Source organism: Triplophysa rosa, unplaced genomic scaffold, assembly GCF_024868665.1.
Source record: "Triplophysa rosa unplaced genomic scaffold, Trosa_1v2 scaffold7_ERROPOS2016172, whole genome shotgun sequence".
Lineage (NCBI taxonomy): Eukaryota > Metazoa > Chordata > Actinopteri > Cypriniformes > Nemacheilidae > Triplophysa > Triplophysa rosa.
In genome coordinates this window covers 456443-513705 of record NW_026634815.1, presented here as the reverse complement: position 1 = coordinate 513705, position 57263 = coordinate 456443, and the positions used below count along the sequence as shown (strand labels likewise).

At 40.2% G+C, this 57263-nt stretch overlaps 2 protein-coding genes and 1 long non-coding RNA gene across 6 annotated transcripts; all 3 read left to right on the top strand.

The window, feature by feature from the left end:
* The first annotated feature begins 15960 nt into the window (after positions 1-15960).
* LOC130551235 (aminoacylase-1-like) lies at positions 15961-37521 on the top strand. Of its 2 annotated transcripts, none has more exons than XM_057328788.1 (9): positions 15961-16690; positions 17016-17087; positions 17655-17798; positions 26715-26779; positions 27038-27142; positions 27227-27321; positions 34001-34077; positions 36201-36290; positions 37358-37521. In XM_057328788.1, the coding sequence occupies exons 3-9, from the start codon at positions 17669-17671 to the stop codon at positions 37366-37368; spliced, it is 573 nt and encodes a 190-aa protein (XP_057184771.1). In that variant the 5' UTR covers positions 15961-16690; positions 17016-17087; positions 17655-17668; the 3' UTR covers positions 37369-37521. The 2 variants fall into 2 exon arrangements, with proteins under 2 accessions (XP_057184771.1, XP_057184770.1); XM_057328787.1 differs by having other exon boundaries at positions 15961-16802.
* A 3932-nt stretch (positions 37522-41453) lies between these two features.
* Positions 41454-46064, top strand: LOC130551241 (uncharacterized). Its single transcript, XR_008962561.1, has 3 exons — positions 41454-42011; positions 42488-42551; positions 43179-46064. It is a non-coding gene; the product is annotated as an uncharacterized LOC130551241 (long non-coding RNA).
* Positions 46065-48082: 2018 nt separating this feature from the next.
* Positions 48083-51943, top strand: LOC130551237 (pumilio homolog 3-like). 3 transcript variants are annotated; one of them, XM_057328791.1, is made up of 6 exons: positions 48083-48205; positions 48545-48620; positions 49128-49304; positions 49404-49542; positions 49625-49700; positions 51818-51943. In XM_057328791.1, the coding sequence occupies exons 2-6, from the start codon at positions 48551-48553 to the stop codon at positions 51926-51928; spliced, it is 573 nt and encodes a 190-aa protein (XP_057184774.1). In that variant the 5' UTR covers positions 48083-48205; positions 48545-48550; the 3' UTR covers positions 51929-51943. The 3 variants fall into 3 exon arrangements, with proteins under 3 accessions (XP_057184774.1, XP_057184772.1, XP_057184773.1); XM_057328789.1 differs by lacking the exon at positions 48083-48205 and adding an exon at positions 48212-48413; XM_057328790.1 differs by lacking the exon at positions 48083-48205 and adding an exon at positions 48212-48449.
* The last annotated feature ends 5320 nt before the right edge of the window (positions 51944-57263 follow it).

Genomic DNA, 57263 nt, shown 5'->3' with positions numbered 1-57263 from the left:
CCAGGAGACGGGGAGGTCACCTCGAGTACCTAATCAACTGGGAGGGCTACGGACCTGAAGAACAATCCTGGGTACCACGGATTGACATTCTAGACCAAGCACTCCTACGAGAGTTCCACCAAACCCATCCTGAACGTCCGGGTCCTCGACTTCGAGGTCGACCCCGTCACCCTGGTAGGTCCGCTGGAGCGGACCATGGAGGGGGGGTACTCTAATGGTTTCAGCACCACCGGCCACGCCCCCCATGTCGTCACCGCCAGCTCGCTTCACCCGTTCCCTCTTCCCGGTGTTCTGAACTCAGTTTCCCAGCATGCACCGCACATCCACCATTTTTGATTAGTCCACACCTGCATCACATCATCAGGATTCTATTTTAGTTTGCACCTTTTTGTTCTTCCCTGTTCAGTCTTGTTGTCTTCACTGCAATGCTTTACCTCGATAAGTATACTTACCTGTTTTTGGATACTTACCTGTTTTTGGATATTCCTGTTTTTGCATACTTACCTGTTTTTGGATACTTACCTGTTTTTGCATACTTACCTGTCACGGTCCCACCGTCTTGTTTATGAAATTCTAGTCGTGTGGTGGGATCGGGGCAGAGTCTTTAGGTTGTATGTGAGAAGACCATGAGTTGTTTGTTTATTCCTCATGTGTTTTCTCGTGTCTCGTCATTGGCCCCGCTCCTCTCGTTTCCTTGTGATCTTTCCCTGAGTGTTTGATTAACCACACCTGCCCCATGTCGTTATCCCTCGTTTGTGTTTCCTATAAATACCCTCTTGTTTCTTTGTCTTGTGTTCGTGGATTGTACATTGTACCGTGTGTGTACCTGTACCTTTGTGCTCACCGTGTTTTGTATTATCTTGCCTTGAGTTTTTGACGTTGTGTCGTGTTTAGTTTTTTGTTATTCTTAGTCCTGCTGTTTTTGCCCCCACGTGGGAAGTTTTGGTTTACCTTTTGATATATTTAGTTGCATTGTTTGTTCCCCATTGTGGGTGTTTTTGTTTATTATTAAAGTATTTTTGTGTTAACCCCTTCATTGCCTGCCTGCATCTGGGTTCTTCCGCCATTCTTGACACTTACCTGTTTTTGCATACTTACCTGTTTTTGGATACTTACCTGTTTTTGGATATACCTGTTTTTGAATACTTACCTGTTTTTGGATATACCTGTTTTTGAAATAAACTCCTTTTTCTTATCTACCTCAGTGGTGTGCTCTCCGTCCACCAGAACCCTGACACGGACCACCGGTGGAAATATGGCATCTGCTATTGTGCATAATTCCGATCACACTTTGCAGTTTTGGGCTCTGTTGTACACCCCAGTTATAAGAAGTATTCATAGGAATGATATTACCATAGATGTGTTAATAATCAGAAATATATGAAGATGATTTAATGATATAATCAGCATACTTAAGCAATGATTGAGTGTTGTTTGAACATATAAGTACATTTTTAATCATTTTAACCAAGTATAGAACAGATTTCAGCAATACAAAATCCAGTGATGTCTTTGAGGCCTGTTTGAGGCCTGACCTAGATAAAGTTCAGAAGGTCGAACATGTTGTTCACTTTGAGGCCTGAAAACGGGTACCAACAGGAAAACTTAAGTAAAAGTCAACATTCCACCATTAGATACAAATCTTGTTGCCTAGAAAATAATAGTGGCAGACGAGAACGATTGGATAATAAAAATAAAAGATGAAAGGAATTTACCTGATTGGTTTAGGAAAGGACCTCCTTTCCTAAGTTTCACTATAACTGTAGGCTGGAAAACACCAAGTTTTCAGATGACTGGGGACATCTCACTTTGTTTGGCCTGATCAAATAAAGTTAACTCCTAGACACCTGAACCTTCTTTGTCTGAGATTTTTTGAACTTCAAGATCGACTTTTACCACATCACTGCCACTGAAAAACGATGAGCAAAAAGCCGGTGGCCCGCAGGTGGACCGCCAACAGTCCGCCAGCCTTATGTTAGCTGGGTTGACGGAGACGGCCGCCTCCAATTTCTGGAAAAAATGGTTTTGCAGGAAAAACCCTGGTTACTGTAGTTAATCCATGACTTTGCCAATCAATACACCAAAAACATACTACACTACAATGGCGTTATTGGCCACACTAATCATGTCCGATATTGTGACTGTCCTAACCGACGAATTACAATAAAACAATATTTTACATTTTAAGCTTGAATATTTGTTTGTGCAGATAAAAACAAATGTTTAATGACTCACCACACGGGAGTTTGGCTTCTTTTGAGTAAGAAATCTCTTCAGATCACCAGATCACCGCTCGGAGATACAGATCACCGCTCAGAGATACAGATCCGCGATCTAAACTGTATAAAGATCTGAAAGGATCCGAAACTGTAAACGGATGGTAAACAGTAACAGGTCTTAAATCGAACTGCTCTTATCCGAAAAGATTCGCGCTAACAGTGAATCGTATTGAAGTGAAGCAGTAAACACTGTTAACTCGTCGCGTGAGATCCGGATACTGATAAAGATGTTGTTTTGGTTCCCAGTTGTAGTTCCATTAGCTAATGCTTTTATGAGGTCATAGGAAAAAAAAGAAGCGCTACCTTGAGCTATTTCAAGTTAAGGCGTCTCTCTGTGGCGGATTCAATTTCTGTGTAAAGACGCAATGCCGCATGAAAGCCAATCTAAAATATGCCGGCTCTGAACCTCCTCAGACCCTGTCAAATGCGACTCTGATGTGGCTCAGGTTAAGTGTAAATGAAGGCGCATTAAAGCCGCTCTAAACCACGTCATTCATTGCCATTTCAGCAGAAAGCCAAAAACACACAGCACCATTTGTTTTAGGATAATAATAACAACGCAGATTTTTTAAATAATTCAAACATACATTTTTCGTTTAATTTCTTCATAAAATGACTTATTGAGGAAAAATGTTTTATAGTATTAGTAGTATTATAGTATTTTTGTTTGTGCTGCGGCTGTTTACTCAGGCAGGCTGTGGCACATTTTAAATGCATGATTCCTTTAGCTCAGTGAGTATGGCGCTAAGTCAGAATCATGGGTTTGATCCCAGGGATTGCACATACTCAGAATCAAAATGTATAGTATGATGCAATTTAAGTCGCTTTGGATAAAAGCATCTGCCAAATGCATAAATGTAAATGTAAATGAAAGCATGATGTAAATTTTGAGATTGTTTTCAGCCATTAAAATAGTTTAGATTATTTTTTAATGGCAAATTCAATTTATTTCGTTTTGTTTTTTTAAGTTAATTTAGAAAAATGTTTGGAGTATGATTGTTTGTGACTCAGGCGCTGATTGCAGATTTTTTTTATTTGGACATGAATTGTTTAAATTCCTCCTTTTAGCTCCTCTCCTTCGTAAGGAAAAAACCTTCCAATATGCGTGACACGATTACATGCAGACCTGTGTTACCGCGTCTCAAACGGCTTCAAATATTAGGTTTGTCGGACATTATGCAGTGCTGCGCAATACTGCAGGAGTTATTTGAATAGCCTCTCGTGTTAGCGGATGGGTCTGTGCAACACGCGCATGAAGTCGAACACATAATAAATCACAAACTTAACATCACTCTATTGTGATGAGAGAGTGTGTGCTTCTCTTACCTCAAAACAGTCGGATCATAATTATGTAAGTGTGCTTCGGTCCAGATCGTAAAGTGAGGACAATAGGAGTGGGGACAGTAGCGCTCGTGCACAGATGCCTGGCCCTAGGAGCAGGGCCGGACTGGCCATCTGGCGTACCGCTAACGTATGGATTTGGGGGATTTTGTCATTATATTTCCAAACGCATCTCATTGAGGACAATATTTCATACACAACAATGTTCTGGTTACATTTGCAGTAACACCGGAACTGTTCATTTATGGTCGACAGTGACTTTCAGGCTCTTTAAAACAACTTTTGGCGTCTTTCAATAACAACAAATTTCTATGGAGTGTTTGTTAGCTAGGAAATTCATTTAAAATGTTGCATTTATAGCCTAATATTGCTTTTATCCAAAGTATGCATTATTAATATTAGTATCAGTATTTTTTGGGAGTCTTTATCGTTTAATTTAAGACATTATTTTATTTGCATATTGTTAGAACTGCACTCTAAAAAGGGTTATTTTTTCTACCCAAATGCTGGGTTGAGCCATTTGGGTCATTTTGGGGGGTTATTTTGTCCTGGGTAGTTTTTGGTAGTTCTGTGTAACCCAAACGCTGAGTTATACTCTGGGTCATTTTCACTGAGAGTTTAATTAATGCACCCCCTTCCCTGAATTCGGAGTGGAAGTGAAAGGTGATAGGCAGAAAAGCTGCATATTATTTATTTTATTTAGTCACTAAATGTATTTTTAAGAGTTATTTAGGCGAGGATGTATTTTAGCGTTATTCGAACAAAATGACCAGGCGTTCCTCCGTTCAACTTCTTTATTTAAGATTTTTACAATATAACCAGGTTCACTGCACTGGCCGTAACACACGCCGAACATTCACACCCACAACAACACTTAACCAACTTTACGAACCCCAAAAGCCAACCCTCCTCCCTAGCCCACCCTCTCTCATCTTAAGGGCACAGGGAGTAATTAAATTACACTATAACCTAATAACATTAAATCACAACTATAATGACATTACACTGCCCCGTCCTTTATAAGAAGGACCCTTGTCCCAAGGGTCAAATAAAGTCTCTGAGGTAAACAGGTCGCCGTCTCTGTCTCTTTGGTCGCGAAGGACACCCATCAGGGCCTGTCAGTGACTGGGGTACAAGGACAGGAGATTGGGATACCAGACTGAAAGGAGAAACAAAGTGTGTGTTAGTTCGGTGTGGTGAACTCTGAACAATTGAAGTTTGTGGTAAGGGCCTGGGATCAGAATGCATGGTGTTGGGTGATGTGATAGACTGGTTTGTAAGAAAAGGTGTGAGGTTACCTCTGTATGGAGCCAACCTGTCTCTGTGTAAGACTACCTTTTTCCCTTTAGGTGGCATCTGTACTCTGTACACCACCTCCCCCACTCTTTCCAGGACAAGACACGGGCCCACCCAATGGCAGTCTAATTTTGGACAGCGGCCTCTTTTTCTCTTCGGACTGTACATCCAAACATTCTCACCAGCCTGGAAATCTCTTCCTTTACTCTTGATGTCATAGTTTCTCTTCTGTCTCATGCCGGCTTTTTCCAATTGATCCCTAGCGAAAGTGTGTGCTGTTTCCATCTGTTCCTGTAGCTTCATGGCATACTCCGGTCCAGCTGGCACAGCCGGTGCATCTGGGGGTTTCCCAAACATCAACTCTTGGGGGGTACGAAGCTCTCGCCCAAGCATAACTAAGGAGGGTGTGCACAGCGTGGAGTCTTGCACTGCAGATTTATATGCCATGAAGATAAAGGGAAGGTGTGTATTTCCCAATCACGCTGGTGGTCAGATGTAAGGATGGCTAGCTGTCGGCCCAAAGTCCTGTTAAGGCACTCAACTAAGCCGTCACTTTGGGGGTGTAAGGGTGTTGTCCTTGTTTTTTGTATTCCAAGGCGCTTGCAGAGGGTTGCAAACAGCTTGGATTCAAAATTTCTCCCTTGATCACTATGAATGGTCTCGGGTGTCCCGAATCTGCTGAACATCCCCTCCACCAATGCATCTGCAACAGTTTCTGCCTCCTGATCTGGAAGCGCAAAGGCCTCTGGCCATTTTGTAAAGTAGTCCATAGCTACGAGTACAAAACGATTGCCTCTTTCTGTGCTGGGGAAGGGCCCCATGATGTCAACAGCTACCCTTACCATAGGTGCTCCAAGTGTTGCATGTGATTAGTCGAGGGGACCTTTGTAGGCTGCACAGGTATCGCATTTTTGGCAAAAATCCTCCACATCCCTTCTGCACTGACTCCGGTAAAAACCCTGACGAAGGTGATGGAGTGTCTTTGAGACCCCGAAGTGTCCTGTCCCCGGACTTCCATGGCAAGCTTCCAATACTGTATGTCTTAAAGGAGTCATATTGGACGTCTTAAAGGAGTCAAATATTATTGTTTGTTTTAGATGTAACGCATGTGTATACACCATTTAAAGTTTAAAAAACGTTGTATTGGTTTGCATGTTTTTATCTCCTCTTTGCCCCGCCTCTCTGAAACGTGTTGATTTTTTACAAAGCTCATCGCTCTGAAAAGCGAGGTGTGCTATGATTGGCCAGTTCACCAGTGCGTAGTGATTGGTCAAATACTGCAAGCATTTCACGGAAATGTAATGCCTCTTACCATATTCGGAACATCAGGTTCCAAAGCAATTGTACTGACAGACGATACAATGAGATTTACAATTACGCCCACCTTAACTACGTGTAGATTTGGGCGGTCTTAGTCAAATCATGTTACAAAGTTACGTAGATTCGCTGGGGTGTGGTTACACGAGGCGTTTCAGGCAAGTCTGGTTGAGCATTCGCTTTTAGATAGAATGCATCTTTTGTTCCCACACTTTCATTTGTGCAATTTTACGTGTCTAATACATGCATGGGAAACTTATAACACACCAAAAACACAGAAAAACAAGTACTTCCGCCATATGACCCCTTTAAGATTTTGGGAACTACCACCTGCCATCTCTCCTCTCCAGTTGCAGGTTCTTTCCATGCTCGCTGGAGTACTCCTCCATCCAGTCGCAAAGTTCCAAATTTGGACCAAAATCACTTTGTAACTAATGAGGCTCCCGCTACATCTCCCCAGCTGGGTCTCTGCTGAGCCTCCAGCCACTGCAACACAGGTATCAGTTCTTTGTCCTTTCCCTGCTGTAGCTTCTATTCTGGTGTATCCACCAGCCTCAACATTGTGCAGTTAAGTAGCCCCATCTCATCCTCTTGGAGCCTCTCCCTCTCTCACATCTCCTGCTTTTCACAATGACGACAGCCCTCTGGAGCACATGGTCGACGAGATAACGCGTCAGCGTTGGCATGACAAGACCCAGCTCTATGAACCACTGTGAAGTTGTACGACTGGAGTTCTTAAATCCATCTAGCTATCTGACCTTCAGGCTCTTTGACGGACATCAGCCACTGCAGTGCAGCATGAGCAGTCCGTAATGTAAACGGTGTACCACACAGGTAGTATTTGAAGTGTCTTACAGCCATAACTACTGCAAGGAGCTCACGTCTAGTCACACAGCAGCGTCTCTCGCACTTGTTAAACACCTGGCTGAAGTATGCAACAACCTTTTCTCCGTCAGGTCCCGGCTGTGACAGGACTGCTCCAGCGCTAACGTTGCTCACGTCTGTGTCCATAACAAAAGGCAAAGCAGGGTTAGGGGGCACGAGAATGGGTGCTTTCATCATTGCCTGCCGAAGGGTGTCGAATGCCCTCTGGCACTGCTCTGACCACTCAAAGGTACAGTTTTTCCATTGAAGACGAAATAGTGGTTCCCCTATACATGAGAAACCCTTCACAAATCTCCGATAGTAGAAAGCTAATCCCAGAAAGATCTTTAGTTGCTTCAGATCTGTGTGTTTTGGCCAGTCCTTAATAACTTGAATTCTGTCTTCCAGGGTGCCTATGCCTTCACCTCCCAGCTTGTGGCCCAGGAACTCAACCTCACCTCTCAAGCATTTCTCCGGATGTAGTTTAAGTCCAGCTGCTGCAACTCTCTCCAGTACCCATCTTAGTGAATTGATGGCTGTATCAAAGGTCTCCCCATGGACTAGGAGATCATCCAAGGTCACCAGGCACTTGCAGCGGGGAATACCTAGCAATACTCTGTCCATAAGCCGTTCGAAAGAGGCCGGGGCATTGCAAAGGCCAAAGGGAAGGACTTTAAACTGCCAAAGACCCCTGTTTGTGCAGAACGCAGTCTTTGATGCAGAGTCAGCAGCCAATGGCACCTGCCAATAGCTGCTGCGCAGGTCCAGAGTTGAGAACCAGCACGACCCCGACACTAAATCTAGAGTCTCATCCACTCTAAGTAGGGGATAAGAGTCCTTTTTTGTGACTTTATTCAGTTGTCTATAGTCAACACAGAAACGCCACCTGGAACTTTTTTTCCGAGAAACCATAACAACTGCGGAAAACCAAGGGCTCTCCGATGGTTCAATAATGCCTGCTTCCAACATTTCCTCCAATTCTCTGTCTGCAGCTTCCTGTTGTGATGGGGGAGACAACGTGGCCGGACTCTGATTGGGCGAGCATCCGATGTGTCAATAACATGCTGTACTAGATGTGTCAGGCCCACCTCGTTTTCCTTGAGAGCAAAAATGTCTTTAAATTCCGACATGACTTTCCACAAGTCCTCTTGTTGCTGTTCACTTAACCCATCACAGTTCTTGGCCCAGACATTCCTTAAAGCCGAAAGCTGACTTATGTGTTCATCACTGGAATGCTTCATATTTGTAGTGGGCAGCGGACAGGACTGGGGTAAAACACAATGTTGTGTGGTCTGCTGAGTCAGGGTCACATCATGTGGCGGTTTGGGAGAGGGAACACTGGCCAGCTTTGAGGTATGCAGAGTATCTTGTACAGTATTGGCAGGGGGCGCAGGCATGTCGTTAGCTGGCAATCTATTTACTGGGGCTGTTGCAGTTTGGGCATGGCTCGAGAGGTCAGCCGTGCTAACAGATAAGGGCAATGTGGGGAGGTTTGAGGTAGGAGGGGTTAATTTCACAGAACGGCCATCGGGAAGAGTAAGTGAATCTTTACCTAAATCCAGGACACATCCAACAGCCTTCAGAAAATCCAGCCCGAGTATGCACGGGTCTTGTACTTCAGCCACCCACGCAGCAAACAACACAGACAGTCCTCCAACATGGAACTCAAAGATCCCTTTCCCCTTAAGTGGGGCGAAATCCCCAGTCACAGTTTTTAGTTGCGCCGATGTCGGTGCAACTGCTGTCCCCTCCGGAACAAGGTCAGGTCGGACCAGTATTGCATTTGAACCTGTGTCAACAAGGGCCGTGCATTTAACGCCTGCCACTATAACAGGTATGTTACAGAGATTTCCCACATAAGTCCAACCCACAACTATTGTGGTGTCTGCATATCCATCCTATTGCTGGTTGTTGTCTTTGGCTAGGGGGAGGGTATGAGAAATGCTGTTGCAGGCCCGTGTCGTCCCCTCTACACGGGCCCCTGAGCATTTCTCTGCGGTCCAATGAATCTTGGGCATTGTCTGATTAGATGGTCTGGCTGGCCACACCCTCAGCACACCAAGGGTCGCCGCCGTGAGCGGGGATCTGAGGTGGGACGACCTGGGCGGAATGACAGGGCATTCGCGTTGGTGCCTGGTTGCACATGTGCCTCGGGAAGGGTTTCAGTCATTTTTGCAGCTCTCACTGTTGGTGGCATCATACTTTCATCCATTCCATTACCAACAATTTCTCTTTCTATGGCCAGTTCTAGCGCCTCACTCAGTGTAGACGAGTGAGCTAGTTGAGTTTGCATGCAAACCTCCCTTGGGTGCCTGGATGAATCGATCACTTGCAAGCTCATTCTGTACTGGCGGTGACATATTAGCATAAGCCTGTTAACATAAATATTCAATGTCATTAGCTATAATGCGAAGAGGCTCACCATTTTGCCTGCGTCTGGTATTAAACTCTGTCCTTACAAGGACAGGCTGATTACATTGGCCGAATCGTCTGTTTAGAGCCCCGACCAAAGCTGCATAATTGCTTCTCTCCAGGACTTAACAACAATAAGCAGGCATCAGCATCATCGCAGAGGCAAAATGCTAACTGTAGGGCTTTGTGCTTTTCAGACCAACCAGCTGCATCCGCTAACAGTTCAAATTGTGCTTTGAATGCATCCAGTCTGTTTTACCAGAAAACTTTGCCGTTTTAATAGCGGACATCTGTTCTGAATCTCCATCACTGCTTTTCATGGCATGGGCGCTGCCATGTTTGTTTACATCACGTAACTCTACGTCGATGCGTGAGGGCATAACACCGGCATGCGCCATCATTTCGCCGCCATTTTGTTGATGTGAGTTCCAACCGCATGGCGTGAACATCGCAGCAAAACCCGCTTCAGCAGTGCTTAACATGTCAGCATCTCTCTGCCTAGCTATATCACTCCAGCACGAAGCAGCATTTGTCTCATGTGTCTCAATGCACTCACTTTTTCTCCGGCGCCTCTTTCTTCACTTTGGCCCGAGCTCCTAGGTTCATAGCGGTCGCTAATCCTTACTTTTGCAATGAAATTCGTCACTTCTGACACCACTCTAGCGTTATTCGAACAAAATGACAAGGCGTTCCTCTGTTCAACTTCTTTATTTAAGAGTTTAACAATATAACCAGGTTCACTGCACTGGCCATAACATACACCGAACATTCGCACCCACACCAACACTTAACCAACTTTCCGAACCCCAAAAGCCAACCCTCCTCCCTACCCCCCTCTCGTCTTTAGGGCACAGGGAGTAATTACCTCACGCTATAACCTAATAACATTAAATCACAACTATAATGACGTTACAGTATGTGTTTAAAGTTCAAATCTGTGGTTGGTTAATAAAGATTGCGTCTGTTTAAAAATTTGCTTGGATGTTTTTGGAGACGTGTGCTTCAGGGAACCACCGAGTGCTCGGCGCTCATGTATCCCGCCTAACGCAGTTGGACATTAAAGGCAGTCCTGCATGCTCAAAAATTTGCACAGAGACGTTCTCCGAAATTAAACAGAAGTTTTATTATCAGATGTAAAAAGGTAACAAAGCTTTGGGTTGTCAGACGATCTCCTCACTCCACCACAAGCCAACAACACAAAATATTCAAAAACACCCATATTTATTAAGTATGTGACGTCGCTCGTATCTTCTGACTCCTCCTCTGCCTTTTGCTCCGTTTCCACCAATCACCGTGAAGTCCTTTTTCTTAGTTCCTGTAAAATAACATTTCAAAACGTATATCCTGTGGTCAATCGCCAGTCCTGAGGAATGTTCTCCAGGGACAGTTTCTTTTGGGGAGTGGTCTCCTAGAAACAGTTCCCTGTGGCCGGACAACATACCAACATTCTTAACATTCTTTTAGTAAAAAGAAAACACTTAATCATCTAATACTTTTAATTATGTAGCGTTGTTTCTTAATCCTATGATTCATTAAAACACATCACAACTCATGATTATACTTAAAACATATGCAGTGGATTGATTCATAACATTTTATGTGAAAAACACTCTTTGTGTGTGTGTGTGTGTGTGTGTGTTGATCTAGATAATTTATGGCTCCAACCCCCATTTGCCACAGTAACTATTTTACTGAGTAAGATAGCAAGCACATGACAAAATCACACAGCTTAATGATTTAATGAAAGAAAACACTTATTGATTATATTGATATTTAAATCATACTTTTATCTGAAAAATATTCCCACAAGGGCAAAGTAAAGTTTCATAACTTTATATTTTAGATTTAACTTTGTACCGCTGCCTTTCGACAATTTTTTTATGTTTCATACAACAAATATCTTAATGCTTTATAAAAAGGATAGTTAGCAGCCCATCCCCCATCGTACTTCAGTACTGAGTCAAACCAACCCAATTGTTGGGTTATCTGTCACGGCGGGCATTTCTGGATCGTCAGCAGGAGGAACTGTAGACGGCGCTTCAAGCAGACTGACTACATCGTTATTTCTTGTGAAATAAAGGTTTGTATCGCTCTTCTTATCATTTAATCATGACCGTTTGGCAAAATGTGCCGTTTTGAATGTAAAATATCACTTGTGATGTATTTAACGTTAGATTTTTAATGTCAAAATCAAGTGCAGGTGGTAGATCCTTTTCCTATCTAGCGCCTAAACTTTGGAATAGTCTTCCCTGCACTGTCCGGGAGGCAGACACACTCTGTCAGTTTAAATCTAGACTAAAGATGCATCTTTTTAATCTTGCAATACACTACACTTCCATAATATAAATCCTCTGAGGGTTTAGGCTGCAGTAGTTAGATCAACCGGAACCAAAAACACAACTGATCTACTTGTTGAATCAAAGAGTGCAGAACAGTACTCTACTCTCAGCCAGTCTTGTCTCATTGTTCCAAGGTTACCACAGTGAGCAGGATGCAGTTCATGGCCAGACCTGATGGTAGAGCGAAGAATGGGAAGCGGCTACCTGACAAGAGCTGAGATGATAGAGCTGGATAAAGAAGGACGAGGTGACTTGACACGTCTTCGCCACAAAATTTCAAATGCTATTAGATTATTAATGATAATCTTAAAACTATAATTTACCTTATTAGTAAGTTTATTTCTTTTTATTTAGCCTTGTTGTGCAAGCACTGTCGAGCAAGCACTGGTTTTTTTTCTCGATTAGAGTTTTGGGTTCCTCGCCACCGTTTGCATACTGTTCTTTTGCACTATTTGCCTGACTAGGGGGTTGCTTTAGAATTAGAATTTTAAAGTTTTACTTAATTAATATTGCATATAGGAATTTATAGTCTGTTATATTTGACCTGTGCTTCTCTCTCCTTTATCCTAAATGTGTGTGTGTGTCAGTGACGTGTGCGTGTGCGTGCTGGTACGTCCTGCGGTGTGTGTTGTGTGTGTGTGGTGTGATTCCACACCAACACATGGGGACTCGTGTCACCGTGGGGACCAAAATTGAGGTCCTCATGGGCAAAAAAGCTAATAAATTGTACAGAACAATATTTTTTACAAATCTAAAAATGCAAAAACTGTTCTATGATCTTTAGGTTTAGGGATAGGGTTAGGGGATAGAATATACAGTTTGTACAGTATAAAAAACATTACTCCTATGGACTGTCCCCACAGGGATAGTCAACCAAAGCCTGTGCGTGTGTGTGCGTGCGTGCGTGTGTGTGTGCGCGCGTGTGTGTGCGTGTGTGCGCGTGTGTGCGTACTTGTTTGTGTATGTGTGTGTGCGTGCGTGTGCGTCCATGTGTTTGTGTCTATGTCTATGTGTGTTAGTATGTGTGCATATTGTGTGTGTGGAGTGTTTTGTAGGTATGTCTGTCTTCTGTGTTTTCACCTTTTTCTTGTTTTTCAGGTACAACTTTAATTGTTTTGCTTATAGTCAATATGTCTTATGTACAGCTGCATTGTAACAATGACAATTGTAAAAAGCGCTATATAAATAAAGTTGAGTTGAGTTGAGATGAGATCATAATCACCTAAAGCGTAACTTAGTGCATTGCCAAACCGCACACAAGGTGTAACGTTAACCTTTTTTTCTGTGGCATGTGAGTTTTTTCACAATAAGAATATATTGTAATCACATATTTAGTATTGTTAAATCCAAGTTAATAACAATCTTTGACTAAAATATATATTTGTTCCCTCAGACCTGCTCTCGACTGTCCGTGTCCGTGTTGACACACCCACAGCAACTGTTCTCTTGAGGTGAAATTTTTATCTTATCTAATTTGACTTATTGCCATACATAGATAATAAAATTGCCATTAAACCATTAAAAACCAGCTATTACCATTATTTACAAGATCCGGTAAGTTACCATGGCATCAATATACATCACAGGATATTGCCATGATTCCAGTTCAAAGGGAGCGTAACGTATATGTTACTTTCAAAGGGTATTAAAGTGCACTAAACTATTGTCATGAACTACTAGGGGAAGAGAACCCATATGCAGGCAGCGGGGATGAAGGGGTTAACAAAATCAAACAAAACAAGAACCCACGTGGGGGAACAAACACTATCAACCAAAGAATCTTTACAAAAGGGGAAAACAAAAACTTCCCTCAAGGGGGACAAAAACGAGAACTAAAATCATAAACAAACAAACTCACTCATAAGGGACACGCAGGGCAAGACAAGGCAGGGCAGGGCAGGGCAGGAAAACGAGGAACCAGGAACACAGTGGATAAAGTACTGACACCATAAAGCAAAGGCACATAAGCACATCACACGCGAACACATAGAATGACCGACACAGGACAATGAAACATGAGGGTATTATATAGGGAGGACAAACGAGGGATGATCAACAAGGGCAGGTGTGGGTAATCAAACACTCCGAAAGGTCAACAATCTCTCTCTCCACATAAAACCTAAGGCTTTGTCATGACTCTGCTACAAGACCAAGAAAAGACATGACATGATGAGTCATGACAACTATATTCAAATCTCATGATTACGGCTAAATAACCCTTCACATTTCTGTTTTAAGTTTTGTCTGTGTGTGAAGACGCTGCAGGCAATCGTGTAGAGCCATGTTCTTAAGTGAAGTGAAGTGAAGTTTCACGTACACACGACAACGTTATCAAAATTTTTGTCTTTTCTTTTTCATAGACCAAGCTCGGAGACAAAAAAGAACCTAGCATCAGCCTTGGTACATGCATTCGCCTGTCTGCATTATAAAACTGAATGTGGTTATGTGAGTAGTAAGATTTGTTGCTATGTAAACAGTGCATGTTACGCATTATAATGGCAAAACCTGTGGAAATATGTAGTATTATTCACAATGAACTTCAGGCCCTGGGTTCAGGTGTATTGTATGTTCATACATTTTCAATGTCTTTCCAGGAAACATGATATACTCAATGCCGAAATAATAGACCAGCCACTGGGTTCATTGAAGAGAGACTGAGGAACATACGAAAGTGACTGAGGCGCTTGAGACCACCACAAGGAAAGATGATGCCCCATGTGGGACAGTCATGCCAGGTAATGGGTAGACTGAATTCTTAAAGCAACAGTTTACCCAGTAATGAAAATTCTGTCATAATTTACTCCCCCTCTTCTCATTTCAAACCTGTATGACTTTCTTTCTTCCGCAGAGCACAAAAAATGATATTTTGAAGAATGTTGGTAACCGAACAATGGGTGGTACCCATTCACTTCTATTGTATGGACACAAAACAAATGCAAGTGAATGGGTACCGCTGTTGTTCAGTTATCAACATTCTTTAAAATATCTTCTGCTGTGTTCTACAGAGGAAAGAAATCATACAGGTTTGAAATGTCAAGAGGGTGAGAAAATAACGACAGAATTGTCATTTCTGGGTGAACTCTTACTTTAAAGGTGTAGTTCATCCCCCCCAAAATCCCTGAAATCTCAAACTCCAATGACTTTAAGATATCAAGAAAAGCTCTGGCTGTACAAGAATTTGTACAAGAAGTACAGCCCATTTGCTGGGTTAAAATTAATAACCCAACTTCTTGGGTTAGTTTAACCCCAAAAGTGTTCTGTCCTATATTTACCCAGCAGCTGGGTTAAAAACAACCCAAGTTGGGTTGTTTTTAACCCAGTGTTTTTTAGAGTGTGTGCTTTTGTGGTTCAGCATTATTTTGCATAATTTTAATTCCTGTGTAAATGCATTTATGATGCTTTTGAGCTGCATTAACGGTTAGTGTAAATACACATTTTCGTGGTTTTATGCCGCTTCAGATTCGGTTTCTGTGTCGTTTTTGCTGTGTAAAGAGGCCATTAAGCCAGACATTGATGTCCTAAAGGGGCTTATTAAAGTTCTGACTAAATTTGTAAAATAAATAAATTATTTAATAAAAAACGATTTATCTTATTTCTTCTAACCTTTATCCGAGCACCTCTTTAATTGACCTATTTTGTTATGCTTTCAAAGGATAGATATACGTGTTGTTACATTACATAAACTTATTGCACATTAAAGTAAAAAAGAACTAAAATAGGTAAACATTGTGTGCAAAAATGTAAGTGTGTAGCCTACATTTTGATCAGCTGAAACTATGCAGCATATGTGCTTTTTTAATGTAGGGGCTATGAGCATAACAGAATTTAAGAAAGCTGAATCAATATCTAAATGTTACTTATACACATTTTAATCAAAGACATGTAAAATGTACATAATTAATGAATTAATTATTATTATTTATTAATGATAACTTGTCTTTACTGTTAATAGGGAGAATTTAGATTCCCCCTGTAGGTGCACTTTCAAGCTGGTTGCCAACGAGATACGATTGGTCACGTGGCAAGCATGCCGTTGAAGCGCCATGTTTGTAGTCCAAATGCTCTTCAACGGGCAACGCAACATGCACTAGTGGTGGGCGATACTGCAAAATTTGGTATCGATCCGATACCAAATACATATAGGGTCAGTATTGCCGATACCAATACCAATACGATACTTTTTACTAAAAAAAAATACTTTTGTGTAGGGGAGAGCAGTATGTCATTGTTTCTCAGGTGAATGAATGATCAATTCTTTAGACAATATTTTTTATTAATGTATTGAAGTCACAACGCTTCTCTTCCTCTCGGCCATCCTGATCTCTCATTCAATGTGCTATCAGCTTCGCTCACTCAGTTCGCTGCTCCTCGGCGCGTTGTGTCAGTGAGTCACGTGACGACACAACAACGAATCGCAGCAGGAGGGGGAGGAGTAGCAAAGTGGGCCAGGATGTAAAAGCAGCGTTTGCTCAGGATTGTAGAGGTAGAAGACACGAGCAAAGTATAATGAACGTAGAAGTGAGATATTTAAATTAAAATATCGATTCAATTACAATTGTATCGATCTGATACCAATACCAGTGTTGGCATCGATACTATCGATATTTAGATCGATCCGCCCACCCCTAACATGCACTTCAAACAGAGTTGCTAGCCCATAACCAAAACCACGATCACACGAAGTGTCACTCTGTGTACGAATTATTGCATCTCGCTCTTTTTAAACATTGTGGACAGCAAAAAGCATCAAGTACGTCACGAAAATGCATGATCTGACGTCATGACGCAATCGTGTGGAGGATTTGTTATTATCGAGCTTGATAACGGGTCTCTGGAGCAAAGGTGGGTATTCAGTGACATTTACGTTACATGAGCATTTCCAGAGAGAGAAACTTTTAGTGAAGCTTTACTTCATCTGTCTGCTCGAGCTGAACAATTCTTGGCGTGCTTGCGGGTGAGTGAGTGAAGATCGGCTGTTATTCTTCGTGACATTATTTCACTTTACTTGTAAAGTGAACTTGTACTCTTTACGACCAGACTGCTTTTTGTTTGAGTCATTGCCACTGTTTTGTGTTGTTTACATGAATCACTTTGAAATCTGATCTGTGTTTACTCGTGTCTCTGTCGTGTTGCGAGTGCTACATCGATGTGTGTTTTCATGTTTCAGATTAAAGGTGCTTAAAGAAGTGCTGTGTGTGAAGGGTGATAATAGATTGTGTGCTTCTTCAAGAGCCTGCTTGTAAGTGACCTGTCAGCATCTTTTAAATTAGCATACGTATGTCGTATTATATAAAATGTTTAAGACAACACTCCAGACATTATTTTCAGTTTTTCTAGCATGATTATGTCTAGCTATGTGTTTAAGTAAACTGATGATTTCTGTTCCATTCTGTGAACTATAGTGACAAAATTTCTTCCAAACTCCAATTGAAAATATTGTTAATATTTGCAGAGAATTGAAATGGGACAAAATAACAATAACAGACACCTTTTATGTGTCTTTACATTTTCGCAGTTTTTCACATTGCTGTTGGGTGATTTTATGTCATTCCTGAATTTTGTTTCTGTTGAAATTCAACAAACATTGGGCTGAAATTGACACAATACATGCGGAAATGTAGATTAAAGGCAAAACTGAAGAGGTCTTTTCATTTTTTTCCATGGCTGTAATATGAATTCATCCAAAACATCACTTAAATTTCTCCCCACAAATGAAAAGAAATGTTGGATTTAAGAGAATAAATCCTAATTATTTATGAGCATTAAAATTTGTTTGTATGGTTTTGTGTCATGTGTATTTATACAGGAGAGTGGGTGGGGATGCTGCCTGATAAAGATGGACCGGGTGAAGGAGGAGGAGTTCAGGACAGAACACGGTCTGAAGATACTTCAGTAACTCTCTTCAGAGAATATTTGAAAGTGAAGACCGTCCACCCTCAACCCGACTACGGTATGTGAGAAAAAAAAAATTAATGGAGTTTCACCTCAGAGGTTTATGATGTGGATTAACCTTCGCCCAGGAATTCACATTTGGCCCGTCTGATGTCCTAAAATGCTGTCTGCAGAAGTTTTGAGACACAGCCACGTGATCACGTCTTGAAGCACGTCTTAGAGACGAGTTAACTTTAGTTTTTAAACATCCACCCAAAGTCCATCTGCTAGTGTGTGTGTGTGCTCTGTTTATCCAGCGCTGTAAAACAGATGGACGTTACACATTACAGAGCTCAGTTGTGTTAATAAATCAGTTAGGATGACTCAAAATGCATAAATAATTGTCTAGACCAGTAGTTCTCAAACTTTTCAAATCAAGTACCACCTTTATTATTACATGGCTCGTTGGAATGGAATGCTTGATGCTGATTGACCAGTCGCGAAATTTGCATGTTGGTCATTCCCAGATAACAACCTCTCAAAACTAATAACACACGGTAACCTGGATGCAGCAAACCATTTTGACAAGTTGAATGTATATATATCTTTTAATAACATGACATTATGTTTACAAATGATTCAACCAAATTGCCTGTTCGTAACATCTGAACGTCGTTTTTTTACCTTAAAACCGAAAGTAAACGGCTTTCCTCACGGAAGGTCTGCTTTCTGTAAAAATTAGCTAATAAAATATTTGCGGCTGCCTGTACATTATCCCTTACATAAAATTAGTACCACCCAATGAACGCCATAAAAAATCACATGAATAAACACTCAAATTAATAGTAGAGCTGAGAATCTCTACTTGTCTTATGATTAGATTCACATCGTACTCCAATTCTAATATATTATTAATACACTTTTTTTAAGTTAGTCAGCAGTAATAGTGGACACACAACACTTTTCTGTTGTGCACTGTAAACAGGGCTCTTTAAATGACTCTTATCGGGGATTTATTAGCTTTGTGGGGACATGCAGAAAGACTACAAACCTATATTAAAGACAAACAATGTGGAAAGATTATTTAACACAGGAGATAATTATAAATGTATACATAAACATGCAGAGAACAGCTGTATACAGTATAACAAACAGATATCTAGAGATCAGATTATAAACGGGACAGGTGTTTTATAAGGTGGTGATTATAGGATCTGTTTTAAGTAAGTCCGTCTCATTTCACTTTTCTATAAGGGCGGTTTCACATTAGCACTTTTGGTGCACACCCGGGTTCGATTAAAGTCAGAGTTCGGTTCATTTGAATGATGTGAACGGTGTCTTCCGAACCGTGTGCGCACCCGCGAACTGTCTTTGGTGTGTTAAGTTGTCCATGCATGATGTATTAGACATGTAAAATTGCAAAAATTAAAGTGTCGGAACAAAAGATGCATTCTATCTAAAAGCGAATGCTCACCCAGACCTGCCTGAAACGCCTCGTGTAACCACACCCCGGCGAATGTACGTCACTTCATAACATGATTTGACTAAGACCGCCCAAATCTAAATGCAAGTAAGCTGGGCGTACTTGTAAATCTCATTGTATCGTCACCGTTGCGGAGACGCTGTGTGCAAGGACAGTCTGGCGCTTCAGATTCGCAGCCTGTAAGTACAAACCCGATTTAAAAAAAATTGGGACACTGTACAAATTGTGAATAAAAACAGAATGCGATGATGTGGAAGTTTCAAATTTCAATATTTTATTCAGAATACAACATAGATGACATATCAAACGTTTAAACTGAGAAAATGTATCATTTTAAGGGAAAATAAGTTGATTTTTAAATTTCATGGCATCAACACATCTCAAAAAAGTTGGGACAAGGCCATGTTTACCACTGTGTGGCATCCCCTCTTCTTTTTATAACAGTCTGCAAACGTCTGGGGACTGAGGAGACAAGTTGCTCAAGTTTAGGAATAGGAATGTTGTCCCATTCTTGTCTAATACAGGCTTCTAGTTGCTCGACTGTCTTAGGTCTTCTTTGTCGCATCTTCCTCTTTATGATGCGCCAAATGTTTTCTATGGGTGAAAGATCTGGACTGCACGCTGGCCATTTCAGTACCCGGATCCTTCTTCTACGCAGCCATGATGTTGTAATTGATGCAGTATGTGGTCTGGCATTGTCATGTTGGAAAATGCAAGGTCTTCCCTGAAAGAGACGACGTCTGGATGGGAGCATATGTTGTTCTAGAACTTGGATATACCTTTCAGCATTGATGGTGCCTTTCCAGATGTGTAAGCTGCCCATGCCACACGCACTCATGCAACCCCATACCATCAGAGATGCAGGCTTCTGAACTGAGCGCTGATAACAACTTGGGTTGTCCTTGTCCTCTTTAGTCCGGATGACATGGCGTCCCAGTTTTCCAAAAAGAACTTCAAATTTTGATTCGTCTGACCACAGAACAGTTTTCCACTTTGCCACAGTCCATTTTAAATGAGCCTTGGCCCAGAGAAAACGCCTGCGCTTCTGGATCATGTTTAGATATGGCTTCTTTTTTGACCTATAGAGTTTTAGCCGGCAACGGCGAATGGCACGGTGGATTGTGTTCACCGACAATGTTTTCTGGAAGTATTCCTGAGCCCATGTTGTGATTTCCATTACAGTAGCATTCCTGTATGTGATGCAGTGCCGTCTAAGGGCCCGAAGATCACGGGCATCCAGTATGGTTTTCCGGCCTTGACCCTTACGCACAGAGATTGTTCCAGATTCTCTGAATCTTTGGATGATATTATGCACTGTAGATGATGATAACTTCAAACTCTTTGCAATTTTTCTCTGAGAAACTCCTTTCTGATATTGCTCCACTATTTTTCGCCGCAGCATTGGGGGAATTGGTGATCCTCTGCCCATCTTGACTTCTGAGAGACACTGCCACTCTGAGAGGCTCTTTTTATACCCAATCATGTTGCCAATTGACCTAATAAGTTGCAAATTGGTCCTCCAGCTGTTCCTTATATGTACATTTAACTTTTCCGGCCTCTTATTGCTACCTGTCCCAACTTTTTTGGAATGTGTAGCTCTCATGAAATCCAAAATGAGCCAATATTTGGCATGACATTTCAAAATGTCTCACTTTCAACATTTGATATGTTATCTATATTCTATTGTGAATAAAATATAAGTTTATGAGATTCGTAAATTATTGCATTCCTTTTTTATTCACAATTTGTTCAGTGTCCCAACTTTTTTGGAATCGGGTTTGTATATTTTCATTGTAAAAGACTTTGTTACGGACTAACGCGAGTTGAGTTTGTTGTGTGTTTCTGATCTGCAAATGCAGACACGCCGTGCGCAACGTGAAAAAGACAACATAAGGCCTAATAATCAGTAATAATGTTCCAACTAGAAGCAACAAATGCCGTTGTCTTTGTTGAGTCGCAACGAGACGTGGCGTAACACTGGTTGATCAAGAAGGGCCAAAGCGCTTGCGTTATTAATGTTAACATAATAATATTACCATTCCCTGCTGTAATGCGAGCTTGTTTCTATCTCACACAAACTCCGTATGATGTATATGGTTGTATGTTTATAGTCTTTATAACGTCGTATACTGTATAATAGGTAAAACAGTTAGCTATATCTTATGTTTATTGTATTGTATTTCTTAATTTTTTATACCCATAGGCCCTTATTTAAATCATCTGTGCACTGTATTCTATTGTGTTATGGTCTCTGTGTACTGTTGTTGCTGTTTCTGTGTTCTGGATGCTCCTGTCACCAAAACAAATTCCTTGTATGTGCAAACATACTTGGCAATAAAGCTCATTCTGATTCTATAGTTTTTAACTATTTAACATAATATTTTTTTAATAAAACCTTACCAATCCTTTACATCCTGCTCAAGTCGCGCTGGCAAAGTTGATGTATCAGCTTGATCATCTTCATTTTCCGTATCAGATTCGGGCTCAAATTTATATAAGGAAGTACCGATGACATTTTATCACCTGTCAGTACAATTGCTTTGGAACCTGATGTTCCAAATATGGTAAGCGGCGTTACATTCCGTCACACGCTTGCAGTATTCAACCAATCACTATGCACTGGTTAACTGGCCATTCATAGCACACCTCGCTTTTCAGAGCGATGAGCTTTGTAAAAAATCAGCGCGTTTAAGAGAGGCGGTGTAAAGAGGAGATACAAACGCACTTTATGTGGAAAATACCGCGTTTTTGAACCTTAAAGGAGACATCAGATGAGAACCCTACTTTTTCTCTGTTTAAGTGCTATAATCGGGTCCCCGGTGCATCTAGCAACCCAGAAAACATGAAAAATAAGAACCCAGTAAGTTTGTTTTGGTGTGCCTTTCCCTGCAAGCATGTGAGAAATCGAGCCGTTTAGATTTCGCTCCGATTGTGACGTCCAAAGCGGATTTTATTATAATTTTACCACCCCTTAATCTACACAGTTCCACCCACCGCGCTCCACCATTGTTGTTTTCTCAAGTGACAGCGGTGTACGTGACGCCATGGCTAAAGTTCATGGACAACATGCAATGTCCAATTGTCCAAAACCTCGGAAGAGACAGGAGTGGATTTATTTTATTATTTAGTGGAAATCCATCAGAAACCATAAGTAAAAACCTGCTTGTTTGCGCGAATCACTTCAAGCCGGAGTGCTTTTTCAACCTGGCACAGTACAAGCAGGATTAGCTTCAAAGTAGTTCCTCAAGAGGGATCGAGACCGACTGAACGAGACAAAACTGCCGATGCAAGTAATATTTATCAACAGTCTGAATTGACGTACATGTACCGTATGTATAGGAGGATAACGTTAGCATATGATAGCGAAGGGAGCTAAGTCAGTCACGGGCTAAATAGAACATTCAAAGCCAGTGTTAAACTTACTTATATATAAGTGCAGATAGACACTTGGAGTTTAGCTCTATGTATGTTAATACATTATGTGCGTTAATATGTTTAGCTGCGGCAAGCTGTTTTTTTTTGCTAATGAACAGGGGCGAACACTGGAGTTAGTTTCGTTTTAAACATCTCAAATCATTCGTGCTTAGGCTGAAAAATCTGTCACACCAAACTAGCTCTCACGTTGTGTATGTAACGTTATAACTTGTCAATGACAAGCTCTAAAATCCATGTAATTCCGCTGAGATCTGCAGTGGATTCTGTGGATTTTAGGTAAGCATACACGCACAACGTAAGCGCATTCGGATGTGCTGTTTGCTGTGACTGATTTTTTTTGTCTCTGGACGAATGATTTGAGATGTTTAAGACGAAACTAACCGCAGAGGAATTCAGGAAATATCATTTAGCTAAACCATTGCCATGGCAGTACTACACGTGTGTTGTGTTGATACGCCGGACAGAAGGGGGGTGGGGTTCGCTGTAACTCATTATCAGTTAAAGAGACATGCACCAAAACGGGTTGCTGTGAGCATAACTGTTTTTGACGAGGCAAGAAGGGTTTTGTTTACATAGCCATTGAATGTTTTTAAAGAGCAGGTTTCATGAATCTCATAAAATTACCGGCATTTCAGTGTGTAACGTAGCTTTCCTTCAATTTTGACGATCTGCAAAGTTGTTATTCCAAAAAGTCCATGATAAATTAAGATATTGGCTTCCAAAGTAAGGAGTCGACTCCGAACCGCCCAAACAAATCGTTAGGCTTTCGAATCTTTTGAGTGTAACATCGATACGTCACAGTGTAATGCATCAGCACAATCCCCGCCTTCCCGCGAAACAGGAACACTCTGACCTGCCCACTAGCACTTCAGGTAGTGTTGCGTATACAACATGTCGAGGGGACGCTGTGTTTTGTGCTGTGAACGCAAATGTACTTTGTTTTCGCTGCCAAAGGATGACGATGTGAAGGATCAGTGGTTACATTTTTTTTCCACGATACCACTGCAGTACAATTCCAACCTTGTGTAATGTGCTCGTCATTTTACCGACGACTGCTTCTCAAATTTTGGCGAGTTCAACGCGGGATTTGCCAGCCGCTAGACCCTTAAAGATAAGTCAATACCAACTTTATTTGGACTAACAAGCGTCTCAGAACCACAAGCTGTAAGTATGATAAATACGTTATGTGTACATGTTAAATTGAGTGCTTACAATATACGTTAAAGTAATTGTGCTAATCCGTGTTGTATATTTAGTACAGCTGTAGGTTTCCAGGTAAACAACGTATAAGTTAACAGTGTTACAGTTTTAATAATCCAACTCTTACCTAATAATGTGGCGGTTATTGTAGACTGTTGTCGTTCTACATGTCGTAGTATTGTACAAACTGTATCCCTTTATCGTTTAGTCACGGTAGCACTTTGCTAACGTGTCTCACATTATGGTTTTGTCAAGTGTGCAAAGTTTAGCTGTGGTCACGATCCCCTTCAAACAAAACGGTTTGCTTGTCATTATTTTAAAAACGGACTGCAGCACTATATCATTTTATTATGTAAAGGTGTGTGCATTATTTTGGAAGCTCTCGCTAACTTGCTCAGTTACTCCTCTCTGTATAATCAAAGTAATGATCAACTTTTGGATAGAGCCGTTGTTGTTCTCCCACAGCTATGACGAAAAAAGATCAACAGAAAACAATAGTCTGAATGGTTTATGAAGATAAGTTTATGAAGATAAAAACTTGTGATATGGTAATACGATGCCATTTTTACACACAGCGTCTTTGTTTACAAAAACCTTCCTGAGATAAGAACTGTGGTAATGGGCGTTTCGTTTCTGACACGCAGTGTATGAAGAAAGACCAATCACAACTGATTGGGCCAGTTGGCCAATCGGAGCACACTGGACTCGCGGTAGGGAGGAGCTTAGAGAAGCGGAACATTTGAACAGCTTCGGAGGAATCGTTTAGGGATCTTTGAGAAATGGATAGATACTAAATGCTTATTTTAAGAAAATAGCACCTTTTTTTTACACTTTGATGCATTTGAACATGTTGTTGGGGACTCTAATACAACATTAGGACACTTACAAAAACCTTGAAACCTGCTCTTAAGAATAATGTTCAGACAATTCATGAAACCCTAACAAATCATACCAACTTGTTGAAAGTGCTCATCTGAGGAGACCTTTAGCACTGGTAAATTAAGCTCTAATTCAGTATTTCTGCACTTTAACCACTGTTTAAACTGTTGTTAATGCCTGTATAAATTCGTACTGGATTCGTTTCTGACAATCTGAACTATAGTGTTTGTATCTTTGCTAATAGAACAACATAGGTGTCAATGTACAGCTTGATGATTTTACGTGGTTATCAAAACAGTTATCATTAATATGTGCATCTTATATACTGTATATACAGGTGCTGGTCATATAATTAGAATATCATCAAAAAGTTGATTTATTTCACTAATTCCATTCAAAAAGTGAAACTTGTATATTATATTCATTCATTACACACAGACTGATATATTTCAAATGTTTATTTCTTTTAATTTGATGATTATAACTGACAACTAATGAAAATCCCAAATTCAGTATCTCAGAAAATTAGAATATTACTTAAGACCAATACAAAGAAAGGATTTTTAGAAATCTTGGCCAACTGAAAAGTATGAACATGAAAAGTATGAGCATGTACAGCACTCAATACTTAGTTGGGGCTCCTTTTGCCTGAATTACTGCAGCAATGCGGCGTGGCATGGAGTGGATCAGTCTGTGGCACTGCTCGGGTGTTATGAGACCCCAGGTTGCTCTGATAGTGGCCTTCATCTCTTCTGCATTGTTGGGTCTGTCATATCGCATCTTCCTCTTCACAAGGTCAGGTCAAGGTTAAGGTCAGGCCAGTTTGCTGGCCAATTAAGAACAGGGATACCATGGTCCTTAAACCAGTTACTGGTAGCTTTGGCACTGTGTGCAGGTGCCAAATCCTGTTGGAAAATGAAATCTGCATCTCCATAAAGTTGGTCAGAACACATGTTAATTCATAAAAGACAAGTACATTGTAGTTTGCATCTCTGAAATCTTACCATTTATCATTTTTATTGTAAAACCGTTGCCTTTGTGACTGTATAGTGAGATGTGAGAAGCCAAACATAACAGCCATTAGCTCCCGCCTGCCGACTGTCTTCTTCAATTTGATTGGCTGAACGTTCTGTCTTCCGTAGTTTGATTGGATGAAATTCTGCTTGGCATCTGTAATTTGATCCGCTTAAATTCTGTAAACCCTGTTGGCTTGGTCAACCTTTTGAAATTAGGTAGTGTCGCGCTAATCTCACTAGAAGCATCTTGGGCGTGACTTAAAATGACGCGTCTCCCGTAGGTCAGGGTTGACTGATCTGAGACTTCAGAGGTCCCAAGTCCGACGTCGAGTGCTGTTTGAGATGGGAATATCTGAAATTCCAGATGTCTGGAACATACCATAAGCATTCCCTCCTTGTAGTGGGATGTTATCACTATTAATCACTCATACAATGGCGCTTTGACTCGTAGTGCATGTGAGAAGTGCCGGTATCCAAGAAAAAGTGAAGGCACGCTAAAGATTCAAATAAAGAAGTGCCGATACTGTGTACCGGTGCGTACTGGCCCACTTCAAGCACTGATTTACACGCTGCTCCCGCTCTGTGTTTGAGCTGCCTGTCACGCCTGAGTTACATCGACCAATGATAAATAAACAATAATTCATACAACTATATTACACTTTCACATAGACTAAATGAGAGGTATTCCATATTTATTGATCATGTATTAGATATTTGAAATTGTATTTGAAATGTAAATTAATATATAGCGTTTTTAATTTCCTGTCATGTGGAGGACCACTGGTGGGACGCTTACCACAGTTTGAGAACCACTGGTCTAGATCATACAGTATCTTTTATCGTCTGTATGCTGTATCATTAGACACTCTGGTTCCTCTCAAGGCCTTATGCTATTACTATCTTATATCGTCCTTTGTATACATTTGTATGGGATCTCTTACTGTACATTTGCATATGTCTGTGTCACCTAAATCATTTTCAGATGCTGCTTTAAGATTCCTGGAGCGGATGGCAGAGGAGCTCAGTTTGCCCATGAAGAAAGTGGAGGTAAACATTGTAACATGTAAAGATTTTAGAGGTGCTCAGGCTTGATTTTCATATGAACGGTGCATGCACCTTGCTCTGCCAGTTACATTTGACTTGTGTTCTCTTTCATGCATTTTAATGGTTTTGTAGTGCCCAAACCAGACGTGATACGACAAGCAAACCATGACAAGTTTTTTTATCCTAACCAACAGCAACTCTCCTGTCACAACCACACAAACACTGTGAACAATATTTCTCTGACTCTTCTCAATGTGTCAGGTGTGTCCAGGTCGAGTGGTTGCCATCATGACGTGGGTTGGCACCAGGCCGGAGCTGAAATCTGTTGTGCTGAACTCACACACTGATGTGGTACCGGTGTATGAGGTATGAGGTCAGTTACCAGTCACGGAACAGAGCTTTATGTGTCAGCAGCTTACATCTGGCTGTTTGTCTGTCTGTCTGTCTCAGGAGCACTGGAAATATGACCCGTTTGCTGCCGTTAAAGATGCTGAAGGCAACATCTATGGCAGAGGAACACAGGATATGAAATGCGTCACAATACAGTAAGCTATCGTGTGACTCCTGTTTGTGCTGGGCAGTATGACCATAAATTAATATAAAGGTATTTTCCAGATTTTTTCCACACTACAAAGAAATGAAGGGTCTATAATTTTTATGGTAGGTTTATTTTATCTGATTGGGACAGAATATTAGAAAAAATTGAAGGGAAAAAATGTTATATAAAGGTTATAAGTTGATTTGCATTTCAGTCAGTGAAATAAGTATTTGATCCCCGAGAAAAAATAACTTTCTACTTGGTGGAGAAACCCTTGCTGGCAAGCACAGAGGTAAGACATTTCTGATAGTTGGTCACCAGGTTTGCACATGTGTCAGGATACATTTTAGTCCACTCCTTTGTAGGGCTGTGCGATTTGGGGAAAATATCTAATTGCGATTTTTTTGACAGACATTGCAATTGCGATTTGATTTGCGATTTTAACTTTTCTAATTCAAGCTTCAGCTCAATATTGTTGTGTGGAGCACAGTATGGGTATAATTACCCTGCTGAAAGAAAACAACAAAAAAAACATTACAGAAATTCTAATTGTTTCCATTAAAACCATTACAAAATTCATGTTTGTAGTGTGTTTTGGGCATTATTCAAATCGGGCTTACTGTTGTTCAATTGGTTCCCAGCTTCAAGATTACATCACACCAATAGAATCCAAATACCAGTGTACACTATTATAGTTTCCATTAAAACAAATACAACTCCCATTGTAACCCTTAAATCCATAACATTTTCTATTGTGTTAGTGAATTATTAAAATAGTTCATAGGTTACATAGGCTGATTTATTATTTTTAAGTATGTGGGATTTTTTAAAACAAGTAGAAAATGTGCTGAATGTTTAATTTCATCCAAGTGAAATTAGCAAAACAGTTAGATAGAATTTACATTTGTTTGAAACGCGGAGCTAGGCGTGAGTTGACACAGGGTGCCGCGTGCGTCAAGGCAACAGGCGTGTGTGCGCATCAAGTTTAAACCTCCTCACTCAACTTTATTTATATAGCGCTTTTACAATTTTCATTGTTACAAAGCAGCTGTACATGAGACACATTGACTACAAGCAAAACAATCAAAGTTGTACCTGCAAAAACAAGAAAAGGTTGAAAACACAGAAGACAGACACACCCACACACAAAACACTCCACACACACAACACGCACCAACACACACACCCACACACAAAACACTCCACACACACAACACGCACCAACACACACAGACACAGAGACACACACACACACGGATGCGCACGCACACACACACACACACAACACACACACACACGTACGTACACAGACAAGTACGCACACACACACACGCTCAGTGAGAGCACACATTTAGGATAAAGGAGAGAGAAGCACAGGTCAAATATAACAGATAATAAATTCCTATATGCAATATTAATTAAGTAAAACTTTAAGATTCTAAAGCAGCCCCCCCGGTCAGGCAGATAGTGCAAAAACAGTATGCAAACGGTGGCGAGGAACCCAAAACTCTAATCGAGAAAAAAAACCTCAGGAGAACCCAGGCCCAACCAGGGGATTCCAGTTCCCCTCTGGCAAAAGCTGCTGCCTCTGCACAAGCTCCAGAGAACTTGCACAACAAGGCTAAATAAAATAAATAAACTTAATAATAAAATAAATTATAGTTTAAGATTATCATTAATAATCTAATAGCATTTGAAGTTTTGTGGTGAAGACATGTCAAGAGACCGCGTCCTTCTTTATCCAGCTCTATCATCTCAGCTCTTGTCAGGTCCCCACTTCCCATTCTCCGCTCTACCATCAGGTCAGGCCATGAACTGCATCCTGCTCGCTGTGGTAACCTTGGAACAATGAGACAAGACTGGCTGAGAGTAGAGTACTGTTCTGTACTCTTTGATGCAACAAGTACATCAGTTGTGTTTTTGGTTCCGGTTGATCTAACTAATGCAGCCTAAACCCTCTGAAGATTTATATTATGGAAGAGTAGTGTATGCAAGATTAAAAAGATGCGTCTTTAGTCTAGATTTAAACTGACAGAGTGTGTCTGCCTCCCGGACAGTGCAGGGAAGACTATTCCAAAGTTTAGGCGCTAGATAGGAAAAGGATCTACCACCTGCACTTGATTTTGAAATTCTAGGTATTACCAACTGACAGGACGCCTGAGAGCGTAATGCACGTGAAGGACTGTAATACAAAAGGAGTTCATTCAAGTACTGAGGAGCTAAACCATGTAAGGCTTTATAGGTAATAAGCAAGATTTTAAAGTTAACGCGATGCTTTATAGGTAACCAGTGCAAGGTTGACAGAACCGGGCTAATATGTTCATACTTTTTTGTACGTGTAAGAACTCGAGCTGCCGCGTTTTGGACCAATTGGAGTTTTTGTAATAAGCCTGCAGGGCAACCACCTAACAGTGCATTACAGTAATCTAGTCTTGATGTCATGAATGCATGAATTAACTTCTCTGCATCTGAATTGACAGCATATGACGTAGTTTAGATATATTCTTAAGATGGAAAAACGCAATTTTACAGGTGTTGGCGACGTGGCTCTCAAATGACAGATTACTATCGAATAGAACGCCACAGATTCTTTGCTGACGACGAGGGTTTTATGGAACATCCGTCAATAGTTAACAGTATTCTTGGTTGTTACTTATAGCAGTTTTCGGTCCAATAAGTAACACTTCCGTTTTGTCCGAGTTCAGTAATAAAAAGTTGTTACTCATCCAGTTTTTTATATCGACTATGCATTCCATTATTCGATGGAACTGCTGTGTTTCATGAGGCTTCGAGGAAATATAAAGTTGAGTATCATCAGCATAACAGTGAAAGCTAACTCCGTGTCGCTTTATTATATCTCCTAGAGGTAGCATGTATAATGCGAAGAGCAGAGGCCCTAAGACTGAGCCCTGTGGTACACCGTACTGGACTTGCGATTTGCGTGACACCTCATTGTTTATTGCTACAAATTGAAAACGGTCGGATAAATAAGATTTAAACCATTTCAAAGCTATTCCCTTAATGCCGACATAATTTTCGAGTCTATGTAGGAGTGTGCTGTGGTCAATGGTATCGAATGCAGCACTAAGGTCTAGCAGCACCAATAACGAGATACAACCTCGGTCAGACGCCAATAGCAGATCATTTGTAACTCTGATCAAAGCAGTCTCTGTACTGTGACATGCTCTAAATCCAGACTGGAATTCTTCATTGATGTCATTCCTTTGGAGGAAGGAGCATAATTGAGTTGAAACTACTTTTTCCAGAACTTTAGATATGAAAGGTAGATTCGATATAGGCCTGTAGTTCCTTAGTTCTCTAGGGTCGAGTTGGGGTTTTTTGACAAGGGGCCTTATAACAGCCACCTTATATGCTTTAGGCACATGTCCTAATGTCAGAGATGAGTTAATAATACCAAGAAGAGGATCTATAATTTCTGGGAGCATCTCTTTCAGTAGATTTGTAGGTATAGGGTCTAGTATGCATGTTGTTGATTTAGATGATCTAATAATTTTAGACAGCTCATCTTGATCTACGGTATAAAATAATTGCATTTTCTCCTTAAGGGCGCTGTAGTTAGTTTGTTCAGCGGGTTTCACTTCTGATTGCATTGTTATAATTTTTTCTCTAATATCTTGGATTTTATATGTGAAGTAGTTCATAAATTCATCACTGCTATGCTGATATACAGGATCAGAAGTCACTGACGATTTATTTTTTGTTAATTTAGCCACCGTGTTAAATAAAAACCTAGGGTTGTGCTGGTTTTCTTCTATTAGTGATGAAAAGTAGGCGGATCTAGAAGTTATTAGGGCTTTCCTGTATTTTCGAATACTATCCTTCCATGCTGTACGAAATACCTCTAATTTAGTTTTCTTAAAGTTGCGCTCCATTTTTCGGGCCGCTTTCTTTAGAGCCTGAGTGTGTTCATTATACCACGGTGTGGGGCTGCCATTTTTAATCTTCTTTAAACGTAGTGGAGCAACTTTGTCTAGCGTTACCGAGAAGGTGGAATTAAAATTTTCAGTGGTAATGTCAAGATCTTCAACGTTATTTCTCATGATTTGAGACAATTCGGGCAGATTATCGAGAAACGCATCTTTGGTAGTTGAAGTTATTGTTCTACCATATTTGTAACAATGAGTTTTATTTGCAGCCGTAGGCCAGTGAAGCAAACATAATACCAGATAATGATCCGAAATGTCTTCACTCTGCTGAAGGATTTTAACGTCGTCCACATTTATACCGTAAGACAGTATTAAATCTAAAGTATGATTACGAAGGTGAGTGGGTCCTGACACATGTTGACTAATGCCCATGGAGTTAAGAGTGTCTTTGAAAGTCCACGAGACGCGCAACGCGGGGCAGAGACGTGCGAGTATGAAACAGGCTATGTGTGCGCATCAAGTTTAAACGGCTCGTCCACGAGACGCGCAACGCGGGGCAGAGACGTGCGAGTATGAAACAGGCTATGTGTCGCATCAAGTTTAAATGGCTCGTCCGTGAGACGCGCAACGCGGGGAAGAGTCGCACGAGTATGAAACAGGCTATGTGTGCGCATCAAGTTTAAACGGCTCGTCCGAAGAGTCGCGCGAGTATGAAACAGGCTATGTGTGCGCGTCAAGTTTAAACGGCTCGTCCGCAAGACGCGCAACGCAGGGAAGAGAGCGAGTATAACACAGGCTGTGTGTGCGGTCTTCTGAATTGGATGGTTCTTTAGTATTTATTTGCCTAATATGATCGATCTGACTCTGCAGATGCCATAATAACACACACTCTCTCTCTCTCTCCCGCTTTCTGTTTTTTTGTTTTGATTAGGCATAATGGAGGTGCGCTCACTCTGTTGGTTAGCAAGAATGCCACTCAAAGCGGGCTTGGAACAGACGCGTTTCCTATATTTCACATCGTTTCCACATCGCAGCCTCTTGCGATTAGCAAATCGCAACGTCTCACATCACGATTGCGATTCGATTTCGATCAATCGTTCAGCCCTACTCCTCTGTCAATCTTTTAGGTTTATTGGCTGTCGCTCAGCAAATTGGAGTTTTAGCCTCCTTCACAGATTTTCTATAGGACTAGGGTCTAAAGACTGGCTAGGACATTTAATGTGCTTCTCCTTAAGCCACTCTTTGGTTGTCTTGGCAATATGTTTTGGGTCTTTGTCATGTTAAAGGCACATCCACGACCCATCTTCAGTGATCTAGTTAAGGGGAGGAGGTTCTTGTCCAAGATTTTATGGTACACTGACCCGTCCCTCAGCCCCTCAATGCGGTGAAGTCATCCTGTATACCTGTAGCAGAGAAAAAGCCCTAAAGCAGAATGTTTCCAACACTGTGCTTCTCTGTAGGGATGGTGTTCTTGGGGTCATAGTACGTCAATTCAGACTGTTGATAAATATTACTACATCGGCAGCTTTGTCTCGTTCAGTCGGTCTCGATCCCTCTTGAGGAACAACTTTGAAGCTAATCCCGGCTTGAAGTGATTCGCGCAAACAAGCAGGTTTTTACTTATGGTTTCTGATGGATTTCCACTAAAAGTAAAATAAATCCACTCCTGTCTCTTCACGAGGTTAGGACTCTGTGCAGCGACTACATTGCATGTTGTCCACGAACTTTAGCCATGGCATCACGTACACCGCTGTCGCTTGTGAAAACAACAATGGCGGCAGCGCCGTGGGTGGAATTGTGTAGATTAAGGGGCGGTTATATTATAATAAGAGCCTGCGTCTAGGTCACATCAGGAGCGAAATCTGAACAGCTCAATTTCTCACATGATTGCAGAGAAAGGCTTACCAAAACAAAGTGACTGGGATCTTGTTTTTCACGTTTTCTGGGTTGCTAGATGCACCGGGGACCCGATTATAGCACTTAAAGAGAAAAAAATTGACTTTCATGCAAAGGGTCCTTTAAAACTAAAAACACATCATGTTTTATGCTTATATTGTGCAGGTGTGAGAGGAACACGATCGCTTTTTGAAGATGTTTGCTCATTAGTGTATTTAATATAACGTAATGCCAACTTGCAGTTGCTACACCTGTGTTACAGTGATCTGCTGTGCAGCCGTGCGATGCGTGCTCCCATTGCGACGTGAATGGGCGTAAATATGCAACATTACCGCTTATACGCAAGATGCACGCGTACATCCAAATGCGTCCGTTTAGCGCACGTTTACATAGAAAAGTGATGATAAAGTAGTGCCGCGGCATATAAATATGCATTCTGTGTGAATGGTCAGTCACTGTAGCTCACAGCACGCACACACTTTGTGCAGTAATAGCAAATGCTCTGTACAGTAATGAAAAACCAAAGAACCTCCAAACAACAGTCACGGCTCCTTGTTTTGGCAGTTCTTCTGTGTCATCACATTCTACAGCTTCAGTTTCGGAACTTTCAATGTCTATCCTATCCATCTTTGCCATCACGCTTTAGTAACACATACAGCTGTGCCCTCAAAACAGTGAAAAGGGACCCCACTGAAACACTGTCGTGCTGCGCCACGTTCCGCACGTTGTTTAAGCGGCATACACCGGTGGTATATTAAAAATTCATATAAAAAAAAAAAGACAAACCAGTATTCGATATGAACCGGTATATCGCCCAGCACTAACTCCTGTTACCAGCATGTAATCAGGTTTTTTTCCAGTCAGCTGACTTTCTGGGGGTATTGTGTTCATTTCGCCCTGCAGGTACATTGAAGCTGTGCGCAGACTGAAAGTGGCTGGGAAGAGATTTCCTCGAACTGTCCATTTAACATTTGTCCCAGGTCAGACCTGACCATCACATGCTAGAACTTTAGTCAGAGTAAACGCCATGTTTAAGTGAATGAAATCCAGACTGTGATTGCTGCATGAACACAAGCAAAATGAATCGATTCAAACAAAACGTCCATTAACCCATAAACAGACGTGTTCAAAGTTGTTGGAACCCCTCCTCAAAAAACGAAGAATGCACAATTTTCTCTGAAATAACTTGAACCTGACAAACGTAATTGGCATCCACCATTATTTATTCCATATTTAATAGAAATCAGACTTTGCTTTAGATTTTTTATTCCACATAATATTGTAAATAATAAAACAAATGAAAATGTCATGGACAAAAATGATGGGACCCCTAACCTAATATTTTGTGCGCAACCTTTAGAGGCAATCACTGCAAGCAAACGTTTTCTGTAGCTCTCAATGAGACTTCTGCACCTGTTAAGAGGTAGTTTGGCCCACTCTTCCGAGCAAACTGCTCCAGCTGTCTCAGGTTTGATGGGTGCCTTCTCCAGACTGCAAATTTCAGCTCTTTCCATAGATGTTCCATAGGATTCAGATCAGGACTCACAGAAGGCCACTTCAGAATAGTCCAATGTTTTGTTCTTATCCATTCTTGGGTGATTTTAGCCGTGTGTTTTGGGTTATTATCCTGTTGGGGGACCTGCGACTGAGACAGAGCTTTCTGACACTGGGCAGTACGTTTCGCTCCAGAATGCCTTGATAGTCTTGAGATTTCATAATCAAGGCACACTGTGCCAGATGCAGCAAAGCAGCCCCAAAACATAACCGAGCCTCCTCCATGTTTCACTGTAGGTATGGTGGTCACTTCTTTGAAAGCTTGATTTTTTCGTCTGTGAACATATAGCTGATGTGACTTGCTCCAGTTTTGACTCATCTGTCCAAAGGACATTCTCCCAGAAGGATTGTGGCTTGTCAATATGAATTTTAGCAAATTCCAGTCTGGCTTTTTTATGTTTTTATTTCAAAAGTGGAGTCCTCCTGGGTCTTCTTCCATGGAGCCCACTTTTGCTCAAAAAGCGACGGATGGTGCAATCAGAAACTGACATATCTTCACCTTGGAGTTCATCTTGTATCTCTTTGGCAGTTATCCTTGGTTCTTTTTCTACCACTCGCACTATCCTTCTGTTCAATCTGGGGTCGATTTTCCTCTTGCGGCCATGCCATTGGTTACAATTCCATGGACCTTAAACTTCTTAATAATATTTGCAACTGTTGTCACAGGAACATCGAGCTGCTTGGAGATGGTCTTGTAGGCTTTACCTTTACCATGCTTGTTTTATTTTCTTTCTGAGCTCCTCAGACAACTCTATCCTTTGCTTTCTCTGGTCCATGTTCAGTGTGGTGCACACAATGATACCAAACAGCACAGTGACTACTTTTCTCTGTTTAAATAGGCTGAATGACTGATTACAAGATTGGATACATGTGTGATACTAATTAAAGAAACTAATTAGTTTGAAATATCACTATAATCCAATGATGTATTATCTTTTCTTAGGGGTACCAACAAATGTGTCCAGGCCATTTTAGAATATCTTTGTAGAATAAGCAATAATTAATCTCTTTCCACAGATTCTTTGCTTTATTCTATGACATACCAAAGGCATGCAAGTATACATGATACAATAGCTTTTAATTTCATCACGCTTTAGGAGGAATGAAGCATTATTTCAATGAACTGTAAGGGTACCAACAAATTAGAGCACGTCTGTATGTATATGTTTATGGTCAAAAATAACATCAGTATATTGTCCTATTTGTTTTCTTATACACATTCCTGCTCTTGTTATCAGCGATTTATTGGTAGGCAGTTTTCCAGAATATTTGTTCCATTGTACTTTTCCTGGTGTCTACCGTGACAAATTGTACGTACTCTGTAAGTGCCCCACCCTGCTATGTAACAGGTACTTTTTACAACCAGTTGTTCATGGCTAAAACCATGTGGTCTGTCCTTTTTTGCCATTGAATATGGTCCACGGTCTGCTAGTTTTCACAACACATTTATGTGTGGCAGTATTATATGTTTGGTGTCTGATATGTAGTGTCTGTCCACAAAAACCATTGCAATGTCATGAAATGTGTCTTTTGTTCATGTCCTACACAGACGAGGAGGTAGGAGGTCACCAAGGTATGGAGACATTTGTAAAGCACCCTGAATTTCAGAAGCTCAACATTGGTTTTGCCCTTGATGAAGGTAAACAAACCTGTAGATTCAGTTTCTCATTTTTTTGTCAAACATCTCCGTGAAAGAATGCACATGCTAACTGCACCACTTTTGTGCCAAATTTCTCTTAAGATATTGTGTGGATAAAGCAATGGCACAAACAAGTCAATAACAATAATAATGTCATCGTGTCATCAGATTTACCTTTAGAGCTAGAACGTGATTTTATATCTTAAAATGTACCAACAATAGTCTGAATGTGCAGCCTTTTACAGAAACAGCTTTTTCATTTGACTCGAGTGTGTTTAGTCTTACTGGTAGTCTTACAGTCTTAGGCCCCGTTTACACTGCAGTTCTTGATGCCCAATTCCGTTTTTGTGACTATATCAGATTTTTTTGATGACCCGTTTACACCTTATTTTCAAAGTGACCTGTATCCGATATCTGCATTTACACTATACTCAGCGAAACAACCCAAGTTATAAGTACTGACCGGTAAAAAGAAGAAACGTCATTTGCCACGTCACTTATTTTTTAAATAGACTGCAGAACTAGTATCACGGGCAAAGAAATGACTGAAATTATTATTTTTTTGGTCAAATTTGTATTTAACATTATTAAATCTGCTGTTAGGCAAATGGTTCCTTTAGTAAATAAATATGTTATACCAGCAATATGTCCAAATATAATGTGGTAATAGTTTGCATATGTCAACGTGCACAAGAGAGCCTACCGGAACCTTTTTTTCCCACTTCAAGCACTGGCACTTTTCATACAGAGATTTTGGAAAATGCAGGCGTAATGTGTACCGGGATTTGTTTCTCTGTGTGCATATACACATAAAGACACATGACGTTAGGCTACTGTAATGTAATGTTATATTTTTTAATCGTGAACGTAGGTGTCACTGTAAAGGAATTTCGCTTGCGGTGTTTTAGGTGGCTCAATAGTGCGGTTTGGTTTTATTACAACTTTTCTTCTATTATTAGTGCCAAATACATCTAAATAAGCTCTGTTGATGGTTTATTATTATGTAGCATTTGTTGTTTATTAAATGTTTAATTAAATCATTTTTATTTATTTATTGGTAAATGCAGAACAACGATAAGAACAAAAGGTAGGCTTCTTTTCTCCTTTAATGAGAGAAGGATTAGCTTTACATTCAGCCAGTTTATGCTACATACTGTATAAGATATATACAGTTAGGGCCATAAATATTTGGACAGAGGCACATTTTTTGTTATTTTAGCTGTGTATCAATATGTTTTCGAGTTACAGTTTTATAATAGATATTGTCTTAAAGTGCACATATTTTCTCTATATGAAACTTTGCATCTGATACTCATTTGTTCCATTATTGTTATTTTGGCTTTTAGCTGTAGCTGAATCCCTTTTAGCCACAACCGGTGTCGCCCTGACGGTGTGACCTTACTGTGCGTTCAGACTGTCGCCGTCGAGAGCGTCAAAAATCGCTCTGGCCGCCCTGCCAACAACGCTGTAGAAAGAGTCTTGGGCGCGCTGACGCTCTGACGTAGATCGAAATCTTATCTTGTATTTAAAGGGGCCGCAAGCAAACAAGCTTTGTTGATCTTGTGCAGACTGACCACAAGAGATTGATCGGTGGAAAGAACTTTATTGTAGTTACACGTTTGCTAATGAAATAAACCAATTAAAAGCCATTTATGTGGTGTGGCTTTTGTGTTCATGGTTAGGTGCTAGTCTAATTTCAACATTATATGAGACATTTACTAGCCTTGGTCTTCAATTAACATTAATTTGTGTGCAACCTACATTACAAACTCTCCTGGTCGAAGTGTAACGTTAGCTTTAATGCAGTTGGTCAAAGCGGTGTTATTTTGAGCAAATTAATTTCATTCCCGCTGGAAAACAAGCGTTCTATTGTTGCATATAAATAGTTTATTTAATATTCTGCAGCAATAACACTGTTTTGAATGCTCTGGCGCTAAAGTTAGTATGAAATTCCCGCTTATTTACAGAAAATGTATAACGTTAATGCACATCATCAGCAACTCACCAAGAAAACAAACAATCTCAGACACCTTGGTACACGCATCATTTTTTATTTATTTATGTCCCTGTACGCAAACAGGGACGCATCGTATAGGATTGGGAAACCCGCCACAGCAATGATCAACTTCTCCTCCATTTTGCTTGGGAACCAATGTGGTCGGAACCTAAGTTTACAGGGCTGCTTTCTCTGGAATCATCTCAAGCGATGGACTTCTACGTTCTGATTGGTTGCCGCCGAACCGCGTCATAGCTCATTACCATAAAGTTGCCCTGATTTCAACTCTCCTTGACGCCATCAACGGCCAAGACGCGCCGCACCGCGCCGCGCCGCACCGCGCCGCGCCGCTCCTCACCGCTGCTCGCCGCCAGCTCACATTGAAAATGAATGACTTCCGGCCACTTTGACGCTCTCAACGGTGGCGGTCTGAACGCACAGTTAGTGTTGGACTGACTGCCACCACTGCGACGGTGAATGACGTCACTTCCCGATACAAACACGCCCCATTGAATAAGCCCACCCCCGCCATTGATTGACAGGTTTCTGTACAAGTCAGAGGAAACGCAAATGCAAAGGGATTTGAGATTTCATTTGAGTTTTGGCAGGCTTAATACGCGACGCCAGAGGAAGTGAAATGGCATATGGGGAATTGCTATTGTGTGGTTAATTTTGCTATTTAAATTAGGCAGGGTCGTAAGACACAGGTAATTCACAGGTAATTCATTTGCAAATAGACTTTGCTTTTCCTTTTGAAATTTGGCAGACATTCTACGTTCGCGTAAATGCAAATGAAAACGGTTTGCATTTGCGTTTGAATTATGTCACAATTTTGACACGACAAATAGAAAACGCATTTGCAAATGCAGTTTGCAATTCCTTTTTAATATAGTCCGCAGAATAACTCCATAGTTTTATATGTATACTTGACCTTTGCTGTCCAAACAGTTCAGTTACATATGTTTCGCGTTGTGCAAGATAACTTTTGGTTGTTGCGAAACACAGTTTCGTCAGCATTTGGTTTCCTATTAAGCTCAATGTAGCAAAGTTCAATGTAGGGAAGGAAGGAGGCGGGAACCGGCGAACATTTAACAATCTCCTTCATCACATACCCCCATCGCCCCTCACAGGCCAGGCGGCACCCACGAGACTGTGCTTACTCCCCCCCGGGGGCCAGTCTCAATGGCCCCAGCGCCTGGGGGTATGGACAGACGAGAGAACGGAGACGGAAGCACCAGGAACGACAGAGGCGAGAGAGGGGAGAGAGGAAACAGAAAAAAATAATAATAATTGGTCCGGTTCCCCGACACGCTGCCGCTTGGTCCTCAGCCAGCCGAGAGGCTCTTCCTCGCGCTGCCATGCGGTGGTACTGGACGCCCGGTGGACAGCTCGCGCCTCCTCTGCCCCCTGGCGGCCGGCGATGGCTCTTCCGGCTGAGGGCAGCCAGTAGCGAGTCCCCCGCTTCCTGCTCCTCCCCTTTCCGGCGGACGGCAGCAGGCTCTTTGATTTACTATGAATAATTATAGAAATTTAAGGATTTAGGCTTGCTAAACCTTTTGAGAGAGAGAGTTATATGATCATCTGATCATCTTCCCTTTGTCTAGAATTAGCATAAATGTTTTCTTGCCATTTTATAAACAATATTTTTTGTTGATTTGTTAGAAAAGAAAATGTTCGTTTTGTAATGGTAGAAAATATTTTTGCACAGTTACAAAAATGCACAAGTATATTTTGTCTACAACATTTAGGTACAAACCACACACACAACCCCTCCCACCAACCCCCCCCCCACACACACACACCCATTTTTTATATTAAAATATATTATATATCGAAATGTGTAATAAACTGTAATTTAGCTGCCCTGTTAGAAGCACCACCTTATTCTGCTCTTTGAATTTAAATTTAAAACATCTTGTCATTTGAAATTGTGCGATTTCCATGGTAGGACAAGTTTTGTTGTTTTGTCCTGGCTGCATATAATACAGAAAGGAGGTGTCTGAAAGAAGAACTTGGTAAAATAGAATCTATGGAATTTTCCTTAAATAATATTTTGTATGATGGATCGAATGCAGGTAGACGAATGAGTGCATAATAGAAATTTATCAGGAAAAGTAGATTAACATATAGAATACAGGGAAAATGGTAAATTCTCTTCACACTCCATCACAGTAGGTGGCGGTATGCACCTATAAGTTGGTTCTCAACCTGCCACAAAACCAAAAGAAGAAGAATTCTTTCTGACCCAGGTAAGCAAATGTATTATAGTGTATGCGCTATGTTAGATAGAGTACATAGCTAACGAGATGTTTTATATGTGTACTTGACCTTTGCTGCCCAAACAGTTCAGTATCATATGTTTCGCGTTGCGCAAGATAACTTTTGGTTGTTGCGAAACACAGTTTCGTCAGCATTTGGTTTCCTATTAAGCTCAAAAATACATGACAGTTATTGTGCTGCATTTCTTAACACAACGTTATGTACTGGATGTGGTTATGATGACAAAAAGTAAAAACGTTACATGAAATTATCTGTCATAGCAGTCTAAGCGCTCATCAATGTAATGGCCAATCAAATCAAATAATGCTCAAGATACTGGCCAATCATGTAAGAGAAGCTGGGCTTTACCGTTAACGGAAGCAGATTAGTAGCTAATCAAAAGAAAGAAGAAGGCGGGCTTTCCTGATGATCAATGGCAATGCATTCAGGTTTAACTGTGCGAGAAAAGATGTAAGCGGAGTATCTAAACTTTAATTGTTGACAACAGTTAGGAACATTAAACATGCGACAGTAAAATACCAGGATGCAAACATTTACGTGAGTCATGTGATGTAATGCGTTTTTGTAAGATGAGACAATGAATATAAACGGAGAAGTTATCATATTAGACACAAGATTAAGAAATAATGTAATCTGACATTGTATTTGCTTGTCATGTCTGTGCTCTTTTTTGTATTTCACCTAAAAATTAACGTTCTCATATTCTGTTAACTGTTGTTTTAGAGTCAATGACTTGTAAAAACAACAATGAAGATGTAATAATGAAGACCGACTATAAACATTTGCCTTGCACAAAGGTAAGATGACAGAAGTAGAAGTGCAGTGTATACACAATGGAAAATTTGTAATTTACTTTTGCTCTACTGTCGTGCAAAGTGTAATAAATGTATAGACACTCAATTAAAAATATCAATGTAAAATGAATGTTGGGGGTTGTGTTCCTCTTTGTATTTATATTGTAGCAAAAAAAGAACATGGTCCCTTTAAGCTATCCTCTGTGTTCATCTTGTCTCTATTCCTATTGGCTGTGTAATGTGTCAGTCAGAGAGTATGCGCAAGTTACGGGAATAGAGGAGTTTCTAGTTTAGTCTACAGGTTGTTCTCATGCTCATCGCACGGTCGGAAAAGCTGCCGTCCTGTGCCGGAGCGAGACAACCGAACAGTGTGAGGTTTGACATGCAAACTGGTATATCGACTACTGTACTGTTGGTGAGTGTACCGATGTAACCAACCTGTTAAAGAAGTGAAGTAAAAGCTCAGAAAGCCATCTCTTTGTCGTGGCTCGTTACTCCCACGCATCCACACAGGCCAACGCTTAATGAGGCTAACTGACTACACACGCAAACACAACAATATATCAAAAGCATAACTCTCTAGATGACTGAATAGTGATATGTTGTGATTTCGGAGAAGGACAGAGACCATGACAGGGGTGACAACAAAAGGTGAGTGAGCATTTATCTTAAAGCAGAATAAACTAAATGTCCGCACAGTGAAAACTTCTCCACAGGTTTAATAAATAACCAGCAACGTTTCGACCATCAGGTCTTCGTCAGGCACAAATCAACAAAAGAATAGAGTAAAGTCTTTATAGACATCAGGTGATCACTTTGATTAGGTGCACTCATTTTTGGATGTCTTTTTGGATGTTTGAATGTTTTTTTTGTCCTGCACCTGAGCCCTTGTGGTGTGTGGATGTGCACGCCTTTTTTAACTTTTGTGTTTGAGAATTTATCTTAAACAGAGAGCCAATGTCTGGAAAACCGAAAACACCGGACTGGTTTATTTGTACCTTGCTCTAACATTACATTAGTTACTTGGTTTACATTGCTTAATTCATGCGTAAAAACAAATACTGCACAAGACCATGGGATATTTGGGAATCATTTTCTAGCAATCTTGTTTTCGCTTGTTGTTTCAGGATAAAGAGAGCAAGACCGATAGGACAAGAGGATACTGACAGGCCAGAAGGAGCTGACATTCAGGTATGGATTTTTATTAATCTTGACAAACTGTATCACTGGGAAGTGTCTTCTTGGTTAAAAATTGTGGATATTCCATAATATAATATTCAGTTATATAGTACATGTGATGTAATGTACATGGTCTAAACAATAAAACCAATTGTAAAGTGTTTTTTAACTTCTGTGCTATACAGTATTTAATACTTTTTACATTTAGCAGAAACCTTTATCCAAATCAACTGACAAAATTAAGGGAAACAACCAAGAGTCATCCTAAATAGGCAATAGATTAAAAATAGCCAGTGTCTCGTTGATTTGTGTAAATAATATGTTGTGTTCTGACCTGAAGCAAAACTTTTTTGATGACTTAAGTATACATAAAATTTCTTCATTGATGAAAATATCTTCATATTATATTCTTAGCATGGTTAACCATGAAAAAATACTGCAGTATTCCATTCTGCTCAAATTGTCTAACCGTCTGAATTGGTCTTTCCATTCATTTCTGCTGAACTTTGGCTTTCTTGGCATATAATTTAATTGTCTAAACCCTACATAGTTTAATAAAATGAAAGTGTGAAATGTGTCAGTTTTATATAAACTGATAAATACTGATTTGCATCTGTTTTCTTCTATTTTTAATGACAGGGAGCTGCTGATGTTTTCAGATTTGTAGAGAGCGAAGCTGAGGAGAAGAGAGAGGCTGCAGAGCTGTTCTTCACTTGTTGAGGACAATCTTAAACTTGCTCAGCAGACACAGATATTAAAGTGTTGAATTGTTCATGTTATTAATTTTGTTGTTTATATTTGTATATTTTTACAAAAGTAATTTGTTTCAAGAATATTTATTTACTAAGGGTAAAGTTACCTTATAATTTAAGTTTTTACTGTACTGCCTTTTTTAAACTAAAACGTAAATTTGTGTATAGCTGGCAGTTTACAGTACACAACTAGAAAGGTTTTCAAAGACACACACAACTGTAGCTGTCAATTGTTTTTGTTTAATTAATTAATTTTGATTCCAACTTTTATTTATCTAAAGATAACATTAAGTTTAAAATGGCAATGTTAGATTCATGTTAAAACTGTCTGTCATGTGTAGACGCGTTATTGACTTGTTGAAAAATTCCAATTTATGAATTCAGTTGTCTTGCGAATGATTTGTTCGCACAATTTGGGCATGATTGGACTCTATGGCTCAGTTCCGAGAGTTCTGGTTAAAAGCTGGTATTAATACGGTTTACTTATGGCAGAGATATGGTATCCATGCTAAAACCTGTTCTGGCCCAGTTACGGCTTATTAACTGGCTGAGTCTCGGCCCAGTAGCCCATATGTGGCCCTCCACTGTAATACAGATTCTGGCCCACCCTAGGGCCGTCATTCTTTGTTGTATGTGGGCAGAGGGAAAAGGATTTGTGTGGACCGGAGCTGGGCCAACACAAAATTGCTATGTGGGCTCTGTTCCTTTGCTAAACACACTTTTTGATTCTGCTCTCAGGCAGTTTAACACAGAATGCTGTTTTCAGTGCAAAACTCATATTTCTGACTCTCCCAATGCTCGGAAAGAGCTTTTCACAAACTAACTCTGTTCCTTTGCTAAACACACTTTTTGATTCAGCTCTCAGGCAGTTTAACACAAAATGCTGTTTTCAGTGCAAAACTCATATTTCTGACTCTCCCAGTGCTCAGAAAGAGCTTTTCACAAACAAAAAACAATAAAAACATTGACTTCATTCCACTACACACAGGTTGCCTTTATAAGTCTTAAGGATGTTATGGAAGTAGCTCACTAACATGCTGAAAATGGCCATGCCATTCAGCGTTTAAAAAGTAAATTTAAACAATAGTTGATTTTTAATTAGTTTGTAATCATTCTATATAGTTGTAGACTACTTATTGCCACAAAATACATTGTTCAAAATATATTTTAGATAAAATCTTGCAATTTACAAGACTAGTCTGTTGGTTCTGTTTGTTTGAGCAATACCACCACGCCAGTAGGTGGTGGTAAAGCTCCGTGGTCCAATGTGCATGCACGAATCCACGTGTTAACACGTCGTTTAAACTACGCGTTAACGCGTGGTACGTGTCGGTACACGATCCGGGATGCCTGCACGATCCGTCCGCGCATGCGCATAATGACGTAGTAGAAAACGCGCATGCGCAAATGATAATTCTGTTTTGCGACGATTCACGACACTGCACGATCTGTTCCACGCTTGCGCACCTTTGTACCGCGACTTTCACTACTGCCCACCTCTGGTCTCATGTCACTTGTGTGTGCAAACTATGCGTTCTTTCAAGTAATTTCCATTGTCAGTTTGTACTCTGTAACGTTTCCCCAGACTTGTTTGTAGTTCTTTCTTCATGTATAAGTGCAGATAGTCTAGGCAGAAATGCATATTATGTTCCTTATTGTCTTCTGTAAACACCATTGAAGGGATTATTTTCCTCATTTACATTATATAGATAGATGTATTAGCCTATATAGACCCATACAAATTACTCAATTTAAAGTTAACTAATATCAGCAGCTTTTAATAAAAAAATGACACAAACCGTCTTTGACAATACTACGGACCTCAGATCGAAACACGGCAAGTTAAGTAGGCCTAATGCCATACAGCAATGAATCGCAAAGGGGAGTATGGAGGAAACTGAAGGTTTGCAGTGACAGAAAGACTCAGACTTTATTCCACATCCACACCATATAACAAAATCGTGTATGTTCATGTAACAACTCCTTTATTATTTTGGATTAGCACCACGTAAACACATCGTAATGCATAGTGTAAGATATATTTAAAAACATCAAAATAGACTCGCCGTGAACTGTTAAATGAAAAACACAATGCAGCCTACAAAAATATGCCGCCAGTTGTGCCGCCTGGCCTTCAAGTGTTTTCGTCGCATGCGTGTTACCAATAGTGTAGGGAAACCGTGACGTGTTTACTATGTAATTACGCGCATGCGCAGAACGGATCGTGCGGGCATCCCGGATCGTGTACCGACAGTACGTGTTAACACGTTAGTTTCACACGTTTTGGTCCTCTCGGCCTTCCATAGGAGTGCGCCATTTGGGACAGCCAGTCAAACCGAACCAGTGCGGCAACTTCCGGGCTGAACGTAGGTCCCAGTTGAGATTATAGGACTGGTATGGTGTAAATGGACTTCTGGAAAACCATCCAGTTAGGGTAATTTTTAAAAATGGTTGGGAATATGAATATAAAGACAAGCTTTGGCTGGGTAGTAAGGAAGGAGGAGAACAGCTTGGAGATGAAAGACTATGAAATTGCTCCTTATGTTGCTATACCAGCAATTCCCCCTTGTTGTTCCCTATGCCACTAATAGATTTACAAATTCACAAAATAATGAAAGAACTAGAGATGAACATACCAACTAAATTAGTGGTTCAACAGTATATAATAAAGGAATATTATTCTGTATTACAGGTATTTACAGATGGGCCTAAGGAACCAGAGTCTGGAAGAACAGCAGCAGCAGTATATATTCATACTTTTAAAATAAAAATTGCAAAAAGAGTATCAGAGCATGTGTCAGTTTTTACTACTGAATTGTTATTAGCTAGGGATGACGTATTTCGTAGTACATCGAAGGATCGAAGAAGTCCAACCAGAAAGAACTGTGATATGCAGTGATTCCATGGCTGCGCTCACTAGTCTACTAGTGGTAAATCTGAAGACTTAGTATTTTAAGTTTTACAAAGTTTGTTTAGAATAAGGCAGTTAAGGATAGAGGTAAATTTCCTCTGGGTACCTGCACGGGTGTGGATGGAAATGAAGAAGTAGACTGGCTAGCAAAGAAAGCATTAAATCATCCACAAGTAGAAATTAAATTAGCTTTAAGTAAAGATGAATTCAAGAGAGTGATATCATCTGAAGTAAGTAATAAATGGCAAACGTTATGGAACAGTGGGTGTAGAAGCATACAGAAACAAATGAACGACACTCGTGTAGAACTCAGGTCTCACTTTTTATTTATTTATCTTTTTTTACCAACCCATCGTCACTTCCGTATTCGACGCTACCCACGTCCTGTGGCGTCCTACGTCATCCTTTACGACAGCCACCGGGGGTGGGGGGTGTCGGTACACGATCCGGGATGCCCGCACGATCCGTTCTGCGCATGCGCGTAATTACATAGTAAACACGTCACGGTTTCCCTACACTATTGGTAACACGCATGCGACGAAAACACTTGAAGGCCAGGCGGCACAACTGGCGGCATATTTTTGTAGGCTGCATTGTGTTTTTCATTTAACAGTTCACGGCGAGTCTATTTTGATGTTTTTAAATATATCTTACACTATGCATTACGATGTGTTTACGTGGTGCTAATCCAAAATAATAAAGGAGTTGTTACATGAACATACACGATTTTGTTATATGGTGTGGATGTGGAATAAAGTCTGAGTCTTTCTGTCACTGCAAACCTTCAGTTTCCTCCATACTCCCCTTTGCGATTCATTGCTGTATGGCATTAGGCCTACTTAACTTGCCGTGTTTCGATCTGAGGTCCGTAGTATTGTCAAAGACGGTTTGTGTCATTTTTTTATTAAAAGCTGCTGATATTAGTTAACTTTAAATTGAGTAATTTGTATGGGTCTATATAGGCTAATACATCTATCTATATAATGTAAATGAGGAAAATAATCCCTTCAATGGTGTTTACAGAAGACAATAAGGAACATAATATGCATTTCTGCCTAGACTATCTGCACTTATACATGAAGAAAGAACTACAAACAAGTCTGGGGAAACGTTACAGAGTACAAACTGACAATGGAAATTACTTGAAAGAACGCATAGTTTGCACACACAAGTGACATGAGACCAGAGGTGGGCAGTAGTGAAAGTCGCGGTACAAAGGTGCGCAAGCGTGGAACAGATCGTGCAGTGTCGTGAATCGTCGCAAAACAGAATTATAATTTGCGCATGCGCGTTTTCTACTACGTCATTATGCGCATGCGCGGACGGATCGTGCAGGCATCCCGGATCGTGTACCGACAGGGGGTACAAGAAACCATCAATAAAATCTACAGTGGGTTAAAGGAAGACATCTTTTCCAGATTCAGGAGTATGTTGGAAATGAGAGGAAAAGATATGGAAATAGGAAGAAGGATGTCATTATTTCAAGACTAAGAATTGGGCATACAGCATTAAACTATACTCTTTTTAAAATAGGTAAGCATGAATCGGGAAAGTGTGACAAATGTGGAGAATTAGAAACAGTGAGGCATATCCTTAATGAGTGTTCTGCATATGAAAGGGAGAGATTCCAATTAATACAAGAATTAGGATGGTTGGGATTGGATAATATCTCTTTAAAAGTATTGTTAGGAAACGGGTCAAGGCAATCAAGAGTACATGAAATATTATTTAAATACCTTAAAAACACAGGAACAATAGATAGAATATAGGAATTTTACCAAATTTACCAGTTACCTTTTTTTTCTTCTTCCAAATCGAAGTACTCTCCACACTCCAGATCACTAGGTGGCAGTAATGCACCTTTTCGTGGGTTTGCCAAACCGCCATAAAACACCAGAAGAAGAAGAAGAAGAAGAAGAAGAAGAACTTCCGGGCTGTACTACGAAATACGTCATCCCAGTGTCGCAAACTGGCTACAGTTACACTTTGTTACGACACTTGTGGTGGGTTTCAGATGTCGTTCAGCGATATGTCAGTAACGTTACACATGGGCGAGCAGTAACACGTGTTTTTCAAGGCAACTTAATGTTTTTCTTTTATCACTAGAACCAATCAATATTCAATAGACTGTTTGTTTGTTTGTTATCGTTTTTACGGTTACTTCTTTAGCCACCACGGAAACTTAATTTTTCGACTTGATTTTTGCCGAAGGTAATGTTATACTTAATAAGCAAACGGTAAAACAAAGTAAGATTACGACCTTGCAATTATCAGGCTTTTCAGCGCTAATACTAATAAAAAAAACTATACTTTCACGAGTTAACCAGCCCTTTTTATTGCAGTTCAGTATGGAACCTAAACCATGGAAGAAATCGTTCACTCCCAGAGATGTAATGAAGCCGACATTTAAATCTAAAGGTAATTATACGTAATGCATGGCTCTCCATTACAGTGAAACCAACGTATGTCTTTTGTTGTAATAATAATAATTAACATTGAACAAGATGCTAAACATTTGTTGCATTGTTCAGTTAAATGCAAGAACTAAAGCCTGAACAATTGTGGCTGTAACTGATAGCATTAAATCCACGTCAAATGTATAAACGTAACTGTAAAGAATGTTTACAGTATGCAATAAATGGTGTAAGAATACCATTTTGAAAACCGGCAAGCAGTTATTTTGTTAAATTGTACACATTTCAGACGTCACATAAAACTAATTTTTCATGTAATTACTCTTTTGAATAAGTTTTAAAAGATGCATCTGACTGTTTTAAAGCTGTAGAGGTAAACTCATAAGTAGATGAATTCACACCACATTGAAATAGACAAAACATGAAATAGATTTTTCACTTCTGGCTTAGACAAAATCTCTGCCTGTTAAAGTATTCCCAAGTGCACTGATTTTGTGTTTACTTTCATTAGGTAAACCTAGAGGAAAACCATCTGGCAAACAGCCATTTAAACCTTCTAACTCAGAGAGAGGACAGAGTTTAAGAAAATCAAGGGTGGTTGGAGGGCCACAGAAATTTAACAAAAAAAACCCAGGCAGCAAGTTTACAAGAAAGAGAAAAGAACCTGATGGTAACAGCAAACAGGAAGGTATAAAATGTTTATTATTTATTCTGATTTTTATTTAAGAACAGTCACAAAGGAATGGTCATATTCTGGTATTGACTATTTAAGACTTTTTTTCTTCAGGCCCGGTGGGGAAGAAGCCCAAATGGGATGAATTTAAACTGAGAAAAAAAGAGTTGAAACAGAATCGCCAACAGAATGATAAAAAGGACAGTTATGATATTGTAAACAGAGCTAAACAAGTGTGGGAAATAGTAAGACGGTAAATGTTTTATATTAATTATTTAATTATGTTCATCAATTAGATTGTTTTTCCTAAACCTGTATTGTTTATGGGATTGCAGAAAGGACTGTAATAAGGAAAAAAGGAGCAAGCTGATGAAAGAGCTGCAGAATCTCGTTCGAGGCAAAATTCAAATGGTATTTTTGTTACTAAAACGTTGTAATATTGTAAAATTATGTTTTTTTTAATTGCCAATTTTCCACCCTCTCTGAGTAAAGTCTGATGTGCATTTAATATTTCTTTACATGGTAGGTCTAAAGCTGAGGATTTTCCGTTAGATCCTAATTTTTCTTGACCCGTTCTGTGGTCAAAACCGTATTACTTTGTGATAGATCTATAAAACAATTAAAATCGAAATATGCTACGCAATGAGGTAAGATTGAGATGAGTGTGAACTAGGGATGCACCAAATCTTAGGCAACTAAAATTAAAAATTTTAAACTGCACACCCTCCACAGTTATAAAGTCAGGCCAGTCTGATCTGTACAGTGTGAGCTTATATGCCCCTTAGCCTTGTTCATATGTGTTTGCAACAGAGTCATGTGACGAAAGTGAAACATTAGTTGGAATCATGATGCTGGCTCAACATCATCATGTCTGTCAGCGTTGACGATGGCATCGTCTATCGGCCCAACCCTAATTTAAATATAAATGCTGGTTACTGAAACCCTTAAACTTAACTATTTTACCGAAATACATATTTACATTAAGAGTAGGTTCACTAAATTACTTTCAAAGACTTCCCAGTTAGCACAGTTACGTTGTAAGGATTTATCTGGACCAGACCTTAATTGTTCCAGCGATGTACCGAATAATGTTCCAGCGACGTAACTTTGTGATTCCCATATTCGCAGTGACAATGTAACATTGAATGTTGTTGGAACGTAAAGACATATTAAATAATGTTTCTGGGACATGATGGAGGCCCTAAAGGGACATGGTAATGGAAAAACACGTCATGTGAAACAAAAAATATGTTACGCAAAAGCATTTAAATATTTCTTTGGATTCTCATCTTTGTTCCATCATGTCCCTTTAGGGCACTAGTAATACAGATTTAGTCATCTAAAACGTGTGTATTTGGATCAGGGTGATTTAACCCAGTTTTGCTTTGAAAAACTGGCACAAAAGTAAGACTTTACCTAATCCTAGCCAGCAAAAAATGGGATTTCCAAATCCTGATCATTCTGATCTAAATTAAACTTTTTTAACAACTGGCCCACGAAGCAGGGGTTTTCAAACCTTATGATGCCAAGGACCCCTAAATATTAGGGACCCCTTATGTTTTGTGAGCGACCCCTTTGACACCCCTGCGAGCACAAGGTCTTTCTTTCCTGCCACAGGAATCACCTTTCTCGATGTCTACTCTGTGCAGTGAACGACAGGGAGAAGCAGCATATCAATTCACAGGACATTTATGTTGATTGTATTTTGCCGTCGATATCTTCTAATGTTTTTATTAAGCGCCAGGCGCTTCAGCTTAACCCTTTCTGCTCTGTGTGACAGTTTTACTGTAACGCTTAAGTAAACAAAAGGTATTTTTTGCTCTCCGTCAGATTACTGTTTGCTAAATAGGTTTGTGAGTGAGCGATTATATAACGTCTTGTATCTACATTTAACATAAATTATATTAATAATATTAACAGCATTAACAATCAGCATGTTAAGACCATTTCATAATGAATCAGTTTTACATTTTGTTGTCCGTAGTTTTTTTTAAATAGACCACTAAGATTTTGCTTTAGCACCAGAGCCTACAACACATTTTCTCAGTTAACTGGCCTATGTTTCATACATACTGTGGCTGTCAGAATATAAAATAGATGGCCTGATAATAGATTAGATGCTATCTTTTTATATACATATTCGACTGGGCTCAACTTATTAAATATTGTTTTAAAAAAAAAACGGACCTCCGCCGCAAAGAAAATATAGAGACCCCAGTTTGAAAATCCCTGCTCTGAAAGCACATTTTGTTGCAAAAATAAAAAATGTGAAAAACCTTGTTCGGTATTTGGCCTTCGGATGAGTGTTTTGTTATATTTGGCTTTGGTCAATAATGTTTATATCGGTGCATTCCTGCCAGAAGCCTAATTTAAAATGAACATTAAATAAGCTGTTTTTGCTGTCTGTTGAGGCTAGGGAAATCTTGTGTCTAAAGTATGTTTTTACAAAAAAAGAAAGACATTCAAAGAGAGATTAATCTTCTCACATTTGTTCTCCCTTTAGAATTTTGTTGTTGTTTTTTTGCTAGATTGCATTTGCTCATGATTCCACACGAGTTCTGCAGTGCTTTATTCAATTTGGCAGTGACAAGCAGAGGGAGGAGGTCTTTGATGAACTCAAAGGTTGGTGTTCTCTTTAGTTGTATCTTACAGAATGTCTAAATTGTCTGTGTTACAATTCTTCAAGTGGGTTGCACCAACAAGGATCATTTAATAATTCTGTTCAGGGCTCGACATTAAGCAATGTCATGTGGTTTTCCTTCAGACAAGTAAATTTGTCATTCGCAGAGTACAAAAATGACTTGTCCAAAGATAAAAAATGATGTTTCATTTTGAAGTATCAATATAATTGTTTCGCATTCTGATTGGTCAAGTTGGCTTCTAAGCGTTTTACCTAGTGTCCGCTGCGGCCACCTGAATTTGGTTATACTCTCCGTGATTGCTATAGAACAAATGCAAACAGTAGTTATTATAAGTGTAACGGACAATTGACATTAATGTTTCACATGGATAAATTAGGGCTATGTAATTGTTTACCTAAATTTTTCTAAGTTCTGAGTTTTTCTTTTTTTTCTATACAATAGTGGGATATTTGTCCACATAAATTACTGTAGTATACTGTAGTATTTACTATAGTAAACCGCAGTAAAATTCCTAGATATTATAATTTTTTTTAACCTTTCTATACTATACGTCGGGAAGGTGCTTTTTCGAGTTTTAGGGTGTGTTTGACCCTGTTTGAGTAAATAGCTTTACTCACACAGTAGAATGCAAGTGAAATAAACTCTCAAGAGCAACTCTTTGCCCATACCCGAAATGTGACCTCTGCCAGAGAGTAGTGAACACACACACAGCAAGTCGTGAACACACGTACACCCGGAGCAGTGGGCAGCTATCACTGCAGCTGCCCGGGGAGCAAGTAGGGATAAGGATCCTTGCTCAAGGGCACCTCAGTCGTTACCCGCCGGCCCTGGGAATCGAACCGGCAACATTCTGGTCACGAGTCCAACTCTCTAACCATTAGGCCACGACTGCCCACATGAAGTTAGATGAAGTTTGTGTGTTCATATCCTTAGACAGTGCAGACAAATCTATGAGCGTCACACGTTTATCACTTTAAACTGTGTAGTTCATTCACTCAGACACACAGAACAGCCAGATGACATAATTAAATAACGTGAATCCATGTCTGTGAGTCTTCATCTAGTTATATGGACTGCAGCAGGAAAACTCGCAAAATAGACAAAAACTTAAATAGCGGTGCGCCATTGATTGTCACGCACAAACAAGCATGACGACGAACACACTTCACACAAACATGCAGCTCTGTCTAATGCACCTGCCAAACTGTATCGTACACGTGCTACACTGGCTAATTTACTCTTAGCACAGTCCGATTTTACTTCAAATTCAACATACAAAACGTTTACTTTACCGGGGAAGCGTTAATGTCAAGCTCTGCTGTTGCACCTAACTGTATACCATATTTAATTTTACAGTAAAGCTTCCTCACTTCAAAATTAGATTTAAATATCAGTTAAGGATTAAATATTAATAGAGAAATACAATGAAATCTGTGTCTAAATGTTCATAAACAGACATTGCAAATGTCGTATCATGCTTCAAAGATGCTTTCATTATAAATAAAAATGGAAATGAAATATTCATACCTGCAAACTAGTCCCTTTTTTGCGAAATTGTCTGTTTTGAATCAAAATATGCCATTCTTGTGAATCGTGTAGTTCTGACAAGTTTTTTTTCAGACAGTGAGGGGGGGATTTGGTGATTTATAAAATGTAAGTCCTCAGGTGCCATATTTTGAAAATTCAAAACACAGAAACAGGCAACATCATAGCTTCAGGCAATCGGTCCGTGGATTCATCAGGAAGAGCCTGTCCAAACGTCAGTTTTGCACACTTGAAAGGCACTGCTGAAGGGGACGCAAAATTCTGTCTCAGATAAAGAGACAATGACGTTTTTATTACTCAGTTTGCCAAGTGTGATCCAAATGGCATATGTGATGAGATAACCAATTGCCAATCTCCGTTTAGAAATCCCACTTCAAGAGCTATGCCATTCTAAGTGAGTAGGGCACTTGGGTGCGTTTGATATTCGTCATATCGATTGATAGAGGCTGTATCTATAGAGGCTGTATATTACTGCTAATATTAAATACTTATAGCACAGACCCATCAATTCGCTTCAAAAGATATGAATGTCGTCAGGAGCTGTGCAGATGACATTTATGTTGCTTTTATTTGCTTTTTGAACTGTCAAAGAACTGGCACCTAAGGAGATGATGGTGTAAGAAACTTTTTCCTCGTCGTAGCAGAGACCAGGAGATGTTGGGATATCTTTCATACAGAAGTTCTCTTTATTGATAACTCGCTGTGCGTCGCTGTAGTCATCCAAGTCTGACTTTTAAGGCCAATTTATGGTTCTGCGTAGGACCGGCGTAACCTACGCAGAGCCGCGTACCCTGTGCGTACTGTTGGACTTTTGAGGCAGTCCTGCATGTTCAAAAATTTGCACAGAGACGTTCTCCAAAATCGATTAGAAGTTTATTATCAGATGTAAAAAGGAGTAACAAAGCTTTGGGTTGTCAGACGATCTCCTCACTCCACCACAAGCCAACAACCCAGATTATTTAAAAACACACATATTTATTCAGTAGTTGACGTCGTTCTCATCTTCTGACTCCTCCTTTTCTGTTAGTTCCTGCAAAACAACATCTTTTGCAACGCATCTTTTGCACCCTGCGGTCAGTTGCTAGTTTCAGGAAGTGTTCCCTAGAGACAGTTTCATTTGTCAAGACAACATGTCAAAATACTTTCAGTAAAAAACTCAATCCTCTAATGCTTTAATTATGCAGCGTTGTTTCTTAATCCTATGATTCAATAAAACACATCAAAACTCATGATTATACTTAAAACATATGCAGTGGATTAATTCATAACATTCCTTCTCTGTGTGACTCTTTGTCAGCAGTTATTTTGCCCTCCTAGCAGAACTAAATGTTCTGTCAGTTTAACCCACATCCTGTTTTTTATTCATGCAGCTCTTGGTGAGTTCCTCATAGCACAGCAGTATTTTTCCATTAGAGCAAGCAAGCAAACACAGTTTATAAACTCATAATACCTCTACATCCCGGTTATATGATGTTATTCAATAAAACATGAAAGGAAACTTATCAATTATCCCTCAATTCCCTCTCTTGACCTCGTAAGAGGTCACACATCATCTTCTCCTTCATCTTCTGCTAGATCACTTGATAACAAAGGCATACTGTATGGGGGTGGAGATTCTTTCTTTTCAATAGCCATAACAATTAACCTATTGCACAGTGCCTGCAATTATCCCTAACACACACAACAACTTCCAATTTTCCCACAGCTTCATCTTGTTGCTGTTGAATTCACCCTCTCTAGTAATGTCTTGTTATCTTTACAAAATCAACCCTTCTTAAACCCTTAATACCTTACCACTTATAAAAACACTCTTAAAAGTACACTTTTTAAACCTGAAAATTGAAAAACATTGAAAAACACTCAAAATCACACAATAATGAAAACTTGATTATAAGGAATAAATGGTTATTTGTATGTCCACGTCCGTGAACACTTCACTCAGAATCTTTTGCACTTTCTTGAAGTCTAGTTTATCTAGACCACACCCCAGCCGGGGTACTGAGACTCTTTTTACTCTATTAGCCACACACCAACCTCTCATGTGTTTTAGGCTTTCTGTGAAACAGTCATATGTAAATCAGTACATTGTTCTTTAGTTATTAGGTGAAAAATAATTCTGCCATCTTCTTCTTTAGTTACTGCACATTCACCTGGTTGTTTGTTTTGATCAATTACTTTCCCTGTACCATATCGCCGTTTGAACTGTTTAGCTATACCTGCTCCGTATGCACAGTCAGCACTTACACAATGGGCCAATGGTTCTGTGTGTGGGCTTGTGAAAATATCGCCTGTTGTGTGTAAAATTTGGAGCTGTTGGTGTTGTCCAGTGGCAGTGGCAATTTCAGTGTCTGTTTTACCGTGACTCTGTATCCTCCCTCTCTTGGACCTGAGTCCTCAGGTCCAAACCAGTGTCAGCAAGAGACCTAGAAGGGGGGTCACAAGCTACACAGGATGTTAAATGGAACCAAGTTTCTCCTTTTCCTTGTAGTTGCACACAATGTGATGTGCGAGCTGTTACTCGTATAGGTTGAGACCAACGTGGTTCACTCCACTTTCTACTGAATGTTCTGGTCCTGACCCAGTCTGTCGCGACTGGTGATGGCAGTTCCTCCGGTTGTGCTGGTACAGGAGTTACCTGATGGGAAAAGGTTCGAATCAGAGCTGTTAGTTTATCAAAATACACAGTATGTGACAATGGCTGCACGCTGTCCTCTCTTAACGCCGTGGTTGGGCCTGGAAATTGACGACCTGTAAGCAATTCAAAAGGTGTAAAGCCTGAGATCCTGTTGACAGAAGAACGATTAGACATGATAGCAATGGGTAAAGCTGACAGCCAGTTCAATTTAGTCTGTGCACAGATTTTAGCCAATTTCAGTTTAATCGTCAGGTTAAGGCGTTCAACCTTACCTTGGCTGGCCGCATGGTAAACTGCACCATACGCATGTGTGAGGCCTAGAGCCTGTTCAACCATTTTCAGATGTTCATTTTTAAAATGGCTACCGTTATCGGATCTGATACGACGTGGGAACCCATAGTGTGGTATGTATTGATTGATTAAGCACTTTATCACAGCCGTACTATCCTCTCGGCCGACAGGATATGCTTCTGGCCAACCAGTGAAATAATCAACAATCACCAAAACATAGCATTTTCCATGCACCCGTGCAATCATATCTGTGAAGTCAATCACAATTTCTTCCCCTGGACCAGATGTTAATGGAAAAGAACCTTTTTTAGGCTTGATGCTGGGTTTCATATTGTGTTCCTGACAGATACAACAGCTTGTCACATGACCTGACACCATGGATTGCAAAAATGGATGCCACCAATATTCGAGAGCTCTCATCATTTGCTTGTCACTTACATGGCTTACCCCATGGGCTTGAGTCAAGATTGAACCGGTCAGAGAGACAGGCAATGCCGGACGTCCGTCTGGCGAGCATATACCTCCATGCTGCAACCAGACTGATTGTTCTTCTGGGGCAGATTTCTGTTGTTCTTTGACCAAATATTCTCGAGTGAAACGAGGCAAAAGATCACTACAGGCTCTATCTGATCTCACCACCTGCTTAGTTGCAACATAGCCAGCTGCAGTTTTGGCAGCTAGATCAGCTGCATTGTTTCCATCAGTGATAGGGGAATCATTTTTGGAATGTCCTGGACATTTAATAACTGCTACCTCTTTGGGTATCATCAGAGCCTCTAAAAGGTCTCTGGCTTCGCATGCATGCGTGATTGGTCGACCTGAGGATGTGATAAAACCACACCTCTGCCATAAGGGCAATTC

Coding starts and splice junctions, on each gene's coding strand:
- LOC130551235 (XM_057328788.1), top strand. CDS start 17,669: ATGCTGCCTGATAAAGATGGACCGGGTGAAGGAGGAGGAGTTCAGGAC. Junction 26,780..27,037: donor TGCCCATGAAGAAAGTGGAG/GTAAACATTGTA, acceptor TCAATGTGTCAG/GTGTGTCCAGGTCGAGTGGT. Junction 27,322..34,000: donor ATGAAATGCGTCACAATACA/GTAAGCTATCGT, acceptor TTCGCCCTGCAG/GTACATTGAAGCTGTGCGCA.
- LOC130551237 (XM_057328791.1), top strand. CDS start 48,551: ATGGAACCTAAACCATGGAAGAAATCGTTCACTCCCAGAGATGTAATG. Junction 48,621..49,127: donor GCCGACATTTAAATCTAAAG/GTAATTATACGT, acceptor TACTTTCATTAG/GTAAACCTAGAGGAAAACCA. Junction 49,543..49,624: donor GTGTGGGAAATAGTAAGACG/GTAAATGTTTTA, acceptor ATGGGATTGCAG/AAAGGACTGTAATAAGGAAA.